This window comes from Dioscorea cayenensis, chromosome 5, assembly GCF_009730915.1.
Source record: "Dioscorea cayenensis subsp. rotundata cultivar TDr96_F1 chromosome 5, TDr96_F1_v2_PseudoChromosome.rev07_lg8_w22 25.fasta, whole genome shotgun sequence".
NCBI lineage: Eukaryota > Viridiplantae > Streptophyta > Magnoliopsida > Dioscoreales > Dioscoreaceae > Dioscorea > Dioscorea cayenensis.
The window spans coordinates 9,462,733-9,534,821 of record NC_052475.1 but is presented as its reverse complement, the minus strand read 5'-3'; the positions used below and the strand labels follow the sequence as shown (position 1 = coordinate 9,534,821).

Here is a 72,089-nt window from a genome sequence, read left to right as displayed (position 1 = left end):
ATAATTCACAAAAAAGAGTAGATAGTTGTTTGGTGAGGGTATTACAGGGCTTGGTCCTTAAGAAAGATCACAAGGGCGAAGAAAATTTTGTTAAGCTTTTATTGATATACATCATGGGATTCTTGCTCTTCCCGACCACTTATTGTTCTCAGCAGCATGGTTAGCTCATTATGTGGATGATTTGTCCACACTTGGTGAGTATGCATGGGCGCACTTGACGCATAGATTTCTCACGGAAGATGTGCCTACCACATCCGCCAGAGTGAAGGATAGGTGTTCTGGTAAGTTATCAAATCCTGGGTACTTAAGGAGTTGTGTAGTTACCCTTAATCTTTGGTTTTATACTTTTATGAAGTCACCGAAACTGGGAAAAAGACCTACTATAGAAAATCACTGTGCATCCTGGGCTACAATGAAAGTAGTTTCAAGAAACAATCTGGTGTTGAAGCCCTAATGGAGACACTTAAGGGACAAGAAGTAAGTTCTTTACTTTCATATCATGTATAAATGTTTATAAATTGTGTCAACTTATTTTTCTACTGGATTAATGCTATTTTATTTAACTTTATGTTTTATATTGTGTATAATTAGTTGAGATCATTAGTTGGTGGTTGGCAACAACGTTTACCCATTTGTATCATGAGTTACCATTCACTTATTTCTATTTTTGTTAATAATCTACAATTGGTGTTTATAAAATACCTTTAGTATTGTGTACATGTTGGATACTTGTTTATTGTATATGGGCATTGTCGATATTTACTAATGTTTGGCATTTCCCACTAGTTCTTCGCATTGGTCCCAGAGAATGAGTATGAGGTTGACCTTTTTAGCAATGGAAAACTTGACTACAGGACCATATGAAGACCTGTTGTAGAATAGTCGATAACAATACAATCATCAAGATTGGTGAAGACAAGACCCAAAAAGGGAAAAGAAGTAGTTACAATAGAACAACCTCGAAAGAAGAGTCGACAAAGTATTCATCCAGATAGTCCTCAATGGACTAGTAGCCACTATTCCTCCACTGCAAGCCCTAAAGGAAAAGTTAATAATGATGAGAAACTGATTTGGTCTTGAATGAAGTTAGGGAACTTAAAGAAAAGGTCAGCATACTTGAGGAAAAAGTTAGTAGAAACTGTGAAAAGGAGAAGCTGGTTGAGGTGGAGGCAGAATTGAAGGACAATATTGAACCTTCCCATCAGGAACTAACTCACAACCCCCCAAAGTAAACGGTTGAAAAGGAATGCAACAAAATAAGGACACAATAAATCTTATACCGATGAACCAATGAAGGACACACTTTGTACCAGGCTCCTCACCCATGCTGCGAAGGCTTCAGCTACATCTCATCCCATACCTAAACCCAGCCCAGTAAAAAAGGTTGGCCCCACTGGGAAAGGGAAAAAGAATTATGCAAAACCACCATTTGAGATTACTGTAGTTGACACTAACACATTAGACGCCATTGGGAGAGCAGTAGAGTCACTCACATCCCTTAAAAGTGGGGTATCTTCAGCCGATGGAGACACTAACCAAGTGGATGATACAAATGAAAGTGAGAAGCTAGCAGATGTAGTGACAGATTTCATCCCTTCGACTAAGTGACCTCAGGGTTTTGCACGGCTAGACAAGATGCAATAGATGATGCTGTCAGTCTTCCTCAATTGCCGGATGGTTGTGTAAGTGTTTTCTAGTTTTAATTTGTTTAATTTTTTACCTTAATGTTTTGGTCTTTGTTGTTTCCACTGTTTATATAGCCTCTAAATCAAATTAATATGTTACTTTTCAAATATTTCAGTTTCTGTTCAATTATATGAATAAATGGTCAGTATGATTGGTATACGATTTGTATTCATTTTGTTTGTTCATAAATATTGTTAATGATTTTTTAATTTCTTTCCCAACTGGTGCAAGACATATGCTTGGAGCAATGAATTCCGCCATACCAGTTGTGACCATCTTCGCGCTTTGGTTGAAGGGAAACATATGGTCCTTGATGATGTTGTTGACGCATTTGTCTTAATATTAGTTGATTCTTTGAGAAACTTCCCCAGCTAGTTTAAGCGATCAGCCATGATTACGAGATCAATGGCACTTGTCATGTCGAAGAGACCTGATTCTGAAAACAGATTGAATAAATTGTTAGCCCCGTCTTGGATAAATACACAACTGTTGATGTTGCCCTTATACCGATAATACTGCACAAGCACTACCATCTTCTCATATTTGGATAAAGAACAGCGGGAATATCGTCATTACTCCTCACTTATGAGCCCTATTTATGATAAAGATGCGCTTGCAATGGTTGCTCCTAAATCTTAATTAATTTTCTCAGTGTTTCTATTATTTGTTTTGACTTACACCTCCATTTTCTTCTCTGAAATGTAGCCCTTACTTTTTATCAATTTATTGAAAATAAAGCTTGTCATCACTGACACCATGCATACCCACTAGTGCATGCGTGTGATTGTCCCTAGCAAAGGGCAGGCAGTTTGGATTACACTATTTATGTAATGCGATTTATGGAATTGATACTACAAGGTGAGAAACTTTAGCTGCCAGTTAGTGATGTGCCGTTCTATCGACTTGTGTATGATATGAGAATATTTGCAAATGGCATACTACGCACCCCACTTGTGAAAGAGGATACTGAGCACTTTGAAAAGGAAAACCCTACAGCTAATGATATAAAGGAACTTACAGCTGATAATGATAGTGCCACCCATGGCCCAGAAAAGGATCTTGTTGAGACCACGGTATTCGAAACCGAGAAAGATAACATCTAGATCACCCTACACCACCCACATTTGGAATAACCGAGACTTCAACAGACCCACCTGAGGGGTCTGAAAATGCATTGGAAAGAAATACAATTATCTACTTCATGATTATCTGACTAATGCTATCAAACCCACCCAAATTTCAATCTTTCTTTACATTGTCTATTCCAGGATACTATCATCTCTAGTTTGATGAAAATCAGAAATTCCGTTTTAGTATTTTGCATTAATGTTTGAATCATGAATATCATGGACTGTTTCTCAATTTTCTATACATAATCTCAATTTTCTTTATATATTGTCAATTTCCTGTATATATTCTCAAATTCCAGTATATATTCTCTATTTGCTTTAGATATTGTCAATGTTCTGTACATATTCTCATATTTCTGTATATATTCTCAATTTTCATTGTATATTGTTAAGTTTCTGTATATATTCTCAATTTCCTATATATATTCTCAGTTTCCTGTATTTATTGTCAATTCCTATACATATTATCAATTTTATGTATATATTGTCTCATTTTAATTATTTATTAATTGTTGTGATCGGTTTCACATTTCTTTGTTTATACCCGTAAGTTGACCTTTACATTAACACAATAGTCACTATAAATCGAATATCATAACAAAATGAATAAGGAGAGAACATTTCATATCAAAATAGTTGCGTCCGAACATTCAGTATGCAATGTGACCTCATTGCAAGTAATTCTATTGTGGCCAACTTCATTACAACGACTACAGTGTAACTCTCGTTTGTCAAAATCTTGTAACTCAATCCTTCGATGCCTTGGCCGCCCTGAATGTCTCCTTGTTACAGGTTGCCGAAGATGAAGATTTCAGCAATTATCCATTGGCTTGTCATGGTCTAGGATAGGATAGATTGGGTTACCGTACATAATATTTTATGTGCCAACAATGTAATAGTCATCAAGGAACTGGTGAACATTAGTATCTGTCTACATGATGGCCGCACAAGCATGTTTACACGGTAGGCCATACACTTCCTAACATTTGCAAGAGCATATTCTCTCCTGTAAGTTGATGGGGTTGCTTTGATTATCTATCACTTCAAATTGTACCCCGTTAGAACGACCTACAACCAAACACTGACTTTCTTCCACTGTATCTTCAATCTTTTTGTGTATCTCCGGACATAGGTGAGTCTCCCATTTGTGGCAGTGCTAATGGTGATCACATATCATGTTCATCAGTTTGAACCTGTGACGCATCAACATTAAAGCCTATTTATGAATAGGAACCAAAAGAATTGTATAATAATCTCCAAATTGATGGACAAAGCATAAAAATACCAATAACTTGGTATAATAAACAGAATTAGGACATTATAAAGAGATATATCCTTAAATAAGCATGAACATACTATTTATAGTAGAAATAATGCTAAATAATCACCTTTACATGGTAAGTAATCAGTAACTTTTAAATACTATCACTAAGTATGAAACATAAACATGATGGTTGAATTAGAAGAAACAATATAAACACACCTAATCGAGTCAACCATGTTGCATACAAAGAGGTGGCATGCCTCTTTGATCAAAGCATTAAACGACTCAGCCACGTTAGGGTACATCTCACCCCACCGCTGACCTCTGAATAGGTAATTGGACCAATGTGCTACTTCTGATTTATGGAACAACCAGATATGCACTTGCGATGAAGTGGTAGATAGCTCATTCACAGCTTCTTCATATTCCGTGGATGTGCAGGCGTACTTAACCTTAGTATTCAACCTCGAGCACTCATCTTTTAATACCTTACCAAGACGGTTGTTGGTCTTAAGGAAGTTTGCATGTAAATGTCGCAAACAGTATGCATGTGGAGATAAAGGAAAAACCTTAGCAATAGTGTTGATAAGTCCCTTCGACAAATCCAATATGAATGTAATGATCTGCTCAAAGTCCTCAACACCATATATGCATCACCTAAAGTTGAAATGACCATGTCCAATTCTTACATGTCTCATTATCTACAATAGTAAACACTAAATGGAAATTCCTTAATTACCGTCCTTCCCATTGCGCCTAAGAGGATACCACCATATCTTCACATCAAATGATCGTCAAGAAAGAGCATCGGTGTACAACCTTTCTTAAATTGAAACCATCAAGATAAGCACGGAAGCAGAAAAAAAACGCGTTTGAATCAGTTACCATCCCTATAAATGATAACAATACTACAAGATTAGTTTCAACCACCTTACTTGCATACCATATTAGGAGATTATGGCTTACTACTTCAGAACCATGAAGGATTCCCCATGTAAGTTCTTTACCCATCCAAGATTATTTATATAGTAGATGCACACCATGGTCGAGCCATATATCCCGTTGTATATCCATAGCCCTATATAGAAGACGTTGATGGAGTTTTTGAATCACATGCTTACTTACCCATTTCTTCATAGCTTTGGGGTAGGATGTAATGCCAATATCCCCTCCACATATGTGAACATCTCACACTATTTTAATTCTAAATGTGGGGAGATTACCTTCATGTGATGCATGAATACGCCATTAACAACCGACGGTCACTCTCTGTTTATCATTTTTTTATGAAACAGAAGTTGGAATTACATTTGATAGCGAAGTCATACAATGGCTCCTTGAAATTTTCTGCATTTTCATAATGTTGTCTGACCATAGTTATGCCATTCTCATAATTCTGTGAAGAATTGGATGGTGATATGGCTCCCCCACAAGGCATCGCTGGCATCAAGGGGTTTAGGTTACATGAGACACTTTGTGATATTGGTTCCTTGGTTACAAGAGTATAAGAAACCATTACTAAGTTATGTAAAAAAATACAATCATAAATAAACAATTAGTAACTTTATATAAGTAGAAACGATCATAAATGAACAATTGTTACATTATATAAGCATAAACGGTCGTTAATAAACACTTGTAGTTGGTTATGACTAAAACAACAACATATTAAACTGGGAAAATGAGAAACTAACCCCAATTTAATTTTAATAAGTGAGTGAATGTTAAAAAATGAAAATAGTGTAAAATCTAAAGGAGAATGGTACTTATAGCGGCATTGACAAACCGGAGGGATGCTCTACCATTTCATCAACCACCTCAACCACCGTGTTAACTATATTCTTCTTAAACGCATGGTGAATTTTGCACATTCTTTGGAAATCACTATTTGAGCTAATACAAGCCGTCATATTCTTCTCGTCGGGGAGTAAATACTTTACCCTTACTAGAGGAGAATGAAGGGACCAAACGTGCGCATATTTTATCAAACACAAACTCCCATTCAGACAAAACAGAGAACTCTATAATACAACCGCCTTCCTTGTACTTCACAATACCATAAAATGCATCCATCATCCAAGGCCAACAGGTAAAAAAATAGAAAAAAAAGAAAAAGAATAAAGACAAACTCACATAACATCACATCATCAACAAACTAACCCACTTTCACTCAAGGTTCTTCTCAGTTTGTGTCCACCAAACCAGAAACCTTCACTACGGGGGAAAGTTTCGCATGTCTAACAACGAAGAAGTTGAAGTTGAAATTGAAGTTAAAGTAGAAGTTGAAATTGAAAATGAAGTTGATAAATGAGATTAAGTTGAACTTTTAAAGAAACTCCTCCAACAACTCAGCCATGCAACACCAGGAACAGAACAAGTAGAAGTCGGTGAAAGAGGAGGATAAGAAGAAACTAGTGGAGAATCTTCTCATACAAGACATCAAGGTATGTGCAACCATAGCGTGATAAGACTCAGAGGTTAAATTCCCTCCAAAATCAAGGTCACATTTCTCTCCAAACATAAGGTTAGTTTCGGGATATTCAAAAAATATAACTAGGAAGAGTAATGGGAAGGGCGCAATATTCTATAAACTCAAAAAGGTTAGACTTGCCAGTATTGAAAAATGTCAAATTTTAACAATTTCATGGACTAAAAAATAATTTTTTCTAAATTATATTTGGGTCTTTTCTTGTAAAAGGTGATTCTGCCATTGTTTGAATTAGCTTTTCAAAAAAGTGTTTTTTTTAAGTTTAGTAGAAGTGCTTTTGGAAAAAAGGTTTCTCCAGAGTAAGTTAAGCACTTTTTTATATCTCCTTGTGGCTTACTCCCAAGCTTGTATCATCAAAGTTTGAATTCCTCAAACAATCACATCATGCTGTACAAAGTTAACAACATGAGAAAAGCTAACAACGAATGCATTATTTCTCGAGATTCATCAAACTCTAGGTTCCACTAGTGTGTTCCCGATTCGAATCTCACTTCGTCGCCGGCAACGTTAGCCGCCAATCAATGACCATCTCAATGACGCCATACATTCGCGATGCTGCCCTCCTTGTCGGCTGTCGTCCTGTCCTCACTGCCGTGCCACCCAACATCTGTAGAAAATATACTACTGTATAGCATGCAAATACTACAAATGAAGACTGTAGAAATATAAGATACAATCAAACACAAACTACAGCAATAATTTAAAATAATAGTTAGAAATTTTCAACCTGGGATAGGTGTCCGTAAGCACTGCCCTAACGCTGAATTGGTCTCCCTTGTGCAGGATTTTTCGGCCTTACTCCAAGAGCAGGATACACTAACCCGGGAAGGAAGAACTCTCGTAGCCTAGCCCGTTTGACGTCGAGATATCCCAAGCGCACTCGCAAGGTTCAGGCAAAGAACCACGGAATGATAACAAAATATTTGGGTTTTCCAAGCACGCAAAAAGCACACTCCGGAGAAGGAGAATATGAGATAAGAAGTAAGCAAGTGTATTTTTGGTTCATGGTTTGGACATGTATTTATAGCAAAGAGTTCACTAGCAACTCTCTCAAATAACCAATGTGGGACTAAAAGAATGAGAGGGATTTGGTTTGAGTGTACTAACATGTGAGACCAGGTGGGACCCGCAGGACCCATATCCAACAATCCCCCACAAGTTCTCAGGTACAACAGAACTTAATAGCATGGCATTTACCATGTCCATCAATGTCCTATTTTTTCTTTTAGCAACCCCAGTGGACTCAAGAGTGTAAGGAGCAGTAAACTCATGCACAATCCCATTCTATTCACAAAATGAGGACATAGCATTAAAAGTATACTCTCCACCTCGATCAGATCTAAGAAACTTAATGGTCTTGCCTAGCTGGTTCTCAGCTTCGGCTTTGAAAATCATGAACTTGCTAAGGGCTTCATCTTTGGATTTGATCAGGTAGGTATAACAGAATTTGGAATGATCATCGATAAAAGAATGAAATAACAGTTTCCCACTCTGGTAGGAGGCCTACAAGAATCACAAATATCACTGTGGATCAAATCAATAACTTCAGAATTACGGTGAATGCGAGGAAAAGGTTTCTTGGGTAATTTGGCTTGAACACAGATATAACATTTAGAACCTTGATCAATCTTGGATCTAGGAATCAGTTCAAGGTTTGTCAACCTCCTAATGGATCCAAAGTTCACATGACCCAATCTTCCATGCCAGAGATCATAAGACTCAATGTTTAAAACAACAGAAGAAGAAGAAGGATTGTCAAAACTTTCATTAACAAATAAATCAGAAGGTTCATATACATTGAGTTTAAACAGACCACCGGATACAAAACCTTTACCAACAAAAAGATTACTTCTGAAGATTAAAAGATGATTTGACTCAAGTATAATCTTATAACCAGACTGAATCAAAAGGGAACCACTGATTAGATTTTTTCTAATGTCGGGTACATGTTGAACGTCAAACAAGGTGAGAACTTTCCCAAATGTCATCTTCAAATCAATTCGTCCTCTCCCTAACATGTGTGCTACTGGGCCATTTCCAAGAGTCACACATCCTTCACTTGAGACCTAAAGAAAGTCCCAGAGGAGGGTTCACCCATCTCAAGCACATTTACTTGCGGTTTGGGTGGACAGGAATTTTTGCTGACAGGTTCAGTCTTGCAGAAGAAGCAATCATGAGCAACATGGTTTGTCCTACCACAAATAAACAGTGTTTAGAAATTTTCTCATAAGGTTTAGGAGCAGAAGATTTAGGTTGCTGAGAGGTTTGAGAATGAGAATGGGTTGGCTTGCCCTTGGTCTTAAAGGGTTTCCCTTTAGGGTAAAACTGGTGACCTCTATCAGAAGAGTGGGAATTCCTAGAGCTTTTGGAACTGTTAGGGCTACCATTATGTTCAGCTAGATAAACCAAGCCCTTGTGAGAATCTACACCCTTAGAGAAGATTCGGTTGGTTTCCTCAATTCTGATGGTATTATAAACTACTACAAGGTCCAAGCAATCAATCTTGTGTTCAAGTCCATTTGCAAAGCTTGACCAAGAAGGTGGTAGCTTGTTCAGGAGAATGGACACAATGTGGCTCTCATTGTACACGGTACCACACTTCTCTATGGCACTAAGGTAGTCCTGAAAGGTGTGAATCTGTTCTCCCATCTCTACCCCATCTACCATCTTGTAGTTCTCAAACTCTATGCTCAGGTGACTAATCCTAGTAGCATTGTCATGGCCATACTCCTTTTCTAGGGCACTCCATATATCCTTAGCAGTCTTATAATCAAAGTATTTGTCAGAAAGACGATCAGAAAGAATGCTAAGAATTCTATGCCGGCAGTGGAAATCGATCTCTTCAGGAGTTCTACTAGGAGCTAAGGAGCTAAAGGTTTGGTCTACAGTCAAGATGGATAATCGGTGAAGACCACTAAGATCAAGATCATAGGAATTAGAATCAGAGAATAGAGTAAGGGTTGTGGATACTCCTAAGGTGTACAACTAAAATTCAGCCTGATGTTTTCACCTCCTAAAGTTCACCTTACCGTCAAACTTGACAGGTTTACACGAAGTGTCAGATTGTGCATCCATGTGTGTGTAGTGTACGCTAATCAGGTTCAAGGTCTATTAATGTATACAAGCAAGTTTTAATGTTTAAGAAAGGAGCTGAGAAAAATTACAGTAATCAACTTGCAGAAATAGAGTAATGTAGAAATATACATACAGAAATATGAGCTACAATATTATATGTATGAATACGGCATACAGAAATTTAAGTATAAAATATAGTCTAATATATTATACGTATTAAAATATAGTATTCTATAGTATTATATATATGGAAATACAGTATTACAGAATATGCTTATAAAATACAGAAATATATTTGCAGCTAAACAAATTATGTATAAGACAACAATTTAGCATTAGATTGTAGGAAATATACTACTGTATAGCATGCAAATACTACAAATGAAGACTGTAGAAATATAAGATGCAATCAAACACAAACTACAGCAATATTCAAAATAATAGTTAGAAATTTCCAGCCTGGGGTAGGCGTGCATAATCACTGCCCTAACGCTGAATTGGCCTCCCTCGTACAAGATTTTTCGGCCTCACTCCAAAAGCAGGATACACTAACCCAGGAAGAAAGAACTCTCCTAGCATAGCACGTTCGGCGTCGAGATATCCCAAGCGCACCCGCAAGGTTCAGGCAAAGAACCACGAAATGAGAACAAAATATTTGGGTTTTTTAGTCACGCAAAGGGCACACCTGGTTCCAGGCATGCAAAAAGCACACCTGGGAGAAGGAAAATATGAAAGAAGAAGTAAGCAAGTGTATTTTTGGTTCATGGTTTGGACTTGTATTTATAGCAAAGAGTTCACTAGCAACTCTCTCAAATAACCAATGTGGGACTAAAAGAATTAGAGGGATTTGGTTTGAGTGTACTAACATGTGGGACCAGGTAGGACCCGTAGAACCCACATCCAACAACATCACTGTTAAACCCACCGTCTCCTCCTCTTCTGCCACCTTCGCCGGCGCCGCTGGATCGGAAGCTAGCTCCCGCCACATCTTGACTCTCTGCATTCTCCAGTGAGTGTTTCGTGCTTTTTAGTCATTCTGGTGAGCATTTGATCGACATTTTGCTTGTTTGTTGAACAAAGGGTACAAGTTGTTGTGTCTGTATAGATTCAAGATCTGGTGGATGATTCAACGCTTTGGAAACTCTGCTTCTAATGTGCCATTGGAGATGCAGCTGTTGCTTTTGGAAAGGACGAAGGAGTTCGCTTTGGACAATGAGCAGATGGAAACTCCGGCTACAATGAATACATTTTATGTGCTATTCTTGCCAGTTCTTGATGGTGATTTCCACGCTAGTCTTCAGGGGAATCAAACCAACGAGCTGTAGTTTTGTATTGAGAGCGGTTTGTTTTCATGGGCTGCCCTTATTTGAAGAAATGATAAAAAATACAATGATTTTTAGTTGTTTTCGTTTTGATTGTTGGTGACTTTAGGTGACCCTGATGTAAGGACCTCAAAATTTACTGAGGCTGTTTTCATTAATTCAGGTGATAACCCTTTTGAGCTCATGAGGGATTCTATCAGGTAAATGTGCCTGAGCTTTCCAGGCATTTTATATTGATATTATTTTGTGAAAATTGGATGTTATTGATGGATTTGAACTTTGCATGCAGGATTTTGGCCAAGCACAAACTGACTTTCAGCCATGTTGAGAGCAAGAAGGTAAGTTTAGTGGTTTTGTTGATGAAATCATTAGCATTGTTCTTTTTTCCCTTTTTTAGTTACTGTTTATTGTAACTTTATGTCTGTATATAGCTGAAAAAGAGAGTTTCTCTTGTCTACTTAGTGGGTGCAATTACGAATTCTTCTTGCTTGCAATAATTTAATTTGGTTTGTACACATCAAAATTTGAACATTTCTTATTAATTGGGTGCTATTTGTAGTGATTTCATTGGTGTACTTGGGACGCATGCCTATCTTTGCTTGCAAAACTTTATGTGTTTGTTTGTTTAATTTATTATTTAATTAGCTACATTATATACTTCTAACTAAACTTAGACTGGTTTAGTTTGCTATATCTCTGGTATATCTTTGTCCATGTTGCCTTTTAATTAGATGAATTAAATGCATTTTTAGTTTTGTATTATAAGGTATTTTACAATATAGTTGTTGTACTATATGGCCCTTATTATTGTCATTTTTATTCGCTTTGTCCTATATAAAGGACTTGGCTTTCAAGTGGAATATGCAGCTTTTTTATTTTGTAAAATGTTCCTTAATTATGTGGATTTTCTAATTGGCATGCATAGAGGATGTAGTAGGTCATGTGTCATTGACACGTGGCACTATGCGCCATCTCACTACTTTTTTCTTTATTCAGATGATGATGTGGCTTTAAAAAATGATGTGATAGTTCACATGTCTTTCACACTTGGTATTGGTTGCCATGTCAGAGATTTTTCTTATTCAAATATTGATGCGGTATTAAATTAGTGATGTGGAAGTTCGCATGTCTTTGACATGACACACTGCTTGCGATGTCAATAGTTTTCCCTATTTTAATGATGATGTGGCATTAAAATGCTGATGTAATTATGCCACATCAGCATGGAATATATCATATGTTGTCATGTTAGCAAATGATCAAGCCCTTCCTACTATGAATGTTATTTTTAATTTCTACAATTGAGTTCTTCCCCACTTTTCTTCTTTACTGTTGGCTCACATTAAATTTATGCCACATCAGCATGGAATATATTATCCTGTATTAATGTGGCATTGCCATGCCGATATTTTTAATGCCACATCATCAATTAAATAAGAAAGTTTGGTGACATAGCAACTAGTGTTGCATGTTAATGATACATGGATGTCACATTATCTATACATTCCAATTAGAAATCCATGTGATTAATAAATATTTTAAAACATATCAAAAAATGCATGATGGATTCTACTTGGGTGCCATGTCATCAACATGGGCCAAAGTGACCAAAAATAAGAAGTACATGGGCTATATTGAAGATTTTTGAGGTATAAATTCTGCTTTAGACAATATGTTGTAGTGTTGAGACTAAAAGTGCAACATATCAAAGAGATAACTGTATTGGTCTGACAGATCCCTGCAAACGTGGATTGGTTTCGTTGGTGCACTTGGGATGCATTTTACACTCAAGTCAACCGTAAAGGCATAATGGAAGGTATCCAAAGGTTTGAGGCCATACTTCATTTGTTGTTGTTGACGTTTCTTTTTCCCCTTTATAAAATGGTTTATGCTATTTTTCAGTGAAATGGTGGTCTTTCATCTTGTCAGCAGAATGTATCTTACATTGATTGCTATTGGATTCTTATTCATTGCAAAACTTTTCTGCTTTTGGTGTTTTGATATGTTTTAAATGTTCACAGCTTGTCCGATGGAGGCACTCCTGCAAGATTTTTGATCATTGATGATGGCTGGCAGGAAACAGTGAATGAATTTGTTATAGAAGGTGACAAGGTCCCCTTGCCTATATCCCGCAAGTGCACGGGTTTGTCGAAGTAATAATCCCGGATGAGCGGGTATCGAATCCACAGGGAGTAGGGAATAAAAACACTTAATCCGCTTCTTAGCTATGTGAAAGATCAGTAGTGATAAGTGTAACAATGATTCAATTCTCAAAAGTAAAAACAACAAGTAAGAGAGCACGAGTAAAGGAGGAGGTAAGGCAATTGATAAAGATGGGGTACTCGGATAATGCTCCGCCTAGGACAATCGTTTCAAGTGCAAGAACCCTCTATTATGCTTCCTAATCAATGCAATGGTGAGTCGTGGAAATCCTCAAATACATAGTCCCAAATCTAAGGTCAACTATGCCTAACTCTATACATGTCCCGGAGGAGAAATTAGATAACCTCTCAACCTCGCACTTGAATAGAGTTGCAATGAGCTCTAGGGATTCCAAGTGATAAATCTCTTCCTAATTATCGACCTAACCCTTTGGTCCAGGTGGAAGGTTCCTAACCACGATTAAGCCCTAAATACTAAGATCACTTCAATGCTTCACTCCGTTGCACGCGCAACTAAGCCCCAACGGAGGGTCATCCCTTAGACCATTCACTCTATTATGGCCGCAAAGAACTCGAGGAACGGAGGTAGAATCTATCACGCCAGAGGGGAAAGGGACGCTCATGTACCTCTAGACTCACCCTCTCAACCCTCTCCAACCTAGCTTTGTATAACGCTCGTGGTGTGTCACTCATTCACAAGGTTACCAACAAGAACTCTCAACCCTAGTGTCACTCTAGGGAAATATTCATACAATCAAGCATTCAAGGTTGGAACTCACAACAAACATCAATTAATTGAAAGTATAATAAAGAGATTCAATGAAACAAATACATCCTAGGGTTCACAAATAACCAAGTACCCACTAGGGGTTTAGCTCTCCATGAAGCTAAGTACAATCAAAGAAATAAAATGTAAAAGCAATGAATCCATAGAGAAATCCCCTCGATAGTCATGTCGATGGTCTTCCGGAAAGTCCTCTACTCGTCGTCCAAGGATTCCCTCATCCGGTATAGGATACGCCTCGACGGAAGCTCCCCTACCAACCTTCTTCCTAAGGAATGACGATGTCAGAGCCATAGAATCTCTCCAAAACCTTAGCAAATACCTCTCAAAACCCTAGCCGAAACCCTCTCTCAAGTTGGGGAAAAGATGGAGAAAAGAATGCTGAAATCGGGGCTGAATCGGCTTTAAATAGGGCTGGAATCGGGCGACCACACGGGCTTGTAGATCTTTCACACGCCCATGTGGAATTTCCACACGGGCGTGGATAATTTCCACACGCCCGTGTGGGTTCTCTAAATTTCTATTTTTACGGCCGGCTGTGAACAGTCTGCTACAGTGCCCTGCTACAGTATACGGCCTGAATAGCTTCCCGAATCCATTCTTTCATCGGGGTAACGCAAACGGGCACACGTTCACGTCGTGGATCACTTGCTTCTTCTATGATAGACAAGTTGGTGGAGCTCTTGTTCTATATGCATAAGTCGGAATGCTCGAGTGTGACTGCTGACACGTCCGAATATGCGTGTAAACCGCAAGTGCACGGGTGTCGAAGTAATAATTACCCCGGTGAGTGGGTAGTCGAATCCACAGGGAACAGGGCTACTAATACTAACTTCTTCTCTGCTTTCTAACCTAATGATAAATGGAAAGGTGTGGTGATCTAATGTGCGAAGAAATGAATACCGGAGACAAATATGCAAGGGTAAAATGGATGAAGATCTCAATCAGTAAAAGTGGGGTATTCGGGCAATGCTTCCCCTAGGATTCAGGTATTAGGTACCGAATAAGCAAAGTGTTTCTATGATGAGTAAGTTAAGTCGTGGAAATCCAAATATAATCGGATCCGGCCTCCCGATCACCGATACTAGTCCCCTACGAGGTCCCGGTGGAGAAATCGCTCAATCTCAACACCTCACACCACATATGACTGCAAAGAACTCTAGGGATTCCAAGAGTTGTATCCGATTCCTAAAGATTGATCCAACCCTAATTCCCGGCGAAGGATCCTAACCCCCTACAAGGTCCCGGCGGAGAAATCTCTCAATCTCACGCCTCACACCAAATATGGTTGCATAGAGCTTAAGGAACGGAGATAGAATACACTCAATCGGAAGGGAGAGGGGACACTCCACTATCTCATGACTCACCCTCTCAACCCTCTTTAATCTTGGAAATCTAACTCTAATGGAGACCTCTCTCACATCAAAGTAACAAATCATGCAAATCCAATCAACCACAAGGATTAATTAAACAAGCAAGCAATGAGAATACAAGATTAAAACTTAATCAAACTCGGATTAAATAGAAACACTAAGAAAATCCACAAAAGATGAGAATCCTAGGGTTCACAAGCCCAAATACCCTCTAGGGTTTTAGCTCTCCATGGAGCAACATACAAAACACACCATCAATGAATGAAAGTACATTAAAACCATAGAAATAAACCCCCTTATATATGAACTGATGGCCTTGATGGAGAGCTTCGACGTCTTGAAGGACCCACTCCGAAGCTAGGTTCACCGGTGGCTTCCTTGATGCTATGACGGAGGAGGAATCGATCAAAGTTGGTGACGAAGCGCCTCCAAAGCCGCAAAGACCTCCTCTCCAAACCCTAGCCGTCTCACCCCTCAAGAGCCGCACCAAAGATGAGAAAGAATAGTGCGAAACGGCTATTTATAGGCCTTAGATCGCGTCTGTCACGTGCCCTCACGCGCCCGTGTGGATTTTCCATGCGGCCGCGTGGGCTGCAGAAATCTCCACGCGGGCGCGTGGAATCTCCACGCGGCCGCGTGGACAGTATTTTTGCTACAGTACTGCTGCAGTGAAATTGCTACAATACTTTTCACAAAACGCGATCCGAACACTCTTCTCTTAAGGCCACATGTCCGGGCACACGTCCATGTGGTAGGCTATAAAACTTTTCTTCATCGACGTATCTTTGAGAGGTCTTGCAATCTTCACAAAGAGAAGGAATATGAAGATGTGGCTGCCTTTGTGCCCTTCCAAATAGTAAATTGACTTGAATCTTCTTGGAAGTTGGCACACATCTCCACGTTTATGAACTGCTCTCGTGTCTTCATCCTTGAATTGAACAAGAACTCCCAACATTGTGTCTTTATAGCCTATTTTTGCTTCCTTTTTACTCTTCAAGGCATTCACAACCTATATGCATAAAAGAACACCAAATACACAATATGAGACATAAACCACAGTAAAAATGATGCTCAATGCATGTAAAACATATATAAAAATATGTCTACTCAAGCACTTATCAACTGCCCTTGTGCCCCTCCAAATGGATGTGCCAATTCGAATACGAGGAGGTTGGCACACACTCTAGCATCTCAGACCCGACCTATGTCTTCGCGTTTGAACTTTAGCAAGATTTCCCCCAAAATTGGTGCATTATGATCCACATTGGCTTCTTTCCTTCATAATCGGCCTCACAACCCTACCTGCACGAAAGTAACATAAAAACACGCATATTAGTGTAAAAACCCAAGAAGAGTAATGCTCAACATAAAGGAAGAATGCTTCGCATTAATATCACACAAGCACTTATCAAAAGGTCAACCACATGTTGAAGGCACTCAGTTAGTTGTCATTTCCATAGATTTCCTGTCACTTTTCCCATTTTTGAGCAAATGGAATTATATTTCCAGATAATGGTTAGCCAGGATTACTGAAAGGGCTGATTTGATTGCTACAAATTAAAAATAGCAATCTCAAGTTTGCAACTGTCACATCACAATACATGTCAAAAACTTGGTTTATAAATTGTTGAGAAACACTTGAATCCGTGTTCAAATGTTCCCTACACTGCTCTGTGTCTTCGTTCCTTCTCCTTTTCTTTTCGTCACTTTGATGTGTTCTCCAAGTAATGCATAATCCTCATGAACTTAATTTTTTGTCATAGGTTTGCGATGAGACTTGTTGAAGTAAAGGGAAACCATAAATTCAAGAACAATGATTTTGACAGTGCATGCCACGATCTTGGGCACTTCATCAAAACCATCAAAGAGAAACATGGACTAAGGTAAATTTGGTTTCTAGAAAGAATGTTGTCTAGCTATTCCAGTCAACTATACACCTAATGCTGCTATTGCGATTATAATATCACAAAAATTCAATATGGGCATGTTTACATGTGGCATGCATTGGCTGGTTACTGGGGAGGAGTCCTTGTCACATCAGAAGACATGATGAAATATAACCCTAAACTTGAGCATCCAGTTAAGTCTCCAGGAAACATAGGGAATGTTAGGGATATAGCCATAGATAGTTTGGAGAAATATGGAGGTGGGCTTGTGGATCCAACCAAGATTTATGAATTCTACAATAATTTGCATGGCTATCTCTCAAAAAAAGGCACTGATGGAGTTAAAATAGACGTACAAAATTTGATTGAATTCTTGGTTTAGGCCATGGTGGGCGTGTTTCATTGAGCAGGAAATACCAACAAGCTCTTGAAGAGTCTATTGCTAAGAATTTCCCAGACAACAGCATAATTTGCTGCATGTGTCATAATTCTGACAGCATATACAGGTATATTTCTTTTACCCTTCTAAATGTTTCTCTGGGATTAATTAGTTAATCATTGTTTAGTAAACAATTCATCTTTTGCATCACCACAGCTTCAAGAAGAGTGCAGTTGCAAGGGCATCAGAAGATTTTTTGCAGACCTTACATGTAGCATCTGTGGCATTCAACAGTTTTCTTTTGGGAGAGATTGTGGTACCTGATTGGGATATGTTCCATGTAAGGCTTCATTTGTAGAGCAATTTCTTTAGTATATCTCCATTGTTCATATTGCAGTTGCATACTGACTTTCTTGTCCATTTGTTTATGACTAGAGTTATCATTCCTCAGCTGAGTTCCATGGTGCAACCAGGGCTATTGGTGGATGTGGCGTATATGTTAGGTAACTTAAATTGGAATGCCATTGCTTTCTTATCCTCATCGTCACATAATCCTTCTTGCCTATTTGGATACAGTGACAAAGCCAGCGAAACATAATTTTGAAATTCTAAGGAATCTTGTATTGCCTGATGGATTTGTTCTCAGAGCTAAGCATGCTGGTCGTCCCAGTCGAGACTGTTTATTTAAGGACCCTGTCATGGATGGCAAGAGGTCAGTTTGTCTACTACTAATTATGTATCCTACTTTCAGCCTTCTAGATGCTGAAGCTTTTATAAGTCACAAACTTGGTCCTTACAGTTTGCTGAAGATATGGAACTTAAATGAGTTCACTGGAGTTGTTGGGATTTTCAATTGCCAAGGAGCTGGCAACTAGCCACTAAGGGAGCCAACCACATTAGCCAGCACAGAACCCATTTAAAGTCATGTAAGTCCATCAGAAGTCGAGTTTCTTGAAGACCTTGCTGGTGAAAGTTGGAATGGAGATTCTGCAGTATTCGCCTTTAATTCAGGTATTAGTTTAATTTCCTTCTTTCTCAGGTGAAAGATCTACCAACTTTCTGCTATGTTTTGTGATATTAATGATATATTTTGTCCGTTATCCAAAGAAAGGATTCTGATTCTTGGAGCAAACAGCCTCCTAAAATAATGTTAATGTTGATTTCCTTGTTGTAATTTAAAATATATTATTCTGCAGCCTAACTGGGGTTCATAGCCCTTTTAAGTATTCATAAAGACTCTGAAAACTTTTTTTAATTAGATTTCTTTCCGTCACCCCTGAACCAAAAGAGTTCCCTCAATATCAGAAGTATTATGTGATTTTCTCAATAGGTATCAGATGTTTTTAGTGCCAAGTGAAATTATTATTTTCACATACCAAGTTTTTCTACTTTCCAGGACATCTTTCAAGAATTCCTAAGAATGGCATTCTGGAAGTTTCGCTTCACACTCTGCAATGTGAGATATTTACTATGTCGCCAATCAAGGTTTGTTGGCTTGCCTATTCTTTACAATAAGCAATGGCCTAATTTTCTCAGTCATTTCAGGATGATTTGTTTTTGCAGTGGTTAAATGAGAAAACGTGCTGCTCTGTATCATTTTAACATGAACTGCTGTCATCTCAGGTTTATGGAGGGGAAATTTGAGTTTGCACCATTTGGATTGATTGATATGTATAGCCCTCTTCACAATACTAATCAAATGTAGAGGACTCGGCCGCTTTGGAGCATACTCAACCACTAAGCTGATGCAGTGTAGGATCGATTCAATTGGAGTGGAGTACACATATGAACCTGAATGTGACATTGGATCTTGCTGTTCCAAAAGAAAGCAACTTGAACCAAATTGAAATTATCTATTCACCCAACCAAAGCAATTTATGCTGAAAGGTATGTCTAGGTTGTTACATCTAACCTGATCATGTCACTTACTGTGAAGGCTGTCTTCTGTTGTCATCTTTGCCTATGCATGTTGGAATTGTATCAAATCACGGGTAGCCAGGTTTTTTTTTTGAATAAAGTGGATAAACCACAAATTTATTAGAAAAAAGAGAGAAACAAAGAGAACAAAGTACAGAAGTAAGATAAACCAAACTGGCAAACAACAATAATAAAAGATGATATCCTCACCAGGGATGAGAATAACAGTAAATAGAACTAGAATAAAAAACAACAATAATGTAGATGAGGGAAAAGATAGCGAGCTGAGCTGACGAAGTCTATCATCTGGAGACAAAGGCCAGTCCAGCAACAAAAGAGAAGCAAATTACTCCCGGTCTATGATATACGCCATTTTCTCCTGTAGAGTCAGTGGATCTGGAGCTCAGGAAGTTAAGAGAACGGTTGATCTTCTGAGCAGCATCAGATGGTTCCTGCTGAAAAGGCACCGAGTCTGCAGTAATCCAAGAAAGAAGCATGTTAGCTGTCTTATTGAGTATAGAAGTAATGGATGAATATTTTTGGTTAGAAATACGATTGTTGCGTTCTAGCCAGATGTTCCAGAATATGGCTCTAGTGCATAGGTCCGAGAGTATCCTTGAGGTAGAATTTAAGGAGGTGATCCAAGTGGTCCAGATGTTGTAGATAGAGATTGGGAGAGTAGCAACATCTAACAGACCTTGGGAAAAGACCAAATTCTCTCCGAAAACGAACAATCAATAAAAAGATGATCTACTGTTTCTGAGTTATTATGACATAGAATACATGTGTCAGTAGCATTAGGATTGCAACCTTATTTGAAAAGATTATCGAGAGTAAGAATTTTGTTTTCCCAGGCAAGCCAACAAAATAGTGTTATTTTACTAGGGGTATTTGTCTTCCAAAATTTGGAATAAAGTTGACTGCGAATTCCTCCATCAATTAAGAAATTATAGAAAGATTTGACAGAGAAGGTTCCATTTTTATCAAGAGACCAGGTATAAGAGTCCTCTTGATCAATTGTACAGTCCAGAATAGAATTCATTAATATGGTAAAGTCATCAACAGAGGCTGTCCTGAATGGATTACAACCAGAATTAATTATGTGAATAAATTGTCTTAAAGTAATCCAAGGATAAGAGCAGTCCAAGAAAAGTGATGTCCAACGGTCTTTTGGGGAATGACCCTCAAGCCATTTATCAAACCAGAATAGAGTTTTGTCGCCATTTCCAATTGATTTTGATATGCAGAATCGAAAGGAGGGTAGAATTGTATTAATTCCAGCCCAGAAGAAAGATTTATTTCTTGGTGGGTGATGATATAGAATATCAGGAGCATCTCTTATCACATAGTTGGCAAAGACAATTTTTGTCCAACAGGAGACCGGCTTGGTGGTGAGCTTCCACCACCACTTTCCTAATAAAGCATTATTGAAAATCTGAAGATCAAGGATACCCCAACCGCCCATGCTACGGGGCCTACAAATTCTTTTCCAGGCAATCAACCTTATTCCCTTTGACCCCAGATCAGGACCCTTCCAAAAAAAATCTCTCCTGATTTTATCGATTTCATGGATTACCCAGGCTGGTAATTTGAAAACTGACATCCAGTAGACTGGGAGAGATGATAAAACAGAGTTGATGAGGGTAAGACGACCCCCCAGAGAAAGATAATTTGCTTTCCATGGAGTGAGCCTAGAACGAATGGATTCAATTAAGTTTGTCCAGTCTTGTCGTCTAGGTCGTCGACCTGTAAGTGGTATACCCAGGTATATAATTGGGAGACAATCTCTATTGCAATTAAGTATTCTAGCTGAGGAAAAGTGGGGTTGGTAACCAAAATTAGTGGAATACAGACAGCTTTTAGAATAGTTAATTGAAAGACCGGAACAACCTTCGAAGAGATAAAGTATTAATTTGATAATTTTAATGTCTTCATGTCCTCCCGCCGAGAAAATCAGTAGATCATCTGCATATTGTAGTTGACAGATGCTGTTTGAATGATCAAGTTGAACTCCAACTAATACTTTAGAATTAATAGCATGGGTAAACATAGCACTAAGGGTATCAGCCGCTAAAGCAAATAGCAGAGGGGAAAGAGGGTCACCTTGTCTTAACCCTCTTTTGCATCGAATTTAACCTTGAGGTGAACCATTAATTATTATTTGAGTTTTAGCAGTTGAGACAATGGTGTGTATCCAAGTAATCCAGCGATTGCCAAAACCTCTGGCCCTTAGAATCTCAAGAAGAAAATTCCAGTCTAGAGAGTCAAAAGCTTTAGCGAAGTCCACTTTAAAGGCAAAGGCGAGAAGTTTCTTTTTTTGAAGATTAAAAATCACTTCTTGGGCAGCAATTATGTTATCTGCAATGCATCTGCCCTTAATGAATCCAGATTGAGAATTGTCAACTAGATCCCCCTAAATCTAAAGGAAAGGAGATATCTATCCCGCCGGATCCTGATATCTCTAACACTGATAATTTACTTGCTCACTTGAAACCCATACCGCCGACGATCTCTATTCCAGATGGATACAAATGGATCTTTATTCATGGCGGTTGGTCTTTAATCCCTAGTATCAACTCAGATAAATTCTACTCTCAGGATCCATCTCCCCCTATTACCACAAGTGGATCTTCCTTGAGTATGTCAGCTTCTAACTGTGAAAGATTCTCCTCACTCAGAATATGATCATCATCTTCTATCACATCAATAGGAAGGTCATCATCATCACCCCAGTCAACTAGCTCTTCATCAGAATGATCATTTTACTGTACCAGGGAACTCTTCACTTATTGAGAAGGAATCTTCTTCAGGTAATCTTGTGAAAGTGGCTCCTGACATCTCACTACCTAATAATCAACCTGCAAATTCTTCCATGCTTCGTCAGAATCAGAAACAAATTAGGAGGAGCAATCGCACTAAGAAACCTTCTGGTCGTTGGAACGAAGATGCTGGGTTTATTCCTCATCCACCCAGATCATCAAAGAAAAAAGTCCCGGATGATCCCAGAGATGGTACGTCTAATTCCATTAATGCAGTTATTTTTTTGTCCTGGATTGATGCTCAATTCTTTAATTATAGCAATGCTTGTGGTGTTAAATTTCAAGGATCTCCTAACCATAAGTTTAAATGCTTAGATAATGTTCGTAAACTTGAATCTGCTAGGGCTGGAACTTCATCTTCCTCAACTGGATCTCCTTCGAGATCCAACTGCTAGAACCCTACTGTATTTAATGGTTGTTTTATGTTGGAGTGTTCGTGGTCTTGGCAGATCCTCTAAACGCCACTTAGTTAAAGACATCATATTTTCTTCCCGAGCAGATATAGTATGTTTACAAGAAACCAAACTACAAGATATTCATAGCTCTATCTGGAGATCTATTGGTGGCTCGAGAATGAACTCTTTCGAGTTTCTCCCTGCCATAGGCTCCGCAGGTGGCATCATTATTGCTTGGGATAGCGCCCATGTCTATGGTAATCTAATTCACAAAGGAACTTTCTCCATTACTATTGATTTCACAAATCTTTTCACAAACACTAAATGGGTTTGCACTAGTGTTTATGGACCTAATGCAAATTCCATCAGGACTGATTTCTGGAACGAAATTCGCACAATAAGAAACTTACACAATTTGCCCTGGGTAATCTGTGGAGACTTCATACTTCATTCACTTTGGAAGATAAAAATAAAGGAGACCCTAATCCTAGGGATATAGCTAATTCACAAAAGCTTCTAGGTGTTCTCAATCTTATTGATCCTCCTTTACATGGACGAAAATTCACATGGACTAATGGACAACCCGATCCAATATGGGTTAGACTGGATAGATTCCTCTACTCTCACAACTGGCCATTGTTATTTCCCAGTTCCTACCAAAGTGCTTTACCAAGAATTGGTTCTGATCATTCCCCTATTTACCTGGAATTTGGTTATCATCCCACTCGAGCTAGAATATTCAAACTTGAAAAATTTTGGTACACTAATGATCAATTAGAAAATTTAATCCAAGAATGGTGGTTGAATCATAACTTAGCTGGTTGTGGTGCTTACATAATTTCCAAAAAACTCATTTCTCTAAAATCAAATTTATGCCGTTGGGCAAAGGAAAATTTTGGAGCTCCCAACATTCACAAAAAAATTTTGCTTTCTGAACTGAATTCACTTGATTCCTTGCATGAAAGAGGGACACTTTCTGAGGATGATTCCAATCGTTTAACTCATATCCGATCTGAACTATACACTTTACTAAAACAAGAGGAGATCTTTTGGAAGCAGCGATCCTGAAATACATGGCTTAAAGAGGGAGATGCAAACACAAAATTTTTTCACTTACTTGCTAATGGCAGAAGGAATAAAAACCTTATTCCCCGAATTAGAAGTAATGGAAGTTGGATTGAAGGAAATCAAGATATTGGGGAAGTCTTCACTAAACATTTTCAGGCCCTACTTGGAACCCCAATAACTCATCATTTCATGTTCAACTGGCATTATCTATTTAATTTCAAAGATAGAGTTGATCTTTCTTCACTTGAACTTCCATTCTCAACTGAAGAAATTAAAAATGCCATGTTTGATTTAAACGCGGATAAGGCCCCAGGTCCAGATGGATTCCCAATTTTCTTTTTCCAAAAACACTGGAGCCTTATTCATGAGGACCTCATCAATCTTTGTCATGATTTTTATGACAGATCCATTAATTTGAACGAATTAATTGGGTTTACATTGCTCTTATTGCCAAATCAAATGCTTCTACTGAGGTCTCCGACTTTAGACCCATCAGTCTTATTAACTCTACTTGTAAAATCATATCCAAAATCCTTGCTTCTGTATTATGATCCGCAATTTGATCAAGCTTGATCAAATTTGGATTCGGGTTTACTGAAATTGGATGAGATGAACCGGTTTGAGAATCAAATGAAATAGCCTTATCCCGAGGCAGACTTGATTCAACAAAAGGAATCGTAATGATCACAGTGGGAATCATATCACGAGGCAAAGACTTCTCATTTGAGTCCACGGTTTGAGCTGAAATTGATTGGGTTGAATCAATTTGAGAATTAATGGTCATAACCTTATCCCGAGGCAAGATCAGATCAATAGAGGAAGATGATCTAATCACAGTAGGAATCAAATCCCGAGGTTTGTTCTTCTCATCCGATGCAAATGTTTTCATATGAGAATTCTTCTCATCCAGGTTTGAATTATTGAGAGAATCAGTGGAGTTACGATCTCGAGGCGAGTCAGTCACCAGCAAGGTTCCAAGATGATCCGAAGAATCATGATCTCGATGCACACCGATGGCTGTTACATGACTGGCCATCACGTAGCCGCTGTGCATGAGCAGTGTGTCCCCTTCCTCGTTTCTCTCACGAGAGACCGGAGGAATCTGGGGGACCACTATAGCAAGGTCGCCGGAACTCCGACTCCCCTTAGGAAAGAGCGAGTCGTCTGAGTTCTCAACAGAGGATCGGGATTTAACAGTTGAAGCTAATGGTCTGACTGGATTATTCCGTGAAGCATGAGCATGTCCATGGATAATCTTCGAGCGGATGATCGGAACGTCGTCGTCTTCAAGCCTGACTTTGAAGCTTCCACACCCACATCCACAATCATCTCTATAGGAAAGGGGGTTGGTGATTTAAGCCGCACCAATGCTCTCATATGTTCAAGTGATACATCTTCTTTCTTTTGAACAAAGATCAGCTCTCCCATCGGCTTTAAGACTTCAACGATGGAATCCCAGTTCCAGCAATGCAGAGGAAGGTTGGATAATCTTATCCAATTGTAGTTACCAGCAGCAACGACATGTGACCCGAATTCCGGCGTCCAGTTAGTAAGATTAATGGTGCAAGGGCCGTGCTTAGAGGTAATTGAAAGCTGTCCCCTCTTGACTATAGCTATGGTTGCTCTTACAGAATAAAGAGTGAGAATGAATTTATCACCAAACGGTGTGATATTTTTGCATTGATCCGTCTTCAGCTGAGCCGGCAGCGCGTCATGGAGAGACTGTATACTCGCGTTCCCTGAAACAACCGAGATGATAATACGTCTCTTAAGGTCTTCTTTTGATTGCATGATAGCTTCTGAAATGGGGAGGGACACCCTGAGAGAAGAAAGCTTTGAGTTTGGGCGAGAGCTGGGACGTGAAGCAGTGGTTTGGTTGGTGGTGAAGGCTTCTTCAAAGTGTGTTTCTCCGGAAGAGTGTCTGAAGATGAATATTTCAGTGGACATCTAGCAGCGTAGTGCCCAATACCAGAGCAGCGGCGACAGGTTAGTTGATGACGACAATCATCGATTTTGTGTCCTGATCTAAGGCAGCGTTTTCACACTTCTTCATTTTCCGGTGAGCAGCGACACTTCAACGAGGAACTCTCAGGTGGAGGGGATTTACGAGCAACGTCGGCGAAAGAGATACCGTCCTTCACCGGAGAATTTTTGTTCTTCAAGGAAGCCTCTATCGGGGTCTGGGTTTGGGGGAGTGAAGGTGAGATGTTGTCAGGACGTTGAGGAGGAACAGAGGAGCGAAACTCTCTACGAACGCTACCGAAAGCTTGACGAGCTCCTCCAAGAGAACCGCCGTGAGAATGACGTACTCCACCGCTAGCTCCTCCGTGGGCACCGCCGTGAGGTTCACGAGCGCCGCCCAGGAACCTCATCTGCGTTATTATTGCCAGGTTTTCTTTCACAAGGTCTTCAATATTTCTATAAATAATTGGTTGCTCATCAACCACTATATAATTGCTATTGTAGCAGTACATATGTTGAAAGCAGTGGAAGTTAAATATTAGGGGATGAATTAGAAAAAAAAATTAATTAATTAACTAGTTAAAAATTTTTATATTTTTAAAATTTATTTATATGATAATTTATAGTTTAGTTTATGAAAATTAGATTTTTAAAAAACTTTACTAAAAGTATAATTTTATATATTATATAAATTAATTTGTAAACAAAATTAAAAACTAAAACATAGAGTTAAAAAAAATGCTACACAAAGCAATTTATAAAATATTAATAAATCAAATAATAAAATTTTGTTAATATTTTTTTAAAAAATATTATGTTTTAGATTTTTTTTGTTAACAAAAATGACAAGGGCGGTATAGATTTGGGCGTGTGCAAGGGACGCACTCTCAACGGGGAATGAAGAGTTTGGGCTACAAACCCAAACCCACAACCGATGTTAAGTGTTAACCCGTTATCTTTAGGCTATAAGTCCTTTTGATTGTTTTAGACTATATCTATAAATTTATAAAAAAATTAAAAAAATAAAATAAAAAACAATAGAGAGATGAATTTAAAAAAATAAAAATAAAAAACTTAGAAAGAGAGAGATAGGAGGCGGAAGAAAGAGAATAAAAAACTAATTAGGGGGGAACTAATTAGAGAGAGAAAGAGAGGGGAAGAAAGAGAATAAAACTAATTAGAGAGAGAAAGAGAGGGAAAAAGAGAGAGAGGGCGGGCGAGGGGCAAGGGGCAGCCGGGGAGACCCCCTGGTTATAAGAGAAAGCATATTTTACACAATCCCCATTTTTATTTAACTGTAATTTTTGTTTACAGATCCTTTTCTTTCTAACATTAGAATACAGACAGAACTCACACACATCTTGTTTCATAGTTTATATTACAAAGTGCATAATCAAACAGGAAAGCATGCAGATAGGGAGAAACATTACATGAATCTATTTACTCAATTTGAAGGTAACTTCTCTTGTCTGAGATGATAGTAAACCACTGGGTATCAAAATCAGAAGCTTGTGCAGCGTTCAAATCTTTGCATGGATTGGAGATGATGGTGTTGTCAGAGTCAACGTCCAAGCATAGAGTTGAGCCATCAATTAGCTTGGTAGCCAGGTGAGTTTTCGTGGAAGTGGAAGTGGAAGTGGAAGCGGAGACAAGTATCTCCCAAGAAGAATCTGATGGAGTGCAAATGATGCTAAGTCTGACAGGCTTCCCCTGCCCAACTGCTTGCAAGCAAAAATAAGTTCCCTGGACTTGTAGGAACTTTTGAGGGGTGTAATTCCATGAATCAGATTTAGCACAAGGCCCCAATTTCAGTGGATCATTTATGTAGTTTCTCAGCACACACAGACCATTTGATGGATGCAGTATCCTTTTCCTTGGACGTCCTAAGTCCAGATTTTCTTCTACACCTGCATCTCCAATTTAATCCACAATGGTAAAATAAACATGAAAGGCCACCTTTGATTTTTAATGGTTTTTGCTCATTGTATATTTTGGCTTCCGAAGTAAAACCACACAAATTTGTTCAATTTTGCTTCCCCATTCAGTATAGATTATAACATGTGTTACTGAACACTGGAGTGGTGTTGAACTATGAAATACAGTTTGTTTATCCCTCTTGCTCTTGAAATCATCAAAATTAATGTTTCCTTTTTGTTTTATAAATTTGAGAAAATCAAGAATTTCTGAATTTGTAAAGATCAAGAACATGTCAAAGATTATAAAACATGGAATTATAACATCATAAAGAGGAAAGAAGAATACTATGGAGAAGGAGACAAAGAGATGCAAACCTCTTGTTTTCCCCTGAGCATCAGATATCAAAAAAACTGCTGTAGATGTTTGATGATGAAGATGAAGAAGCAAGAAGAAGAGTGAGAGTGAAAGAAGATTCAAACGGAACTCCATGTTTCTCTTCCCCTGCAGAGTAAAGTACAAGTGCAAGGCTTTCCTTGGCATAGAATTAAGTCAATATAACCTGAGAGTCATGGTCTGCTAGACCTCAATTCCATCTAATTGTGGCCAATTATCAACGCATGAGTTCACATCCTGCCAATAATAAAACTCCATGTCATTAGGACACATTGGTCTAAAGTTGTTGCTGGTGAACATGGAAGTGAGTTCTGTTGGTAAAACCTGCAATCAACTCTATCGTGTGGGCAGGTGATGATAACTTACACGCAACAGATGGGTTTTTCTTTTTTTTTTTTTTTTAATTTTTAAAATTTTTTACTTGCATTAGGTTGAAGGACACTGTACCATTGATTAATCACCAAGACAATATATAATTAAGGCATAATTTAATGAATTACATCATCAATCTGATAAAGATATATTTAGATTACGAATAGAAATAAGAATGAGAATAAAGTGAATGATAATGGAATTGGTAATGGTGATAATATAAAAAAAATTTGTGATTATTTGGAGACTGTGTATTGGGAAAAAAAATAAAGATGAGATAATGTGATGAAATTAATTTTATAATGTTTACTAATAAATAAAATTACTTCTTTATAATATATTTTGAACATAAATATTCATTTTAATTGTTATAATTGATTTATTTGGATTTAATAATTTATTTTAATTATTATAATCAATTATTGTAATCAATCATTATAATTGGTTTATTTAAATTTAATAATTCATTTTCTATATATTATATGTTCTAAAAACGTCAAATTATCTAATTTAATTATTATAATTAATTATTGAAATTAATCAATTTATTTTGCCTATTATCCACTTTCAGTTTTTTTATTAAAATTAAATTTTGGCTTAAACAAAACGAATGCCAATTATCAATAGAACTTAAAATTTTCTATAGAATGTATGTTCTGTAAAAACCTAAAATTATATTTAAAACATATAAACAATCAAAAAAATTTTCCATTGTGTAACAATCTTTATCTTCTTATCAAATCAAATACAAAATATTTGAAATATAAACAATCAAATACAAAGCAAAATGAGAAATTTTTGGGACCTACCATCGTTGGGTGGAAATACATCAATGTGCTAACTGCAATGTCTTTATTTTTTTTTTTAAAAGGAAAAGAGCTACATAGTAGCTATTTATTGAAAAACAGCTAACAAACCAAAGCAAGACCAATACAAAGCTAAAACAACAAAGCAAACAAAACTAAGCACCAGAATTACAACAGGAACCCAATATTAGAAATAAGATCCATCAGCCATCTAGGCTTTTCTAACCCTTGATGAAACAGCGAAAGATGAGTTGCTATGAATCCTTGATTCGCCACTCTAGCAGCCAAGCTATTCCAAGCCCAAGGAATGAAGTCAATCTGGGTGTTAATCAATTGGTTCAGCCTTTGATGATAGAGCCCAACTTGGTGAAGAAGAAGGAGATCTAAATGATGGCTCGATCTTCACGGCGTAAGATCTAAGTTGAGGGATAACTAGGTAATCCGAAGCCTCAAGAACTCTGACATATCCGAACAATTGAAGAATCACAAACCAGAAACTAATCCACACAAAATGCCCGGAAGCGTAGAGCACGAATTAGGAGAAAGTCGAAACTTTCCTCTTGTGAATCCGGGAGAACTCACAAGAACAATGGTAGTAAGACATCTCTTATTTCATGAATAATAATCAAAGTTTCATCTTTCAAAAGAGAAGGTACAAGGCTATTTATAGCCAACTTAAACCTGGGATACAAGAAAACTATCTTATTAAAATTGGCTAGGGAATAAATCTAAAAATAAAAAAAAAAATTTGCTAGGAAAACAATCTAAAAATAAGAAAATAAAATTGGCTAGAAAATCAATCTAAATATGGGCATGGTATCCCCGTAGTACTGTAGCACGTGAAGATGGCAGGCGAATCTATCCACTCTTAATCTTGGAATATTTAATTTCCTGGTTGATTGGGATTTGATTTTGTGTCCTTCCAGAAATTGGGTTGGTTTAGGAAAGAGATATTTTGGGGCTGATTTGTCATAAAAAGAAACCTCATCTCCCTTTGTTTGTGTGGGGCCAGCGAAGATAGGCACAATTTCCTTCTTGGACCTGCACGTGAGTGTGAAGCCCACAAGTGGCGTAGCTCCAAATGCTTCTCTCTTGCTATCCTCTTGTTTGACTAAGTCTAGAATTATGTTCTCACTTCTGGTACACCTAAGTACAATTAAGGTAGAAGAAATTGAAAACACCACCATTTCAATATAATTTAAGAATAAACTTAAGTTAGCGTTCACCTGGTTTGGATTTGTTTAGCACGATTTCATGTAAATGGTCCTTGATATGATTCCCTTTTCTATATCAACTGAAGTATTACCATCAGTAGGTGGTGTAATTGGCATGGGAGTGATGTCCTCATCATTTGATTAATTTCGAATACCTGCCGGTGTAATCTCCAGTTCATCTCAGAATCAAATCACTGGATAGCTCTCCACACATTATGATCACTGATAAAAAATTTTCGGCCACTACAAGGAGCAGATGAAGTCCAGTGCAGAACATCTAGTAGAGTAGCCGCCATTTGCTTCAGAAAGAGAAGAAGCATCCACTTGATTGATGCATGTACAATACATAGAAGCATTAGAATCTATGGCAATAAAACCCAGTCCTGCTTTACCTTAGAAGCTTCTCCAATAGCTAGCAACATAAATGTGCAGATGGCGAGCTTCAAATTTGTTAGCATGAAAGAATTGAAGACCTTTTTGAGCTGTAGATGAGATGAAGTACTCCCTCACATGCTCGAAAACAATCCTCGCTACATTGGTATAATCTGGAATTTTCCTATTAAAAATACAATCGCATCTGCATTTCCAGATATACTAACAAGCCGTGGCAATTATGGAGGCCATGGACTTGGATGAGTTTGAATGAGCATAATCAAGCCAATGGCCAGAGGTAATAGAATTGGTTTTAAGTAAACTAAAACCAGTGAATTCCACAAGTTTAGTCCATACCAATTGGGTTTAAATACAATGGTTAAAAAGATGCTCAACGGACTCAATGTGCAGATCACAAAGAACACAATTCTGCAAAGGACCCACATTTAAAGCATGGAGGAGACCATAGGTCTTAATTTTACTGTGACAAAGCAGCCAAGTAAAAGTTTTAACTCTCGGAGAAGCATTGAGATTCCACAAATTTTTCCAACCAATCCAATCTTCCTCAAAGGTATGTCTGCTGTTTAAAAACATCCTTTCGTGCAATGTATTGATGAAGTCATCCTTTCGTGCATCCAAAGCAAATGGAATGTAAGGCTCAATTAAAATCATTTTCTTAAGCAAAAGCACAAGTGCTGATTACTATAAAAGATTAAAAAAAAATACATAAATCCAATGAAAAATCAGTTGAAATTATGTTGTAGCCACATTTTTACTATTGCTTGACTTATTGCCCTGGAAACAATCTCTCCAATCCATTTTTTATGAAGGCTCACAACAAATTCACGTAAATTTTAAAACAAACAAGCAAAATTCAACCTATACAATGGAACCCTAGCAAAAACTGACATATATATATATGCTCACATAAATATGATTTGGAAAGAGGAAAATCTGTAAAAGTCATTAACATGGTCTAAGGAATCTGTAAAAAGAACAAACAAGCAACGTTAATTTGTAAAATGGAATCCCTAACAAATAATATCATTTGTCCATATATATATATATATATATATATGGTCTACAAAAGCTTGAAAAAGAACAAATAGAATCCAATGTATAGTCTCTACTTCAAAGTCATCATGCAACAACATATAACAGAAACAACCTTTGCAATTAGTCACAAAGATGGTTTACACATCAGCACAACCACCAAACAAAGAAACTAACATGGTCCATAAAGGCTCCATGCACACAAGCACCAAAATTGGAACAACATAAGCACAAACACAGTTTACACAAAAGGCGAGTAATTTGACATCCCTACTAAAATTGGACGACAAAATTGTAAATAACTTCATATCATCCGGAAAGTTCCAAAACATATTGAGTTTTATTTCATCTTTTCGTAGAACTTGCAATATAACTAATGCTTCATTTGCCGATAGCCCATTAATGTTGAAAATTACTTCACCAAGTAATTTCTTCTTGTCTTCAATTTCTTTACGGGATACTTCCTCATAGTAGCAGTTTCAGCATTGAGCATTGCACAATCAACCATTGCATTAAATCCATGTTCAATTATTTCAACAAATTGCTGCAAATTTTCAGAAATAGCCTCAAAATTTGGGTGTATGGCAAGGTCTTTTCTTTTTCACCGCTTAAATGTTTTTAGACATTTCTATTTGAAGTCATGGGTGATGAAGAGTCACAAAGTTCTTGCATAGGCATGAAAAAATCTACACTTGGAATTTGAGAAAGGCCTACATTCTCATCCAAGCTAGTAGATATTATCATGCATATATTGATCTGCATCATTTGCAAGATCACCTCTAGCATCGCCATGTGTGAAATCATTACAGAAAGGAAATGGTTCCCCATAAAGACCAATAGCTTCCTTGTCATTCTACATTACATCAAAAAAGGAAGTCAACTTGAAGAAGATCAATTTTTTATTACATAATTGACAAAAATAATTATATGTACCTTAACATATTTGTCATACGTACTTTTCTCACACTTGATCATGCAACTTTCATGGTTCCAAACAAAACCACTAATGCATTTATCTTCTTCAATCGTCCAAATAATGTTTATTTTGCCCCCTTCCCCTATGTTGTGATTCTCCATGATTTGTTCTAGAATAAATAAAAGTAATAAAACAAATGTCAAGTAAATGGAACGTACTTCAAACTTATCTCATAACACAAGTCTCCAACAACAACAACATTGAATTGTACAATGACAAATAAATATTGAAAAAGAATGCTAATACATAGAAGCATTCATTTCAAGTACATGAATTGTAATATGACAAAAATAAGGATTGACAAAAAAAAAATGCTAATACATAGAAGCATTCATTTCAAGTACATGGATATTAATTATTATAATCAACTTGACCTCCATGTGTTAAACATGTATACGGCATGGCACTATCAAGTCTAAATTGGATCCACAATCTATTGGATTAATAGTTGTAATGTTATACTGATTGAAAAGAAATCTTATAGAAAGATCCATCTATGGTTTCATAACATTCCAATCATCTAAGTATTTAGTTCCTCATCATTAAGGAGATCACAGCAAAACTCAAGAAAGAATGCAAGAAATATGTAAACATGATAATTCCCTCAAGCTTTCACATTGTTCTTTAATTGAAGGAACCTCTTCCAATAAGACTTGCCTCAAAATCTCTCTAGTCTTCAATCCTCTACTTTAATTCGCTTTTTGAACTCTTGAGAACTTGGCCTAGATTTCTCCATAGCCAAGGACCCTCTCAAAAGGCTCTGAATAACCCTCACTAATACCCAAGAAAAGTCCAACCAAAAGCCTTCCAAAGTCTAGTCAAAAGTCCCCTTTTTCTTGATCACTTATTCTATTTATAGTCTAAAAAACTAGGTCTAACTACTGGCTTGATCATGGCATGTTTGGGGCCATGGTTCTTTAATTGGTGAACCTATAAATTGGCTTGAAGTTAACCACAATTGTGTTTAAGAGGCTGGTGGTTGGGGTTGCTCACCACACCGCCCGTCATAACCTTGGTATGGATATAGTGCTCCTTGAATTTAAAATTGTTCTTGGGTTTTAGGTGGAAGACACTATTAATCCCAGAAATGTCGATTCTTCATGATTTATCTTCAAAATGCTCCAAATCAGTTTCCTTTTCTCAAAGATATAAATTACGGTCTGAACAGACAATATGAATGAATTAAGCACCAAAATAGGTGAATTACATCAAAGGAACAAGCTAAATGCTTCAATTATTTTTATCAAAAATATGTTCAATCAAGCACTTATCGAAGGACAAGAAGTTTGATGAATTGCTCCTTCAAAGGCCAAAATATGAGTAAATTAATTTGATAGATACTTTCTTCCCGAATTAAATGATGATTTTTTAATTTATTTTTTAAAGTAAGTGTGTACCACTATAACAAAAGAGACTTGGACATTGTAAAATTCGAATCACTTATCAATTAAGTAAATCCATGCATAACATGTGCAATCATCAATAAACAACACATAATAGTATGCGCCTCCTTTGGTAAGTATAGGTGTATGTCTAAAATATTTGAATGAACTAAATCAAAAAGTGTGAATATAGTTTGAATATTATTTAAAAATAAAGCAAAAAAAAGCTTGGACAATTTACACCAATGGAAATTTTAAAAATATCATTAAAATTTAGTTTTTCTAACATTTTTTTAGAAGCTAAATGCTCCAACCAAATTTAGAACCACGTCCTAACAAGATTATAATAGATAAAATGACATGGATTGAGAGTTTAACTCAAAAGAAGAAAAAGGTGAAGATATTTTACAAGTAGCAGCGAATTGTGGGATGTGAAGGTGATCTAACCAAGGTTGTTAGACCCGGCCCGGGTAATGACCCGGCTAAGCCCAGGGGTCAGGGGTCAATGGGTTCAACCGGGTCGAACCGGGGTTGAACCGGGGTCAATAATTAAATATAAAAAAAAATTATAATAATTAATAATAAGCAAATATAATATTAAATCCATAATTATATTATAAAATTTTACTCAAATTTGATATTTAAATTGATAAATGACCTTATATACAGTAGAGTTTTCTAATTTTGTCATTTATTTTTACATTTTTTAAATATTTACAAATTTAATATATTAATATATAATTATCGAACTTCTCTCGGTGTTATTTATTTATTTATTTGTTTATTGGTTGATTTTGTTAAAATAAATAAGAAATTTAATTCACTAATTCTTATATCTCAATTTAGTTTTTATTTTGTTTTAAATTTTCTTATATTTTTTTATTTAATTAGAATACTTTTAATTTTATATTTTTTTATAATAAAATTACACTCATTTATTGTTTTATTTTTCTTAATAAATTAAATTTTTTTAGAAAGTATTTACATAATACATTAATATATTTTTATTTTTTTAAATGTTAATTTTTTTGTTGGTATATATATATATTGTATTTCTATTTATTGATTATAAATTATAAATTAATATTAATAAATATACACGATTTTATAGTTTTTAATGAGAAAATAATAATAAATTATTAAATATTGTAAAAAAAAATTAAAAATTGTGACCCCATTGACCCGGCCGGGTCAACCGGTTCCCGGTTGAACCGCCCGGGTCACCGGGTTAATACCGGGTTTTTTAATACCCGGGTCAATGGGGTATACCCGGGCCGGCCACATGGCCGGTTCCCGGTTTTTCCGGTTGAACCGGCCGGGCCGGTCCGGGTCTGACAACATTGGATCGATCTAACTGATAAAAGCTAAAAACTCAATGGTTTGCCCCAATTTCTAAGCTTGTCTATGGATTCTACACAATAGGTAAAATAACAATGAAGGTTTTTTGATACCCAAAATCATCCAATTTAGTAATAGATAATAAACTAGCAATGATTTTGGGAAATAAATTAAGACTACCAATCCCTTTAAAGAACATAATAGAGCCATCAATAGTATAAATTAGTTTGTAATTGTCAATAGAAGAGTGTACCAAAATAAATTTAAGGGAGTCATATGATTAGTAACTTCAGAATTAATCAACTACATGTTAGAATGCCTGAATTAGGAGTTTGTGAAGTAAAAAGATTGCAAACTTTTAGATAAACAAAATTTTTGAAGTTTATTAGAAAAAAATAGTTGGCCTTCTTCTTCAGATATCCTAATATGTAAAGAAGGTATTTGTTGGTTAGAAGATATATTAGATAATACATCAGCAGAAAATCCTTACACAGGTCCATTGTGCCATTATGGTTGCCAAAGAATAAACTGTGAGCAAGAATGATGTGGAACATATCCACTTCCTTGAACAGACCATGACCTCGAGTATGACCATACTCTACAAGGTTGACAAGACTTCTTCCAATGCCTTTTCTTATTACAATAGATACACTCACCTGAAATGATTTTACAAATAAGTTTTGTTATGAGTTGAAGACTATATTAGCAACAACAATGGAGGAATTTTGAGATTTATAAATTTGAGAGATAAGAAACAAGGTGTCACACTGATTGAGTCAAATTTTGTTTTTCTTTATATTTGAGAAAGACATTATTTGCTTGCATTTCAATAGGCTCCCTAAGTGTTAATTGATCTAACAAGACATTTTATTTGGTATAAAAAACTAGAATAAAAAAAGTCATAGCTCATTTTTTGTTTGTATAATTGATATTATCTTGCATAATTATCATCCACATATAACTTTGCCAGAAAATCCTTTACAGCTTGACATTTGATAACTAAAACCTAATATCCTAAGTAACATTATTGTTGAACCATGTGATGATTTTCACATTAATTAACAATATGCCTTTCTCATAAGTATTGTTTGTGATTAGTTAAAACTTTTGGAGAACTAGCATGCCTTATATCAAGATTAAGTATAACTTAAGATCCATCAAAATCAGTAATTAGATATATTAACCAAGATAAAAGGCCTCACTTGACCAACAACAACTTCTCACCTTGAATCCAAAAGCTTTCTACTATCAATTTAAAGTACAATGATCTTACCACACACTGGTTGCTTAAGATATGAAACAAAGAAAAACTAAAAAAACCAATATGAAAAGTTCCTATCTATTTAAGAAAATTGACCTTGGTTTTGGAGAACATAGCAGGCAAACCGGGGTCATTTTCAAGGAGAACCTTAATCCGCCCAAGAGTAGCAACTACCATATAGAACTGCTGCACTAGAGCCCGAGCTTGCCCAGTCATGTCCATCCCCCCAACAACAACAGTGCATCGCACATTGAGCAAAGAACTGAGAGCGCAGAACTGCTCGGTAAGTTGACAGGTGAGCTTATTGGTCGGGGTGAGTACGATGGCATATATACCAAAAGGGAGGGCGAATGAGGCTGCCTTGCTGCTGCCGGTGAGGGCGATGATAGTCACGTTAGAGTCAGAGAGAATCTTGGGGATGTAACAGCGTAGAAGTAGGTGGGGCAACGCATCCCGAGCTCGCGGCATATTGAGGTGGCCCACTGGGAAAAACCAAGGTCAGAGAAGATGATGGTGGCCATCCCTCTGACATGGTTGGAGATGGAAGTTCGGTTGGAGAGAGGGAAACGGTTGGAGGGAGACTGGGAAGGAGGTCTAGATTTGAATGAGAAAAGGCGGAAGGGTCTCTCATTGGAGTTTTGCGGATTTGCCTCCATTGAGTTCGGAGGCTATTGGTTAGGGTTATCTTACATTGATTGTGAAATTTGAGAAACAAATTATTTGAACATATATCCCTCAATTCCTACTTTTAGGACAATTAATACTATCATTGTTTTGACTTCTGATTTTTCTTCTTAGATTAATTTAAAGGAAAATTACTTTTTACCACCCAAAAATTTCAAACTTCCCAAACAATCCCTGTAAGTTATGAATACCCCGGACAACCATTCCCTTATTATTTCACTTCCTTTTTGCCCCTTGTAGGTTAGTCGGATTGGGTCCATGTTATGAAATTCCATCATTTCCCTTCAAAATGGTGGGAGAAAACCACCCAATCACATCATGTTTATAAAAATTTTGCATTCATATTTGCTTTTTCTCAAACAAACTTTGGAAGACTTCTATTACCTTGGAGTGTTAGAGTGCCGCCGGTTGCTCGAGAGAAAGTAACAATTTATTTTTAATATAAGCCTCATTTTAATATCATCTCAGTGAGCTAGAGTAACAATTTATTTTTGTGTAGGTATACTATAGAGAGTTTTTGTGCTATTCCTAGATACAAAAGGAAGGGACTAGTGCTAGTGTTCACGGCACTGACTTCTTGGGAATCAGTGTTAGCGGAGATATGTGAGCGATGGGGTCTTGATGTTTTCCGTGTCAGGGTGAACTTTATCACATTTGATGAATATCAAACAGTTTGTCCAACTGAAAACGAGAATGACTTCTAGCGCATGTGTTTCATGTACGCCCCGTTCAAATGCGCTGCAATTGATCTCGTGGTTGAGACAGATAATGTGTCATTTTTCCTTCCTACTGACAACGATTTCTTCTAGCTGTAAATTTCTTCTCCTCTATGTTTACATAGTTTATATAGGTTAATTAGTGATTAACTAAAGCATAACAGTTTTATCGCTTTATTATCCCTTTGGATTCCCTATTTTCTCTTTTAGATTTCCTATTTTCGTTTAATTATACCATTTTTTGATTAAAACTTTATATTTTTGCATAATTATTCTAGCTTCCGCTTAAAATTATATGTTTTTGCTTAACTGTCCCAGTTTCCATTTAAAATGTTTATGTTTGTGTTTAAAATCTTCGATTTTACCAGCCATTCGAATTTTGTGAGCTTATCCGTTCCACCACAAGGTGACCCTGACGGTGTGGTAGGCCTTCATGATGAGGACATCATGCCCATGCCAACTACACCACCTATGAATAGTAATACTTCAGCGGGTACAGAAGAGGAAGCATATCAAGGATTAATTACATGAAGTCGTGCTAAACAAATCCAAAATTAGGTAAATGCGAACTTAAGCTTATTTTTAAATTATATTTATATGGTGGTGTTTCGAATTTTTTTTATTTTTATTGTACTTAGGTGTACTGAAAGTAAGGACATAATTCTAGACTTAATCAAATGAGAGGATAGCAAGAGAGAAGCATTTTTAGCAACGCCACATGTGGGCCTCACACTCACATGGACATCCAAGAAGAAAAATGTGCCTATCTTCATTGGCTCCACGTTAACAAAGGGAGATGTGGTTTTCTTTTATGACAAATTAGCACAAAATATCTCTTTCCTAAACTAACCCAATTTGTGGAAGAAAAGAAAATCAAATCCCAATCAACCAGGAACTCAAGTATTCCAAGAATAAGAGTGCAGAGATTCGCCTGCCATCTTCACGTGCTACAGTGCCTGCGGGATACCATTCCCATATTTAGATTGATTTTCTAGACAATTTTATTTTCCTATTTTTAGATTGTTTTCCTAACAAATTTTCATTTTCTACTTTTAGATTGATTCCCTAGCCAATTTTAATAAAATAATTTTCTTGTATCTCAAGTTTAAGTCGGATATAAATAGAATTCTACCTTCTCTTTTGGGGATAGAACTTTGATTATTATCCACAAAATAAGAGTTGTCTTACTACCATTGTTCTTGTGAGTTCTCCTGGATTCGCGAGAGGAAAGTTTCATCTTTCTCCTAATTCATGCTTTACGCTTTCGGGCGTTTTGTGTGGATTAGTTTATGGTTTGTGGTTTTATGATTGTTTGGACAGCGGGTAAGAGTTCTTAAAGCTTCTGATAGTCTCTCCCTAACATACTGGTCGAATTCATCCTTGGCTGTTCGCAACTAGTTATCCCTCAACGTAGATCCTACGCTATGAAGATCGAGCCATCATTTAGATCTTCTTCTTCTCCACCAAGTTGGAGCTTGTCATTTGGTAACAGACCCTTCGTTGACACGGTAGGATACGTTATTTCTACATTAGCCTTTTGATTCAATCTCAGTTCTTTCATCATTTTTTTCAGTCCCATAGTCCACAAACCTAAAAATAACCAAAAATTGCCTAACCTTTGCATTAGTACAGTTATTTGAGTATTGTATTTTAGGTTTATAATCTGTTCATATTCCTCTAGTTGTTGGTCACAAAAAAAAATAAAGCAAAACAAAACAAAAAGAAAGAAAGAAAGTTAAAAAAAAAAAGAAAAAAAAATCGGATTAGAGTTTCCAGCAATCTAGATACTATATCTCATCAGATTATTACTTGTTTTGCACTTAATGGATTTCAGTACTATTCCCTTCTTGTTTTAGCCAACTAAACTCCACTAAAAACCGAAGCTAGTTCTTTCAACACCTTTTATTAAATCGCTTAATCACATACGGAAAACTACCACTTGGCACAACTATGATCCGACAAGAAGGCATAAGAGCTTTGATAAGTTAGAGGTGAGATTTGTGTGAATCCACATATATACTTATTTTTTTCTTCAAATCCACTAACATGGTAGGTTCAAAAAGCTAGTTGCATGATGATGACCCTGTTTTTTCATACCACAAGACAGATGCACCGGTTACACGGGCAGAGTATGATGCATTTGTTAGTCACTTTCAGTGTGAGCTGCGAGTATTAATTATGTTAGTACAGGAGGAGATGTAGAAGGTTATGCAAGATACCCTGCTTGAGACTATTGATTGGGCCCTTGCCGAGCGTGTTCCAACCCGAGGTGGGCTTGATGACCGTCATCATCATCTTGACCCCGGTTATGTTGGTTATGGACATAGACAATTTCCACACCCTGACAATGATGAAGGCCTTCCCCGCGGCCGTTAAGATGAGCATACCACCATTCAACGGCAAAGCGGATCCCGAAGTTTACTTGGAGTGGGAGGTGAGGTGTGATCAAATTTCCAAAATCCATGGTTTTTCTGATGAAAAAAGGGTAAACCTAGCATCTCTTAAATTCACCAATTATGTAGTAACATGGTGGAACCAGATATAGAAAGACACGCTATTTGCCAGTAATAACTATGTTTGCACATGGGATGCTATGAAGAGGGCTATGAGACACCGCTTTATTCTACCACTCTTCCAGAGAGATTTATATAACAGGCTACTACAGCTTGTTCAAGGTATAAGAACCATCGATAAATATTATGAGGAGATGGAGATCCTGATGATCTATACCAACATGTGAGAAAGTTCTGAGGTGAACATGTCGAGGTTCTTGAGCGGTCTCAACTATGAGATTGCTGATCAAGTGGATATGTTCCCCTACAAAACTCTACAGGAGCTCGTACATCAAGCGACGAAGGTGGAGCAATAACAATAGCGTGGCGGTCAGGATCGCACCATACCCAATCATCCTGTACCCCCACTTGGTACCACCCTCGGGTGCCATAGGAGATGGCACTACTCTTAGGCCGATGGCAGCCAACTCTTCTGTACCCCATGGCCGCACGTTGACCATGCCAACACCTCCGTAGAGCTTTGGATACAGTGATCGATGCCCCACTTCTTCGACAGCTGTATCTTCTTCTACATCCACTGTGGCATCTTCTAGCAATCGTGACATTGAGTGTTTCAAGTGCAAAGGGAGAGGGCACATTGTTTCTGAGTGGTTAGCCATGCTTGATGAACTTAGTGGATATGTTATCTTCTCGAAGATAGATTTGCGTAGTGGCTATCACCAAATTAGAATGAAAGAGGGTGATGATTGGAATACAACATTTAAAACAAAATTTGGATTGTATGAATGGTTAGCCATGCCTTTTGGTTTAACAAATACACCTAATACTTTCATGAGATTGATGAGCGATGTATTTAGAGCCTTCATTTGGAAATTTGTGGTAATATACTTTGATGATATCTTCATTTTCAGAAAGTCGTTAGATGATCATATTGAACATTTCGTGATGTACTTGCTATTTTGAGAAAAGAAAATTTGTATGCTAACCTTGCAAAAGTACACCTTTTGCACCAACAAAGTTGTGTTTCTTGGCTTTGTGGTTTCATCTCAGGGTGTTGAGGTAGATGAAGACAAGATCAAAGCGGTAAGTGAGTGGGCAACACCCCAAAACATGAGCAAGTGAGAAGCTTTCTAGGACTTGCAGGCTTTTACTATTGGTTTATAAAGGATTTCAGCACCATTGCCGCCCCAATCAATGAATTGACAAAGAAAGAAGTTCCATTCAAATTTGGGGCGCGGGGGTGGGGGGTGGTGGGGGGCAGCACAAGAAAAGTCATTTCAAAAATTGAAGGACAAATTGACATCCACACCACTACTAGCACTTCCAGACTTTTGTTAGACTTTTGAAATAGAATGTCATGCAAGTGGTGTAGGTATTGGCGGGGTGCTTATGCAAGAAGGTAGGCCCATTGCTTATTTTAGTGAGAAGTTAAGTGGTTAAGCTCTCAATTATTCTGTTTATGATAAGGAGTTGTATGTGCTTTTGAGGGCTTTGGAAACTTGGCAACATTACTTATGGCCTAAAGAATTTGTAATACATTCTGACCATGAATCATTGAATCATCTTAAGGGTCAATTAAAACTAAACCATAGACATGCAAAATGTAGTGAGTTCATCGAGTTATTTCCTTACATTGTCAAGTATAAGAAAGGGAAGGATAACCTTATAGTCGATGCATTGTCTAGGTGCCATGCTTTATTGTCCCAACTAGATGCTAAAATTCTGGGTTTAGAGAGTATTAAAGAGTTATATACTAAAGATTCATACTTTGCTACTAAATGTAGTACAAGAAAAGGTTGGAAAAATTTTCACTTGCATGATGGTTTTCTTGTTTCGAGCTAACAAATTATGTACACTAGATTGCTATGTTCGCTTATTACTTTTGTAGGAAGCTCATGGAGGTGGTCTAATGGGCCACTTTGGTGCCAAAAAGACAGAAAATGTGCTAACCGACCACTTCTTTTGACAAAAAATGATGCGTGATGTTGAGCGCTACGTGTAGCGATGCGAGATGTGCCACAATGCTAAGTCTGGTTTAAACCCTCATGAATTGTATACTCCCTTACCTATTCCTAGTGTACCATGTAAAGATATTTCTATGGATTTTATTCTTGGATTACCATGGACTAAGAGAGGAAGAGATTCTATATTTGTGGTAGTTGATAGGTTTAGCAAGATGGCTCATTTTATTCCCTGTCATAAGAGCGATGATGCTTCACATGTTGTTGATCTATTTTTTAGGAAAGTGGTGCGACTACAAGGTGTGCCATGAACCATGTAGGAACAAGATAATATGGAACAAGCTAATATGGATGCAAGCAAGCGTGCTGAATTTGTGAAGAATATACATGAAAAAGATGAAGGAGAACATCGAGAAGATTACTTAGCAGTATGAGAAGCAAGGGAACAAGGGAACAAAGGAAAAAAGAAGATGTTGTTTGAGCTAGGCGACCTAGTGTGGATACATTTATGAAAAGAGCATTTTCCGTCACAGCGAAAGTGTAAGTTGCAACCACGAGGTTATGGACAATTCCAGGTGCTTGAGAAGATCAATGACAATGTGTACAAGATCGAGCTTCCAGGTGAGTATGGTGTTAGTGTTACTTTCAACATTGCAGAACTTTCACCTTTCTTTGGTTTAATCAAGTCGAGGACAACTCCTTTTCAAGAGGGGGAGGATGATGGAGGACATCACGCCCATGCCAACTACATCACCTACAAATAGTAATACTTCAGCTATCATATCAAGGACCAATTACACGAAGCCGTGCTAAACAAATACAAAACCAGGTAAATGCTAACTTAAGCTTATTTTTAAATTAATTGATATAATGGTGTTTCTAATTTCTTCTACGTTAATTATACTTAGGTGTACCGAAAGTGAGGACATAATTCTAGACTTAGTCAAACAAGAGGATATCAACAGAGAAGCATTTAGAGCTACGCCACATGTGGACCTCACACTCAGCCCATAATATCTCTATCCTAACACAACCAAATTTCTGGAAGGAAACAAAATCAAATCCCAATCAACCAGGAAATCAAGCGTCCGAAGATTAAAAGTGGAAAGATTTGCCTGCCATCTTCACATGCTACTATACCCATGTGATACTATTCCCATATTTATATTGATTTTCTAGCCAATTTTATTTTCCTATTTATAGATTATTTTCCTTGAAAATTTTTATTTCTATTTTTAGATTGATTCTCTAGCCAATTTTAATAAGATAGCCTTGTACCTTCTCTTTTGGTGGATGGAGCTTCGATTATTATTCACGAAACAAGAGTTATCTTACTACTATTTTTTTTGTGAGTTCTCCCGAATTTGGGAGAGGAAAGTTTCAGCTTTCTCCTAATTCAAGCTCTATGCTTCCAGGCATTTTGTGTGGATTAGTTTTTTGGTTTTTGGTTCTATGATTTATTCGGATAACTGGTTGGAGTATTTTAATCTTCGGATCATCTCTTCCAAACGTACAAGTCGCATCCATCTCCGGCTATTCACAGCTAGTTATCCCTCAACCTAGATCCTACGCCGTGAAGATCGGGCCATCATTTGGATATAATTCTTGATCACCAAGTTGGAGCCTATCACTTCCTGCCTCGTCAGATCAATCTGAAGTTTTGTCTTTGGATATCGAACAACATTTTCTAGGCGCTAACCATTTCAGAGATGTACTTTGAAATTTTGCAATTAAGTGGAATTTTGACTTCGAATTCATAAAGAGTGAAAAACAAAAGGTGACTGTCGAAAGCGCTGCCATTGGTTGTGAATGGCGCCTTCACACATAAAATGAATACAATAAAAGTACTTTCAAATTCAAGACAATGCACCCATCACACACTTATGGTGGTGGAATTGGCTTGGTGTCACATCCGAAAGAGTCAAAAAAATGGGTAAGCGTACGTGTGATTCATAAGTTTAAGGACCATCCCTTGTATAAGGCCATAGACATTCAGAAGGACATGTTATGGGTACATGGTGTCCATATTCAATACAAGCAAGTTTGGTTGAGTAAAGAGAATACCCAAGTTATCCTCGATGACAGCGAGGTCTCTAGCTACAATTTGTTGCTTTGGTATGCAGATAAGGTGGTAGAGACAAACCTTGGCAGCATTGCAATTGAGGAAATAGACGGTGAGCATTTTAAACGTGCATTGTTTTCTTTCCGTGCGGGTATAATGGAACTCAAGAGGGGTTGCAGGCCACCGTTGTTTGTCGATGGTACCCACCTTCTTGGAAAATATCGGGGTACTCCGTTGGGTGCCATAGGCAAAGATGGAAACAATAGTTTTTTCCGCTAGGCGTTCGATATTGTCGACAACGAGACCGATGCCAATTGAACGTGGTTCATTTCCAAATTAGGTGATGCTTTATATGATGATGAAGATTATGAAGGGATTATTACTTTTGTGTCGGGCAGGTGTAAGGGCCTTGCCAAGGCCATTGCAAAGGTCTTCCCTTCTTCCCAACATACATACTGCCTTTGACACTTGGAGGCCAATTTTATGAAAGGCAATGTTAGACATAGGAAGGCATTGAGGAAGGATTGTTGGTCCATATAATTTCGCATTGCATATGCATTCACGGCTAAAGAATTTGAAGATTTGGTAAATGAACTGTAAGCCACGTCACCCGAAGCCTATCACCATCCTTCATAAATCAGATATGTCACATTGGTCAAATTATTTATTCAGAGGTGAACGTTGGGGCGAGTTGTATTCAAATGTCGCAGATTCATTCAATGCGTGGATCAAAGAAGCTCAGCATTTACTGGTGCCGAAAATGATCGACTCCATATGGTATTTAATGTTGATTTCATTCCATTGATTTGTTATAATAGCGTTTGTTATCATTTAAAATTTTTTGTTTCATTTAAACTTCAGTGTCTTCACTTAAAACTGCTTGTTTCCATTTAAATTTTATGGTATTTAGTTAAAATTATTTGTTTTTGTTTAAATCTCAAGGTCTTCTCTTAACAATGACTTATAATCTTTCTGTTCTACATCATAAAAGTTCAAGTTGATGCACATGTTATACATTCGTCATGTGAAAGCGAACAAATGGGAGACCTATTTATGCCTCGAAATACATATGAATGCAGAGGAAATCATTGCGGAAAGCCGAAATCTTCATGTTGGTCGATGTGTCAATGACTGTTTTGAAGTGATTGACCAGTGTAGCAATTCTGTGGATCTATCAAGTAAAACTTCTTCCTGTCGTAGGTCGCAAGTTTATGGTATCCCGCACAAACACGCTTGCGCTACAATAATGCAGACAAACACAAACGTTCATCGATTTATTAGCGGCTACTTCACCGTCGACACTTACAAATTGGTGTATAAGGAAGTTATTTTCCCAATACCCTACCATAACAAGCCTACGTAAAATAATCGAGAACTGTGTTTGCGTCTGCTTATCATGAGAAGGCAACCTGGGCATCCTAGATGGAAGAGGATCGAGTCACAAGTGTCTGATGTCCGCGAGTTATGTTACAGTTGCTACGACGAGTCTGATCACAATCATAGATCTTACAAAGAAACTACCGCCGGCTAAGCATGGATGACTAGTTATATTCATTACAGATGTTCGTTAGAAACTATCGCAGAATATTGTATGTTCGTTAAACTAAAATAATGATATTTACATGACAAATCATAGATCTTTAAATAGAAACAATGACATTTAAGTATTTTCTTAAACATAAATGTAATATATTTTCTTAAACATATAAGAACTTTCTTAAACGTGAACGTAATATATTAAACTGAAAAAATGATATTTAAATAATGACAACTAAAATAAACACAAAAATAATTTATTAAACAAAAACAATGATATTTATGTGACAAATTAAATAAGTTAGATGGCACAATTTCAAGTTAGCATGATAGTAAGTTATAACGACAAACAAGCTTAATGTTTTTGCTCCCCAGTTGATTCGATGGCCTTACTTGTATCCTCTTTCTCACTAATGCCGATTGTGCTCCCTTCCATGAGTATGCGTGCAACATACTTTAGTCTTAAATAAGGGATGTTGCAATCAATAGCCGTAGCTTTTCATTGTCGAGTATTTGTTCAATAAAATGCATGACATACACAGCACAGTCGATGCTTCCTCGTTTTTGTCTTGGAGTGTCCCCATCGTGAATTAGGGGATACGAGGTTATCGTTGTCTCACCAAACTCCATCTCAACACAATTGTCAAAAAGTTTTTCGCTGTCAAGAAATAGAATTTGAAGTTAGAGTTCCGACTAAGAAACTATGATGTGTGTACGCTATTTAGCATGTAATTTACCATGTCAATAGCGTCTCTGTTGTACTCCTCACTCTTGCATGAAGAATAATGCCTGTACTCTTGTTACAATATCAACATGAAAATGACCATTAAGGATGTTGGCAGAATGACGATATCAACATCATGCAAGTTACGAGCGGCATCGTCGATCATAGCGAGAGTAGTCTTAGATGCGTCGTCCTATTTGGACATGAATAGCGCTAGTAGCCGCATGATGGAAGCAGGCTTCTTATATGGATATGGAACTCTCTTCAATGACTTCTGAATTATGCAGACAAATACGTCCACGACATCATCGGTGACCATTTTCTTCCCCTCCAACAAAGTGAATAGATTGGCTCATGCTGTGTTAACAAATTCATTCTTCGATAGGATAGTTAAGAGGAAACTACTTATGTTAAATGGTAACACATATATTTAAGTGATAACTTATATGGATACTTCAAACATACTTGTCAATCCTATAGTTCAGGTATATCCTTATTATCTCATGCTCGAATTTGTCTAGGCGCGTGTATTCGGCGTATCATTTGTTCTTGGGAAGAAAATTCTTCCGCATATCTTCATATTGTTGGTTTGCAAGGACTGTACTATCCCTCGTAAGTAATCTCTGTGTCCTCGTTGATATTTCCTTTTCCTTCCTTAGCAGCATCTTTCGGTTTGAGGTATCACTAGAGGGTTCACCACTAGGAATAACCGAGACATCTTCAACTCCGGATGACAGTCCTTTGGGTGATGTTGTTGACGGTTGTTGGTGTTTTGTGCTTGGTGCACAAGTTGCAACCTGTTGGTGAAACAATGGCTCATTGGCAGTAGTTACTGCTTTTGTTATTATGGGATTGTGTCCTCTTTCAATGCGGCACTATCGTATGCCAATTCTACCAAGATGGGGATTTCATTGGCAAGAGATTCAATGATCCTGTCAATAGCAGCTATGACAACATCATCAACTGGAGAAACATCTATTGGAGGTTGGTCCACTGCAGATGGATCCATTGTAGGGGCAACTTTCTCAGACGCTGCCCTTGTATCCAGATGATCCACTGCAAGTGGTGCAACTATTATTTCAATGTTAGGAAGTGGAGGGAGAGACATTATTGATTTTCTTCTCGTGGCGAGCCTTTTCTAACGCAGGCCTTTTCTGATGGCCATCCCAATTAGGTCTTCGGTAAACACCGGGGCTACATCGGTAGCATCCGGGCTATTCCCAATAGCGTAGGTGCCGGGTCCTTCATTTGTTGGTATAGATGTAGTATTCGACTATTATCCTTCTGATGCTTCGACACAAGCAACAAGGCGAGGGAACTCTTTTGTCAAATTTCGAACGCCTGCAACAGACATGCAGTGACGTCGTCGCCTGTTGAAGGGGCATGAACGGTAGTGAGAAGTGTGTGCACAGGTTGGGCTGTTAGATGGCAAACAACGTTGAATGCGCCTTGAAGAGGTTGGCCTCTCATCTTTCCTTCGAGATAATGGTGTGGGAGCAATGTCATCTCCATGGTGAGTGGCCCTAACAAATACTTCTTCTTCCTTATTATTGCGACCAGTTTAGGAAACTAACATTTGTAAACAATACAAACTCAGTGAAACACACAAAAAAAAATTAAAACATTAACGTACACCTATAAATAATTTCTTAAACAAAAACTAATACTGTTAAATAGTAACCCATAAACTTGAACAATAACCAATAATTTTAAACACTAAAACATTATCTTAAATGGAAAAGGCTATAGTTATATGATAACGAGTAAACTTAAACAAAAACAAAGTTTTCTATACAAAAATGTCACTCCAGACAAACGTTAACGTGTATCATGTGAAATTAAAGTAGACATTGTTAATGATTTATTACATCCTTTCCTTCGAGCAATGATAACATGGGTCCTAACGACACTTGCTTCCGATAACTATTTTCACCATAACATAGTATCCATGGTGTCTTCCCAAAACATAACTTCTTGCTAGTGCTGGTGATCTCATAAAACTATATGTTGAGTGTGACTGTGCAACCTTTGAGGTACATTGTATTGGTCTTCTTCCCAGTGCATCTTGCTTGCATTCGAGCGATCGTTTATAGAACGTCCTCCATAAGCTACTTGTGCGTCACCTGCGTCTATGCGTCTCATTCCATTCTAGGTAGGTTATTGACATAATCAACAATCAAATTCGACACCAAGCATGAGGTGTTTGGGAAGAGGATAGTACTCATGAGGTACACCATAAGGAGTTTTACAAAATTCTCTTCTTCTCCTCTCTATCGAACAATTTGGTCAAGGGTTCTATTGATGGAGTCTCTGTGTCTTTCATAGGTTTCCAATAAATACTCATCTTCAAAAGATGTGTGTTTTCTTCTTTTGAAATATGACTACGTCTCAATCACATCGTAGACCAAGAATAAGAGTCACATCTTCAGGCCTGAAACTCAGCAGGCTTACCCAGATCATGAATTTACTAGTGCGGTCATCATACCTTTACAACATAGAATCAACAAGGGACTTCTCTTGGAATACAGGTTCCATTTCAGTGGGTGCTAGAAATGGTGTTCTTCAGATGATCTCCCAGTGTTGTTCACTCATGTGAACTTCAATTCAGCCATAGTCTTCATTATCGGTGTCAAGTAGCATTGCCCATTCACAAGATTAACCGTCATAAGCACAAGCCTACAAAAGCAAAACATTAAGCAGCATTTAGTTATCTTAAACGAGAAGTTATATTATTAAACAGAAACCTCATTTATTAAATAGATACTATTATATATTACATAATGTAACCAAATCAAATTAAACAGAAAACACACATTATAAACATTACACAACACCAGAAAGAACACACACATGTGAGATTGCATAACAAATGAAAAATCTCCTTCAGCACAACATTATCGCTTTCGATCGTGTACATAGAGGAAAATGAAAAACTAAACCCTAACTGAAAAATCTCCCTACAAACTACAATATCATCCAATAATCACACCATAAAACAGAAAAATCTCTCTTTCTAACAGACTACTCAAATGGGCAAAGAACCAACAAAATGTAAGTAAAAAATAAAACTACAAACTTCTTCAACGGCATCCACCTCGCCTCAATACCTTAGAACACAAACTAATGAATTGCCAAAGAGTTGAGCGGAAGTTCTCCTTCAAGACAGTGGTGGAACGAAAGTCCGATCCTCCAGAAGATGTCTAGCAATGACAACCTTGGAAAGGGAAAAGATGAAGAGGTGAAGAAAGAAAAAAACCGACACCAGTAATGGTGTTCTCTCGGGATTACCCAAAAAAAAATACGATTCCATTCCAACCGGAAAAATCATTGTAGGTAAAGGAGTTATGGTCACACCATGTCGCACTTGCTACAACTTCCCATGCAAGGGACTATTTTGTCCAAATAATTCAAAACTAACTCTGTCAATCATCGTTACATACTTTGGGGGGGTTTCCAAATCATAGTATTAAAAAAGATGGGGATTTTAGGGATACTCAAATTTAAGGGGACAATTTGTGCATATTGCAAACTTGGGGGGTGTTTTTGGCAATATACAGTCAATTAATAGGAAATTCATGAAGCCGAGTCATCAATAAAAAAAAGCTTACTATATAAATCAAATTAAAATTAATGGGAAAAAGACAAAAAGACCCAAACGATAAAAATTTTAAAGTTTTCATTTTTTTTGTTGAAACCCAAATCATAATTAGTTTGCTGAAAATCCTTTTGAAATAATTTTGACAAACTTAATTAGCAAAAAATTGACATTGAAGAAATCATAAACTAAAATAGTATGGTTATTAGGGTTTTATCCAAGAATCCATATCGATGGAACTACGCTGGAAAAAAAGTGAACATAAATAATGAAAGAATGTTCATTTTACACAGTAAATCCCATTCAGAAAATTACAATTCATTTTACATACAATCCCCTACGTTTTTAACAATTTATTATTTATATAGAACATGAATAATTAAGGAATTTTCAAATCACACCTTAAAGATTTAATTCACTAATAACCCCCTGTCTTTTTAATAATTCATTTTTTAAAATCAGATTAAGGCAATAATAAAATTAGTTAACACTTTAAAAGCCGTTAATCACTAAGATAATTATAAAATCACACACAAACAAATCATAAATGCACTCTGTCGAATAATTTTACATTTAACCCTTTAAGTTTTAAAATTTTATGAGGTCAACTTAATAAGTTCTCAATGTATATAAAAGTTTTCAAATATTTTTTTGTGGCCATCTCCCTTTGTTTGTGTGGGGCCAGCGAAGATAGGCACAATTTCCTTATTGGATGTGCATGTGAGTGTGAGGCCCACATGTGGCGTAGCTCCAAATGCTTCTCTCTTGCTATCCTCTTGTTTGACCAAGTCTGTAATTATGTCTTCACTTCTGGTATAATTAACGTAGAAGAAATTGGAAACACCATCATATCGTGGTGTAGTTGGCATGGACGTGATGTCCTCATCACGATTTGGGATTTCTTGTGCCCATTGTAATCGTGGGAGTGTCCAAGAGCTAGAACGGTATAGAATTAGTATTATTCACTAAAGGTTTTCGGGGTAGCCAATCTTAGAATATCGTTGTCCAAGCTCGCTAATAGCTACTTTATTTTTATATTATTCTTGCATCATTAATACTAATCCTTGCACGAGGTGTACTTCATTTATAAAGTCTTCATCTCAATTGAACTCCCTGGTGCCACCCTTTTCTTTGTTTATTTTACTTTCAATTAAGACAATATTATTTTGCTTGGTAGACTAAATAGTGGCATGAAGAGGAAGTAATAATACTTCTTGGGACTCTGGGATATAACTCTCTCACAATCACACGAGGAGGAAATTTATTACTTAATGACCTATGCACTTACTACTAGGTGGGTGATATCATTCACTCCTCATCACATCGCCAAGTTGACTCATAAATGAACTATTGAGGCATCCATATGTAATGCAAAATGTTAAAAGACACAATAGATTGAATCTCAAACCACACCATTGCATTAAAAGAAATAGATCATCCTCTTAGCATGTTCGTCCCAAGGTTCACTGTCATATGGTGGCCTTGGTGGTTTAGTTTGACATGAATGTAAAATTAAGAGAAAACACAAAAATCTACAACTTGACATATCATGAGGAAAGGTGATGAAGGATCTCCTCCGTATGTCCTTGATGTCATGGCCCTTAGCTTGCACTCACACCTCCAAATGTTGTCGGAGTGATTCCGACCAAAGATCCCCCAAATCTAGCTTTTCCCCCTTGAGATTAAAAGCTTTGAGTCCTTGAAACCCTCCATCTTCTCATAGCCTACTGTTGCCATCAAAAGTCTATCATGTCCATCCTATTTGCCTAACTCGCAATATGGGCCACATGTATAGAGCATATGCTGGGCCTGGTAAAGTCCATCCAACTTTAAACAAAGGATGGTGTGAGATAGATAGAAAAATAAGTATGATAGCAAAAGTAAGATATAGCATAAAAAAATCACCACATTTAATAGGTCACAACCAACTTCTCATTGTGGCCATTCGATCCTAAATATTGATTAAATTTCTGCAAATTTTATGAGTGAATTGAGAAGCTGAAGCTTTTATTAGAGATCTTTCATGAATGGTTTGAAGCCTATGCACTGGTGCTAATGAGGAAAGAGGACACTCATCCGACTTATTATAGTATTAATTTATTTTTTTCATCTGTTCCATCTTCTCTTTAGATGATTTTTAACATCCATGGGCATCTTTCTCAATGTTAAATGAGTATCTTATAATCCTACAAATTAGCAGAAGAAGGATCTCAACTGTATGTATTTACATAATTTCTCATGTCTTCTCACATACATTAGGAAAGATATTATTAACACCAGCTTCTCGTAGCTTGTCCTATAAAAAAATAAATAAATATTCATATAACATATCTATAAAAACAATAAATTTAATTAAATTGTAATTTTCATTGTAGATTCATTATTAAAAGCCTTCCATCATAAAGCATGTGAGTAGCAATGTATATATTAGTTCAAGATGGATTGGGCCCTATAAGTCTTATAGCCTTTTGCTGGTTTAAGAATAAGTAATATTAATCGTAAATACATAAAATTAATTATAATTTGCTTAAACTAAAAAAATTATTATTTCATTTTGGTTTCTAGCAAAATCTTTTATGCCTAAATATGAACCAATTTTAAATTGAGTTTGTTTTTTTTTTTCCAACAAATTTCCTTCACTACAAACTTAGAAAGAAAGACAAATGCATTTTGTTACGTGAAAGGAAAAAAAGTTTAGTTAAGGGAAAAAAACAAGGTCATCATTTTTTAGTAGCATGTATCTTTGCTTTAGTTGATTCCAAAAATTTCAATAGCCAATGAAGTTGATCATCTAGTACCCTATTATCACATTGCCTTGTCTTGAACCAATGATCTTTTATGTTTGCTTCAAGTCCTATACTTGTTTTGGCAAGAGGAATTGCTATAAACAATCTATAGCTATGGAATTTGACTTTCATTGTAAATATGTGTTAGTGTATGGTATTTTTTGGCAGTATCACTGTTATATCCAGCCCATTACTGTAGTTAAAGCAGTCTGTTCCTATAGCTTTTTACAGCCCAATACTGTATATGGTGCCTGGTACTGCAACATTTGTTACTGTAGCACCCTGAGAGCTTTATTTCCTTCTTTCTTTTTCTTCTACTTTTCTTGTCACTTTCGGCCGATCCCTTCCTTTCTCCTTAGAAAGCCTCCGGCGGCCATTCCGGCGAACCAAACCCCAAAAAATCCTCCTCTTTTATTCTTGAAGCCGGTAAGAGCTTCGATCTGACTTTTTACTTCATATTTTACCGTATTTGTATTCTTTGAAATCCTAGAATAAATCCTAGATTTTTACTTGTTTGTAGATGTTTATGAGCTTAAATTGAAGCCATTGGCATTGTGATTCTTTGTGGTGGATGATTATAAAGAAGTTTCATTGTTTGATGATGTAAATTCGGAGAAAACCATTTGGTTAGGGTCGGTGTTAATGTAGCAGTTCTTAGGTACTGTAATAGTACTGTAGCACAAACATACCTTGCTTAATTCTCTTGCCACCTTGGTTCTTTTACTTATTCTTCTTTGTTGTCCTAGCTCTCATACGTGTTTTGGGTCAGGTGAGGAGAGCGCCGCTCGAGGGAAAGAGCCAGTGGAGGAATAATACATTTTGGGGAAAAAAAATCCGGTCTTCTTACTTGTGAGTGGGTTAAGTTGAATGCACAATTCTAATCGAACATCTAAATGTTTTATTCACATGATGAAATTACTATCTTGAATTTATCGTATTTTAAAATGATGTTTGTGATTAAAATGGAGTTAAATTAGTCGTTATAGACTATGGTTGTGATAAGAAAGGCTATGGCTTGTTGTCTTATTCTCTTTGGAAAGTTTATTGTATTTTGATTGGGATTTATAATTTCTTGAATGACAGAAAATAGTCAAGTATCACCACAAATGCATTGAGTTTAATTGACATACATGAAATTGATTATCTTTGTTGTGATTTGTGGAATATTGTTATGTCATTAAGTCAATATATGGCTAGGAATTGTGAAATTAATAAGGGAAGAGTAATGGATTTAAATGATGCATATTTTTTTTAGGGGTGATCTTTATGTGATTGATGTTAAAACTTGCCTAGGGTCATGTGTGAACTATGGATGATCTAATTACTCTAGGATCTTTAAAGTTTTGGGGTATGATATTATGATAGAGGTATATGGAATTTAAATACAGTTTGATTTTATAAGTATATCGATAGGATGTATGTTAATGACTATAACTATTGTCGAACTGTAATTCATAAGTTTGATATGCTTATTTTGATACAAGTGAAAAATTCCTTGAAAGAATAATGATGGATAACATGTGTTGTATATGCTAAAAGTTGTAATGAATTTTGAATGTGAACTTGAAGGTTTTTGTGAATGTCCATAAATTGTTCGGTATAACGCCAATAAGAAAAGGAAGTCAAATCTCAATAGCTTTGATAATGAAATTGTTACTAGTGACGTTAATGTTGGTATTTTGAGAGTAATGGCACTTTGTTGAGGAAGTTGCGTATGATCTATAATACAGGGAAAATACGAAGAGTTATAGGCTTGTGTATGTGGCTACTTGAGGATGTGTAAATCTTGCAAACATAGTGAAGATCTTAAATGAAAGACTTGGTAGATGTGTTGGCACACATAGGTGTATGTGATGACTAGAATAATTTTCCCATGATCACTGTGGCTTTAGTATGTAAATTTGTTTATTTGAAAATCATTTGTATATGGGTGAATTAAACTTGTATTTAGCAATTGAGGATTGATAATGACCTGTGCGTTGTTGAGGGTCTCTAAGCCTTTTATTAATTGTAAAAGGTTGCAAAGATGATAAAGAGTTTGAGAGGAATGTAAGAAAGGTAATATGTTATGCTATTCATGCAAACTTAGGTATTATGTTTGGAAGGTTATTGGCGTTGTTAATATTATATATTGGTGATATTAATTGAATTATGTGAGAGATAAAGATAGTTCAATAACAAGTATTGTGTGAATTTTATTTGGACCAAAAGCTAGGTTTTGGTTTTACTGACTATCATTATAGGTTTTTAAGATGTTCCATGCCTTTGGTTTTATTTTTGAAATTCATGATGTTTGATGAAAATGTTTATGTTATGTTGACTTATCGGATTTGAAATGAATTTTGGTACCCTACGCATACTATTATGCTTTGAGCATTGGTTTATATGGAAATGTTCTCTTATCCGCTATGTAAATATTTGAATCATCTTTAAAATGAGATATTTGTCTGGAATGGGGACATGTGAATTGTTTTGGATATGAATATCTAGAATATTAATGTGACACGTGGTCTCAACTTCACTACTTTTTAAGTCAATAAGATTTTCATTTGATTTCCTTGTAGATAATAAAGGATCATCAATGATTGTGCCCTATGTGTCTGATTTCACCCAACAAATACTCTTTAATACCATGTAAAATACCATTAAGTAACTTAACAGGACAAGGTTCACTTTGTAGATATAACTCTATATATATCTTCACAACATTCCTTTCCATTCATGTAGTGAAATGGTTTTGGAGTTATCTTGATAACAAAAAACTAATGTAAATGCAAGGTCATTAATTTTTAGACCCCTTTCTTTTGACACCTAGTCACACTTAAACATTATACCTTTCTTATCTATCGAAAAATCAAACTCTATAAGTTCCTTTAAAACACCATAATATGTCACATCACAATTAATAGGATATATTAAACATTATACCTTTGTTATCTATCGAAAAATCAAACTCTATAAGTTCCTTTAAAACACCATAATATGTCACATCACTATTAATAAGATGTCTATCCTTAGCACTTATAAAATTTGAGTCTTCTAAATTATAACCACCATGTTGTTTTGAATTTATTTTTTCTCTTCTCAAGTTCTTTATTATGAAATCAAAAGCTATTGATTATATAACCCTTAAACTTCCAACAAACATTATTTAGAAATTGTTTCAAGTATTTTATATCTTATGTAATTATACTATAAATAAATTCTATTTAATATAATACATATATAACTTACTTGACTTGCGAAAAATGCATGAAAATTTTTTATCATTATAAATTGTCTAATAAAATGGGGTTAGAACATGAATAATAATATCACAATTGTTTAATATTTATATCATGTTCCAGTGGCATGTAGAGATGTCAATGGGACGGGGATTCACTGAGGGATACATTCCCCAACCCCGACCCCAAAATTGTACTCCCATCCCATAACCCGGCCCTGAACCCAAATATGGGGAATTTTTTTCCCCGCCCCCGTCCCTGTAGGGGTTTTTCGGGTTCGGGGATTCGGAGGCCCCGATTAATAAATTAAAATATTATTATTATTTAAATTAAAATTTATAAAATATTTGCTTAAAATACCATAAAAAATTTTAATAATTGAGAAAATCATTTACAAATACGATTTAACAAAAAATACCAACATACACAATTACCAATAAATTATTTGCAAAATTTAAAAAAATTTAAAAAAATGCAATATAGTTAATTTAAGTTTAGAATTTTATTTAATTTTTATATTAATGTTCATTTAATTATTAATAATTTGCTAATTAAATAGATAAATATATGGGGGTTTTTTTACTTTTATTTAGATATTTATAACATAAAATATAATATTTAAATTAAATATTTAATATTTCTGGGCCGGGGCGGGTAAGGGTGGTAACAGGGCGGGGCGGGGCAGGGAGGCCCCTCCCCATCCCCGTCCTCACCAATGGCGGGGACGAGGATCCCCTCCCCATGGGGATTCTATATTTGCAAATATATTATTATATTTTCGAACATGAAAAGTACTCTACATAGATATATACATAAAGATATGATAACATAAAACTCAACAAACCTGTCAAATCAACATATAAAAACTAAAAAAAAATATCGAAATGGTTATCAATATAAAGGAAAACATAAAATTTGGAATTTATACAAGTAGGTAGTATGCAATTACAATAAAATATGACTTAACAAATGTACTCAGATTTTAGAATTTCAAATGTATTTAATAAACCTATACATGCGCGCACACACACACACACACACACACATATATTTTTAATAGGGTCGGGGATCCCACGGGCCGAGGAGGGCATTCCCCGGCCCTACCCCAATTTAGGAAATGGGGACGAATTGGTCCCCCGTCCACGTCCCCACGGGGGAGGGATTTGGGGAGTCCCCGTCCCAGTTGGGTCAGGTCTCAATGGGGATCTGCAATTCCCTGCCCCATGACCACGCCTAGGGGCAAGGCGGGGAGGATATTCCCTGGTAATGGCACCGACCTCAACCCTGGCCCCAACAGGGCGGGCAATCGTGTTCCTTGTCGGGGCCGGGGACAATTGACATCCCTAGTGGCATGGTTTCCTTTTTCCCAAAGCATGAGCTTGTCTTAAAAAAACTAGATGATCCTTCTATACTAAACATTTCTTTTTAGCTTTCAAGTGCATCACCATTTCAATTTGAACTGTTAATATACACCATCAAAATATACTGTTAATATACACTACTTTTCAATTTGAACTTCACTGTCAATGTACACCATTAATATGCATTCATTGTTGACATTGGCTAAAAATTGTATATTTCATTACCAAGCATAATAGTGAGTTCCACATTTACTAGTCTCCTGCATGCTCTCAAAACTTAAGAAAAAAAGCACATTCAGTAGTCTCCTGCAAGCTATCAAAACTCTCTTTTCTTTTACACTGGCCATACAAAATACAGTAATGCAGCCTTTTAAAAACTCCTTCCACTTGAACCTCCATGTCCTACTAGAACCCAGATTTTTCTTTGTTTTTTTACAGTAAGTCTCTCTTTGTTAGGATCCTTCAAATCACCAACATTTTTGTCCTTCACATGAGACCTCAAAGCAGGAATTTTTACTTATGTAGGGGACTTCTTCCTTGTTGAGCTCTTTTTCTTTACAAGAGGCTCCACAAGCATCTATTTTCCTTTTAAAGATTCATTAGTGGCAAATGTAGCTTTGTCTTGATGCTTAGCAATCAAAATGAGAAAAAAATAAAAATCAATTAATTCCTTGATGGTCAATAGTGAATGTCTTGAAAAAGATATTCAATTAATTGTGAAGGAGGGTCAACTGAAATTTTATCTTATGCTATGAGTTCATATCCTTCATTGTTTATGTTCTAGAAAATGAACCTGTAATTGTGTTGAAAATTAACCCAAATTAAGTTGGCAAATGCCAAATAAACCTACTAAACACCAAAACATACCTGTTTAAAATAATCCCACAGAATCTGTGGATCAAATGTGTCCATGGGATCTTGGTCATTGCTATCATCCTAACAAATATATGAAATTAATTGAGACAATTGTCAAATACTCATTCAATGCAAATTAAACATAATGTGCTTACCTCATTAGCCATGGCCAGCCTACTAGATTGTCCATTTTTCTGTCCACTGTCCTTTTTATTCTTTCCCTGTCATACATTCCAAAATATATGATTCTATAATAAATATGACCAAACAAAGAAAGAAACTAAGATGCTAAGTACCTGTTGTCCATGGTATCTTTTGTTATGCCCTTGTGCCCCACAAATGCTATAGGTGATTGTGATACCTCTCCTACTAACCTTTCCTCTTGTTAAGCCAGTGTTCTCATCATCTACTTCCTTTCTCCTAAGCAAGGGTTTCCTGGCTCTGTTTTTGTTTGCAGGCTCATGTGGAATAATTGGGTCTTGGTCACTTTTTTGCCAGCAATTCTTATCGCGTGTTGGGTGTAAAATATGGCTATATATTGCCAAGAAGGTGCTCACCTTATAACATTCATTTATGTAGTCCTCAGGCTTATCTTTATTATAATACAAGGCTGAAATTGCAGGGCAGCAAGGGATGCCAGTTAATCGCCATCTTCTACAAGTACAAGTTTTTTCTTTGTTGTCAACTATAAATTAACCATCATGTCCAAAAACTTGGTACTTATCTCCCTCTGACCATGTTGTCTTACAACCCCAACTCATTTGCTTAGACTTTTCTAATTTTTTAAGAATTCTTGGACAGTGCACATGGAACATTTTTGTATTGCATCTTTTTTTTGGATTCTAATCACTAGTTGTGTCCTAATTAGCTCATTCATGGTGATTATTCCCTTAGTTCTAGCTTCAAGCAATATGCTGTTAAAAGACTCACATAGGTTATTTAGAAGCATATTGCACTTAAAATGTGTTTGAAAGTATTCCCAACTCCAATGATGGGGATTTATTTATTTTCATAAACTCATGAGCCTCGGCAGACCTATCCTTCAGTACTTCCATTGCTTGGCCATAAGAAGGGATGCAACAAGACCTAGCACAATTCCACAATTGATCCTTAAGACCTTTTCCCTTGAATTCCTTCTGAAGTTAGTGTGAATATGCCTCACACAAAATCTACGTTCACTGTCAGGGAATAAACTCTTGGACTGTAGGTATAAAGGCCCTAGGTTTGCGGTTTTATTTTTTTTCACACAACATTATTAGGAAGTAATCAAAAGCAAAATGGAAAAAAGGAAATAATACAAAAGAAAAACAATAAATACAAACATAGAATTAGCATAATTACCAATGTAGACAAGAAACATAAAACAGAAACAGAAGTATAAGCAAACATTACTTAAGGAAATGACTCAAGAGACTTACTTTTTGCCTATCACTCATGACTGCCCACTGATGGTTGTTTGTTATCTCTAAATCTCCATCTAGTAGCTCCAAAAACCATTTCCAATTCTCATATTTCTCCCCGTTAACCACTGGCCAAGCCACTGGATAGATGCAATCATTTGCATCTATTCCAACTGTAGTCTGTAATTGTCCTCCAAAGAGCCCCTTCAGAAAGCATCCATCGATTGATTTGATATGCTTACATCCTGCTAGGAACCCAGCCCGTAGTGAAGATAAGCAAATATGCATAGCCTCAAACACACCTACATTGCATCTGAACCTCACCGTGGATTTGGTGTGTGTCCTCATCAACTCGAGCCTATAATCATACAACCAATTCATTTGTATATGTTCATCATCATCTAGCATCCTACCAAACACAGTCATAGTCACGAAAAAAAAAGTCACTCACACATGGCAAGCAAATATCATAACTACATTCTTCTAAACAAAATGTACCTTTCTGCAATAGACTTAGCCCTCCAGGCTTTCAACCTACTAATGTTAGCTTCTTGATTCATTCTCACAACTTGGAGAATCCCTACACTCTTCCACGAAGGATCTGCCCGGAATTAATCTAGATAGTTTTTTTGCTATCCATTATGGACTGACATGCCTAATGTTGTGGTCCTTGTACACTCATGCTTGAGTATCCCTGACTTGATCTTCACTGTGCTATTATTTTTCACCATAGGTGATGCCCATAGATAGAAAGGACACCCTTGCTTCTAGAAAGCCTTGAATCTCCTTTTGTTGTTAGGCTTGAAATTCATTACACACCTATTTTTGATACCAAAGTTTTTCACTACCTCCTTAAATTGTTTAAAACTTCTAAATTTCATTCCAATTATAAAATGAGGATCCTTAATATCAAGCTCTTCATTGAACTCTACATATTTAGGTCCAAGTGAATCCAGTTCTTCCTCATCTGTTGATAAGCATGATTGAAACTCTTCAGATGCGGCATAGTTAGATTGTATTTCATATTCATCAACACTTCCTTCTCTTCTGATTTCTATTTGTGGAGGTATTTCAGAAATGGCTATCCTTTCTTCCACAGCTTGTTACATCACCAATAGTGTAGTACATCTTTATTGTGAAATATTCAGAGTTTGATTCTGAAATAAAAATGATTAGACATCAATACATTGAGTGCCAAAATAAATATGAAGACAATTAGATACTTTACATGCCTAAATTTCTAATATTCTCCAAAACATTCATCTTCATGCTATTTAAAACATGTAATAATTATACTTAGTACATAGACCATGCTTAGTTTCTTTATAGCTACCTCACTGAATTGCATATTTTACTGTTAGATCATAAGCCAACTTGCTTATTGAAAACATAAATAAAGACAGAGAAAATGTATAATCACCCAAACATGCAATAGGAAAAGAAGTATATTGCTTACTAAAAACATACTATGTAGTGAAAGCATGTTCCATTAATCATTAACAACCATTAGAGAAAAAAAATAAAGACTGAGTCAATTAGCATAACGCTTCAACACATCTCTCAACAAATTAGAGTGAAATTAAATTAGGATATGCTTGACAACACATGTTACATGGAAGTAAAATACAGGAAATACTACATGAAACTCAGAAATTCAAGACAATAATAGAAATTCAAAACTCAATCAAGACAAATCAAAACACAAGTACAAGACCAACCACATAACATAATTACATGAAACAAATGCAAGACAGTCACAGAAATTCAAAACAAAATCAAGACCTCCAACAACTATCAACCTAACAAAGCCTACCACAACAAGAATTAAATTCCTTATTGTACCAACTTCTTAACAAAACTTTGCCATGGCAGTAATACCCATGATTGTGCTTTAAAATCACAACATTTTTTATCTGCTTGAAAACCTAGTCAACACTATTGTGTTGCAGTTAACAAAAAAAATTAATAATTCTCACATCACACAAATATCTTTCAATGCCATCATATCTGCTGTAATCCTCATCAAAAGTAGGATTTATTTCACATCAGCCTGTCACAATGAGTTTTTTACTAAAGTACAAAAGAAGCCATTTTTAGCCATGAATCAATTGGCAATTAAAAAAAAAACCCACTCATGGAAACCCTACTTTCAACTCTAAGCCCGATTTCAACTTAAACACCAGTACTTAAAAACCTAATTTTAAAACTAAAAATATATACATAAAACCTAGCTTGAAACAACATTCCCACATCCTTAATTTTTATTTTAAGTTTCCCATCCCAAACATATATAAACCCTAAAATCGATCTCTGTTTAAGATTTCAAAACAATAGAGAGGAAAGATGAGCCTTGTAGAACACTTACAGTAACTTGGTGGTTCCTTGCCATCTGTCTTTACTGCCCAATTGTCTGCTATCTTGTGCCAAGCTCCCACGCTCACCCTCCCCAAGAGCGTTGAGGATTTTTCGTCCGCCACCTCCTCGGTCTCTATTTTGGTCTAGATTAGAAATTTGCATTTTCGCAGGTGAAGAAGATGAAGATGGTAAGTTTGGGTAAAACTATGGAGAAGACAATTACTTTGGGGAAAAGGAAGTAAATTAAGGGCTGACGTGGTGACTGATGTGGCGAAGTTAGGATGATGTGGTGGCTTGATGACATGGCATGTCCTAGGATGCGTTTGAAGTGTCAAACGAACATCCACGTGGCGATTCCGGTGTCCACATAAGCAATTTCTCACCGGAATCCAATGGGTACCCCCGGTGGAACCAAATTGATGTCTAGTATCCAAAAAGGTACAAATTAAAATTAAGCACCCAAAATGAGATTTGACTATAGTACGGTCACCAACCCGGATTTTTACTTGAACTTGGGGCTTGTTTTAACTCATTGCAGTTCTCTTGAACAAAATATTGCACTGTTATTTACTAATTACCCTTGGATAATTGATTTTTTAGGTTGATCTCTATTGCGCAATATTACCTAAAGTACACAAGAACTTAAAACTTAAAATTTATTACCTAATATACGTTAAATACATGTATTTTAATTATATTAAATCTAATTTATGTAATCAAATTATTTTTAAACACTATACATCCTCCAATTATGTCTTCACTGGCTAAATGTACCATCAAATGAATTATGACTTTAAAAAATGTCGATGGGGAGATTCTTTCAAAATGACAAAGTATTGATGCAATAAGAGATTCGAATAGACTCAAATGTTATGCTCAATAAACTTTAGAGCACAATTATCAAATGAAAGAGCAAAATTTAATTAATGCTAATTTGACTTGGTTGGGCAAAATTCTTGAAGTTGGCATAGAAGAAGATATTGCATTCAAATATGTCTATCATAACCTTGTGATGCTTGAGCTATAGTCATCTAAAAATATTTGTACCATAGCCATTTGGAACTTTTACCTTTTTCAAAATGTCACAAAATATTGTCTCTCTTAGCCATTTAATGAAAAACATGTGGTTGGCATATAGGTTTTATTCAGGTCATGTTCAATTTGGTGAAGCTCAACCCTTAAATCAAATGGTTTATATAATAAGAAGGACATGCTAAAGTATCCTTGGTACACTACCTAGACAAATTTGCATACCCGGGAAAGTTACTAATAGTCCATAATGCTATTGCATGCATTTTGAATTTTTCCTTTATAGATGCATCAAAAGTATCAACACTGAACTCCCACAATTCCATAGTTGTGAAGATCAAGGAATGAGTAATGATAATATCATGTAAGATTGTTGAGTGTTTGAAGCATCCATTTTTTGTACAACCGTTATTATGTCACCTCATGAAAGATACTATTTAAGATGACATAAATAATCTCCATAATCTTAGCTTCGAAGGAAAGTAATGAAGAACTTTGATAGGAACATTGTTGGAATTTTGACTTGAATTAATAGTTCAATAAAATGAATTTGTCTTCTATCTAGATGCACTACAAGCGAGAAACTACCTTTCATTAGCATGATCTTTTCTGAATAACACAATCATTAGGACAAGCATGGATCCTTTCATAGCTAAGACATTCACAACAATATAATGATATTAACGTTTATCTTGAACCCCTTTACAGAAAAATTCGATGTCTCACAGATATTAATGAGGTCTTTACCAAGCAACTACATGCTCAGGATGGTTAATGAAGATAAATATTAAGATAGTTAGCAAACTATATATGCATGATGAAGATTATGATTAGCAATGATATGATATGCAAAAGATGTTATGAATCACTTACTATTGATCAGGTTCCTATTATATATACTTATGGATGTAAATTTGAATACAAATTGTGACATGGATACATAAGGTAGAACTCTTGTGTGAAAAGAATTGGCCATTTTGGAATTAAACAAAAGCATTACTGCATATATTAATTGTAAATGAAAACGAAAGATTAAAGATGAAAGGTCCTACATGATTTGAGTGCAAATCTATAAAAGCCCTCATGATGAAGACCGTTAGACCCGAAACACATAAATAAATAAAAAAGGAAATAAAATAAAATAAAAAAAGTCACAATTAGGTGGGGATAACACCAATTGGCTGTGCAGTATTTGCATGCAGTTGATTTAGGTTGGAGAAGTGTTACTCTACTACTGGCTATTAATTTGGCTCATATTAATTAATTAACATGGTTTAAAATGTAAAATATATGAAAACAACCCCAAATAACTAACATGGTCATTAATTTTTAATCCAATTTTCAGTGACTTATCTACAGTGAGCAGAGACATAAAAAGAGTTGGGAGATAATTAAGAGATGTAACAAATCAAAGAGATTGATAAGTTTAAATTTTAGTTACATATATTGCTTATCCTGAAGATTATTATAGCAGCAAGCATATACTCACTCACATGCTATCTGTTTCTCCGAATTTCATAAATCACTTTATTGCATTGAAAGAAGAAAACTATAATTAGGAACATTTATCATTGCATAACAAAATAATAAAAGCTTACAAACTAACTTTTATTGGGAAAAACTAATTTTATTCTAGAGAAATAAAATGTCTTGACAAACTGATACTCATGCATAGACACCCAAGAGAGATAAAAAAAAAAGGCTGCAACAAGTAAGAGAGTTAAATATGGCCATTTGCCTATGAAGATCATACCCAATGTTATGATCACTTATAGCGAAACCTGTAAATATGGAAGTGGTTGGATCAGAAGAATCTGCCTTAAATATAACAAGGCACACGATGGGATTGTTTGCTATATCCACCATCAAATAGAACAGTTGCCTATCCGTGATCTTCACATCAACCAAATCAAGAGATACATCAAAGCAATACGCAAAAGACTTCCTATGAATTGAAAGGACAGTGGATATGTGTGCTAACAAGAATACCACACTTAGCATCCTGCAAAGTTCCTCATAAGCTACCAACTCTGACTACATGGATACAGCTGAAGAACTTAGGTGTACTACTCCAGTTATTCTCTTTTTATCCCAGCTATCTCTCTCTTTGTGGTATCAGAGCTTTTCTCTTTGAAAAATATGTTCTATGTAACCAAGATCTTCAGAAGAGAACCTTTTTGGTTCCACTTCTGCAAAATATAATATGGGATAATTATCTTTAGAAATTTTATTTTGCATATGTTTTATTCTTTCTAGGTATTCAAGGGTAGATGTATATTATGTCATTTATTTTAATCAGTTGATCAGAAATGGGCTGAGCTACGGCAAGAACACGCCCGATAAACTCGTGTAATTAGGGAGGCCTGCATGCTAGCATTAATCATTCCCCAGCAGTTTTAATATTTAATATTAGACTAATATACCTGGAACCTCTTTTAATTATAATGATATATAAAGCAAAGAGCCATTTTATCTAGTAATCAATCAAGTGAGACACTCAGGATGTGGAAGGCGGAGACTCAATAAGCATCCCTAGTTCCTACATGCCTAAGTACGTGGAGCGGAAAAGAGGAGGAAAAGGGCTAGTAAGGGCATATGACGGTAAACTGGAAGCATCCGACAAAGTATGCTCATGATAAAAAAATAAAAGGGCTCAACTTTATAATATTATAATTATAAGATTTTGGTCCTAAAAACTAAATTCTGACTTCCTGTATACTAAGAGTCCTGTTAATAATTTTTTTATCAAGGTTTATAGACCAAAACGAAAGCCAATAGTTTGACTTGCTACTGCAAGGGAGGCCTGGTCTGATCCTGTCGTTTCTCTTCTTTAGTATAGAAAACATTGCACCTTGGCTTGGAGGTCACAAACTAAGATCTATTATGACAAAATCCCTTGAATATTTAGACCTAGAATTACAACATATCCAGAGTAAAATTTCTCTTGATAATTTCAAATATTATTGCTTTGCAGAAGATAATAACCATAAACATAGGTTCCACTCTGGAGATCATCAATTAAACTTATTGTGTGACACTTCTTTGCATATTTTATATAATCTGCAAGTTTGTAAGGATTACTATAGTAAAACTAGTGAGCGTTTCTTAGAAATAAGTAAAAAAGGAAAATAGAAAACTAGTAGAAATAGATGAAAAGCTTGAATACCTCAAGCAACAGGAGAAAACTAAGTCACTAGGACAACTGCTAACAACAGAAAATATCCAACACATGCTGGTATCAAAACAAAAAATTGAAATAGACACTGTGTTAGTATTAAGGAATTTAGAAAACAAAGTTCATAATTTAGAAATCTCTGTCCAAATTACTAGAACTTGTTGACAAACTAATCTAATGAGCAAAGATGATCCAGAATTAATCAAAGCTCAACAAATTATTGAACAATTAGTCTTCGAACCCTTTATTGGATTTTCTACAAGTACATCACAAGCTTCAGGATCCAAATAGAACAATACTAAAATAGAGCTATTATTGTCTTTACATTGAAAGCTCGATTTATTAACACAAAGTGTTAAACAGCCAACAGTAGAAGAAGTTATTGTCAATCTTACTTCTAAAGTACAGAACCTAAACCTAGGAAATAGTACAGAAGATAAACCAATTGTAAAAGAACCACCAAGGAAACTTTTTGTTTGGGAAGATCCTAAGAAACAAGTTGAAGAATATAGACTAAAATATGGCAGATCATAGGAACATAGTACCCTTACCAAACAAGGACATTATAAGGCCATATAGAAAACAATGGTTCAGAAATCCGACTGCTAAAGATAAAAAGGTAATTATGGAAACATTGATCAATCTCGAACAACAATTAGATTTAAGTAGATCTAAACAGGCACAGCTAGTTCACGCTGAGACCTTTATTAACATGGTTTTTGGAAAAATTCTCCCAAAGTTTGCCAACATTATAGTGAAGAAATAATATCTTATTGTGATAGCAAACAACAGATAAATTAGAATTTCCCCTCAAGGGATTCAAAACATGAACTGCTAAAAAGGGAATATCCAATAATTCATATTTTGGCTTTAAGATATTCATGGCCTACACAGAAAGAATTTTGGCTCTAAGGTTCTAGTGACCTTAGTAGACTCTTCTGATAATATCCCAGAAAAGGCAACCATTGGCTCAATGGAAGTAGATATGAGCAATAATCATGAAATATGTTACCTAGCACCATATATGTCAATAGCGGTTTCTGATTTCTGCAAGTATTTTACTCTCATAATCAAAACAAAATGATAAGAATCAATGAGTCAAAGAAACAATCTACTGATAACGAAAGCATTGGTAGGAAGATTAGGATTTAATTCTTCCACAGCTTATAAATTAAAAATTGAAAATGTATTGGTACATCTTGAGACCCAAGGGATCAAGGCCATTGAAGGAAAGAAATTCTCTTCCACAGAATATGATAATGAGGAATGGCAAATATCTTTAGGCCAAACATAGAAAATACCTACTTGATTAGATTATTAGGCTTCATCTTCCAATAATCAATCTACAGCAACTTTTAGATTCTCCTCTTACAAACTAGGAAAAAAAGTTGAAATAGAGGAACTAAGTGACAATGAAACAATTTTAGTCCTCACTAGTGATTATAATGAATGGAAAAAGGATGAGATATTTTAACTCCAACAAGAATTTGGTTTTTGCATATGGGAACCCTTAAATGTAGAACAAATCCCAACAGAATCTAGCATGGATCAGCCCATCTATGATCATTATTGGGATGAGGAAAATGGCGAATCAATTGACATAATTGATTTTCTAAATCCTTGGGGAGAAGATAAAAATTTTAAAGATCCAAAATTCACACCCCTAACAAATACTATTTCAGAAGATGATCTTAGTGAAAGACCAACCTCACCATCACTCTTATGTTCTGAACAGTTTTCTAATTAATCTTTCAAACAAGAAGAAATAATTTCTAGGGAAGATGAGGATTTTATAGAAAAACCTGAAAAAAGAGAAAAAAAGAGAGATACATTGTAACCAATGCAGACAACTAGGGCATAACAAAAGAACTTGCAAAAAGCATCCTAACCCGAAACAAGTTCTTTTAGAACCTATAATTAAAGAAGAAGTTTTACAAGGAAAAAGGCTTTTAGAAAGCCTACAAGAACTTAGTAATAATGAACCAGAGATGGAATATCCATTAAGAATACAACATGAAGATCATATAATGATGGAAGTAAAATCCTCAACTCGACAGCCATCAACAGCAGTACCACTAATGAGAGTGTCAGGAGTTCCATTTTTTGGACCTGCAGTTCTGATGACACATCCCATTGCCCAAATACCTATGGTAGTAGGAGCTACTAGAACAACAACAAGACCTTATAGGTATGACTTAATACCTACTCTTCCTTCTGCAAATGTTCATACTGGTTCAATGCTCTTATTACCAGAAATTGCAAAATGGGAAGAAACAATTAGAAGGTGGGAAAATAATACTATTACTCACTTAGCCACCAAACAATTTGCAGATAATAGTGATAAAGTATTATACATAGAAAACTTGTTATGACAATCATTGAAATTATACTTCCAAAATTGGAGAACAGCATTCCCTAATGAGTTCCAAGCATTAATAGAAGGAGCTGAAGATACCTCCAACATTACTTCTCAAATTCGCCAAATCATTTTAGGATATGATGAATATAGAGGGCAAACTGAATTCAAAACCAAGCCCTTCAAGATTTAGAACAGATACAAATCAATCATATGAAAGATATAGAGGTGTATTCCACCACATTCTGGCACTTGCTTCTAAAACAGGATCTGTATTCCAAAGTCCAAAAATAAGTGCTAAGTATTTCAGGAAATTACCACCTCCTTTTAACAAGAAATTACAAGAATTACGGGACAAGAAATTTCCCAACATGGCTGTAGGAGTAGCCCCAAGAATTGATTTCACATATAAGGTTTTACAAGATTTATGTAAAACCAATGAGCTACATTGTCAAGCGAAATATTTTTCTTTTTGAAAAAATATTGTGATTCCAGGACAATACTCAAAAAGTTATCAGCCCAAGAAAACATTAAGAAGGTCCTCCAGATACAAAGGACAAAATGCTAGGGCCAACCAAGTAAGAAAATTTAGAACAGACAAGAAAACTGGAAAGCCCAACAAATGTCGATGTTATGTTTGTGGAGAACTAGGACATTTTGCAAAAGAATGTCAGAATAAAAATGTTAATAGACAAAGAATGATGATATATGAAGAATTAGACTTAGATCCACAATGGGATATTGTAAGTCTCAATGACGGGGAAGATCCCAATGATTCAGATATATGTTCTTTCTCAGATAATGAGGAAGATCAGAAGGAAAGATTGTGATTTCCTACAGAACCATTTTTATTGATCCAAGCAGGATTTATAGATTGGAATTTAGAAAGAGCTAACAAAAAACTCATAGAGGAAGAACAACAATGCACATATCACTAGAGCCATTATCCAGAAGTTGATTATATCAACAACATTTGTTATTTTTGCAGAATAAAGCCACCAAAGAGAACAAGGACAATTTGTTGAAATTGCAAAATATTATTATGCTTATTTTGTGCAGAACTAAAACCTCAAATGGAAATTCCTTTAGTTCCAAAAGTATTACCGATAACAAAGGTAGACCATAGAAAACTAATACTAGAACAAGCACAACACATTATAGAGCTTGAACAGAAATTAGAGCTCCTTTTGAAAGAAAATATGGAGGTGAGATTAATAGCCACACAACTATCTGGGTTACAAATAGGAGAAACTAGTGAAACAATACATATGGCTTCTATAGAAGAAAATATAACATCCCTAGCAACTGTCCAAAACAATCTCCTAAATTTCATAGCAATTCTGGAAATAAATGAAAAATCCTACCCACTCAAAGCAATACAAGATACAGGAGCATCTTGCTACTATGTGAAATACTCTGTATTACCATCATATTGCTATGAACAGTTACCACAACCAGTAAATCTACATGGCCTCAACAACATAGAGGAAACTAGACTAAGAGTAAAACTAGGAAGCATTATCCTGAACAAAGAAAAATACCCTCTACCACTTACTTATGTGACCCTAGTAATTTCAGGAGAACTCCAACTTGTAGTAGGAATGAACTTTATACATTCTTTCAAAGGAGGAGTCAAGATAGAGGAAGGAGTTGTGACGTTCTACAAGAAAAGTGACATATTACAAACTTCTCCAATAATCAACAAGTCTTTAATAATGGAAGGAGAAGTGACTATAAATCACATTACAGAAATCCAGGTACAAGATTATTAGTTCTACAATATTGGTAATCTTACTGATTTTGAACAACAAGTAATACATGTACTCAATAAGTTAGAGGAAAATTAAATTACTGGCAATAATCCTCTATAGCATTGGCAAAAAAATAAAATTTTCTGTAAGTTGGACATCATAAATCCAGATATATCTATACAAGATAAACCCATTATACCTTCTCCAGAAATGGCAGAAGAGTATAAAAAACATATTACTGAACTGATGGCCTTAGGAGTTATATGACCATCTAACAGTTGACATCGAACAGCAGCGTTCATAGTCAACAAACATTCAAAGCAAATCAGAGGAAAGAGTAGAATTGTTTACAACTACAAAAGATTGAATGATAATACATATAAGGATCAGTATACTCTTCTAGGTATTGACTACTTACTGATGAAAATTAAAGACAAAAAAGTCGACAGTAAATTTGACTTGAAATCAGGGTTTCACCAAATAATAACGGACCCCAACAGTATTGAATGTACTGCTTTTATTCGCCCCCAAGGTCATTTTGAATGGCTAGTTATGCCCTTTGGTCTAAAAAATGCCCCTTCAGTATTCCAAATAAAAATGGATAATATTTTTGGAAAATATTCTGATTTTATCTATGTTTACATAGATGATATCCTAATATTTTCTGAAGATATAACTCAGCATGTCCAACATTTGCTAACATTCTTTCGCATATGCAAATCTGAGGGATTAATTTTGTCAAAAACAAAGATGAAGATTGGAGTCTCTATAATTGAATTCCTCGGATTAGAAATAGGAGATGGGAAAATCCAACTCCAACCGCATATCATCAAAAGCATATTAGAATATCCTAGCCAATAGCTAGAAGACCTAAAAGGTCTACAAACATTTCCGGGTATACTCAACTATGCCATAAATTACATTCCAAATTTAAGTAGATACACAAGGGTATGCTACCACAAAGGCTCTATAAAAGGAGAAAGGAAGTTCAATACACAGAATTGGAAAATGGTAGGGAAAATTAAAGAGGTGATATCCAAACTACCCCATTTAATCCTACCCAGACCATATTGCTATATAATTATTGAAATAGACAGATGTTTAGAAGGATGGGGAGGGATCCTAAAGTGGAAACCTTCAAAGAATGAATCTCCTTCAATAGAAAAAATTGCCCGCTATTGTAGTGGAACTTATAAAACCACAATCACGGCA

General features: G+C 36.1%; 2 protein-coding genes and 1 pseudogene across 2 annotated transcripts; 1 reads left to right on the top strand and 2 right to left on the bottom strand.

The window, feature by feature from the left end:
• Positions 1-10,509: 10,509 nt before the first annotated feature.
• On the top strand, positions 10,510-19,396 carry LOC120259969 (annotated as a pseudogene).
• A 7,582-nt stretch (positions 19,397-26,978) lies between these two features.
• On the bottom strand, positions 26,979-28,179 carry LOC120260674. Its single transcript, XM_039268211.1, has 2 exons — positions 28,002-28,179; positions 26,979-27,617 (listed from the first exon to the last, which is right to left on the bottom strand). Exons 1-2 carry the CDS (start codon positions 28,165-28,167, stop codon positions 27,151-27,153), a joined length of 633 nt encoding a protein of 210 aa, XP_039124145.1. The 5' UTR covers positions 28,168-28,179; the 3' UTR covers positions 26,979-27,150.
• Positions 28,180-48,266: 20,087 nt separating this feature from the next.
• On the bottom strand, positions 48,267-60,637 carry LOC120259968. The gene is made up of 6 exons (XM_039267420.1): positions 60,230-60,637; positions 59,847-59,947; positions 59,186-59,465; positions 58,967-59,032; positions 58,824-58,892; positions 48,267-48,533 (listed from the first exon to the last, which is right to left on the bottom strand). Exons 1-6 carry the CDS (start codon positions 60,635-60,637, stop codon positions 48,267-48,269), a joined length of 1,191 nt encoding a protein of 396 aa, XP_039123354.1.
• Between the last annotated feature and the right edge of the window lie 11,452 nt (positions 60,638-72,089).

Bases quoted from the DNA above. Each gene is read 5' to 3' on its own strand.
- LOC120260674 (XM_039268211.1), bottom strand. From the start codon at position 28,167: ATGCCAAGGAAAGCCTTGCACTTGTACTTTACTCTGCAGGGGAAGAGA. The intron at 27,618-28,001 runs GTTTGCATCTCT...TTGGAGATGCAG, and splicing joins TGCTCAGGGGAAAACAAGAG to GTGTAGAAGAAAATCTGGAC.
- LOC120259968 (XM_039267420.1), bottom strand. From the start codon at position 60,637: ATGACTGTGTTTGGTAGGATGCTAGATGATGATGAACATATACAAATG. The intron at 59,948-60,229 runs GTAAGTCTCTTG...CACTAACTTCAG, and splicing joins TCATGAGTGATAGGCAAAAA to AAGGAATTCAAGGGAAAAGG. The intron at 59,033-59,185 runs GTTAGTAGGAGA...AATGTATGACAG, and splicing joins CTGGCTTAACAAGAGGAAAG to GGAAAGAATAAAAAGGACAG.